We start from the raw sequence: 72,089 nt of genomic DNA, 5'->3' as shown, positions 1-72,089 counted from the left end.
GGTAGGAAATGCTTATGACTTTGAAATTGGCAGTTTTTCCTGCCAGGCTCCATGGGATGTCTTATTATACAAGCTTTAGGAAAGAAATTTAGACTTTTTTTTTTAAGCCTAAGAGTGCTTTTTACACACAAGCACAATAATTTGTCTTTGAAGAATACTAAACAAATAATCCAAAATACAAGAAGAGCTATCCTCAAATACATCCTAATGTATTACTGACTGTAATAAAATAATAGAAACAATCTAAGTGTTCAAGATTAGGGGACTAAAAGTGTGCCCCACAAAACATCTTTCCAGCTAATGTTTTCTCAGTAGAATGTTTCCTGGTTTTCAATATCAAAGTTTCATATAATATACTTTTCTTTCATTATAATGTTTTTCAGTCATTATTTATAGAGGAAATTCTAAAATTTGTATCTCCAAACACAATACAATATTTTTAACAAAATGGTGTTTTGGATAAATCTTGCTACACTTCAAATTCATCAGTATCATGGTTACACATTTTGAAAAGGAAGCTGAGTGCAACAAAGAGCAGATGTCTCTTGGATGTGGTGGGCCGTAGAGAAGCATTGCAGGGCTGCATCCACTGTGCCCGCCGTAATGAATTTTTCGTTCGTAAATGGCCTGATATTGCTTTGGCACTGGACAAAGAGGCTTACAACTGTAATTCGCATGCTGATGTTTTCCTTCAGATGTCTTTATTTTTAAGGAAAAAGAGTGTTACAGCTATTGCTAAGCCCCTCATTTGTTTTCCAGATGTAATGAATATATGAAAGTTGGTGTATATCATTCTTATGCGTATAAGAACGAATTACATTTTACACACGTGATCATGTAGTATTTTGTGAATCTTAACAGTTTAAAAATATTATATGTATCTTTTATAATTGGTTATTTCCACTCAATATTAAGTTTTGCAATGTCATTAACATATAAGCCTAGTTCATTCATTTTAACTACTTTATTATATTCTGTTGGGAGAATAAACCATCCCACTATATATGAATGATTTTTTCATTTTTTTCGAAAATTTAGAACATTCAATATCACAATAAACGTCTTTGTGCATCTACCTCCTTCTGTGATATATACTCATATGTAGAGTTGCTAGGTTTTAGAAAATAACACAGCAGTAACTTGGCTAGTTACTGACAAATTGTTTTCTGGATGGGGTTGTACTGATAAATTCTTCCACTAGCAATGTATGAGATCCTCTTTCCCTACAGCCTGGACAGCATGTGGTATTATCAGTGGTTTAAACTGATTTTACTCTAACGTGTGTGAAATATACCAGGAACGAAGCAGCCTAGCAAGACAGAAACTTTTAGACGCTAATCACTCTATTACAGATTAGGGAATCTAAACTCTGTCTCTGCTAGGCTATAGTGAGTCACCCCTATCCTCTTGCTGGTGTGGTGTAAAAAAAGGCCAAGTAGGGAGCCAGAGCTTTCATTCCATTTTATTCCTTCTGGGTGATAATGAACCCCTCACCCCATGAAGCCAGTGGAGACCACAAGGGCTGACTAGCATAATACCTGCACCCAGCAATAATAGGGCACTATTCTCCTTCACTACTAGGGTGGTATCAGAAGAGATTTAGTAGAGGTCAGGACTATCACCACTGCCCAAATGTAATGATGCCACCCCAAATGGTGTCAGTAGAGACCACTTGGGGAGCAGTAATGAAGCACTCCAACTACTTCAGCCATGGAGGTATCATAGGAGGTTAGTGCGGAGTCAGAACTCTACCCCTGCCGAGCAGTAATAAGGAGCCTCTCCCTTGGATATGAATGGAGTCTGAGTGGGAACCTGGACTTCGATCCCCAGCTACAGTAACAAGACAACATCGCTCCCCCTTCCTGCCAGAGAGGTGTCAGAGAGAGGCCACTAAAACAGAATATTTAGTAAAATTCTGTGTCATAACATAATATTCTAAAAAATCTGTTTTGGTGAAAATCGCTTGTTATGTAAAGAAACAGGAAGAACTCAAACAGATTGGAAAAGGACAATCAATAGATATCAACACTGGAATGACAGAAATGTTAGCATTATTTTATATTATTCTGCCGTCGTAAAAAAAAAATGCTTCAATGAGCAATTAGGAACATGCTTGAAGCAAATGAAAAAAAAAGTCTCAGCAAAGAAATAAAAGAAAAAAAGAACCAAATAAAAAATTTAGAACTGAGAAATACAATAACAAAAATAAAAAAACTTAATGGATATACTCAATTTGAGAAGAAAACCGATGAAAGAATTGGTGAACTGGAAGACAGAAGAATAAAAATTATTTAATGTGAGCAACAGAGAGAAAATGGACTTAAAAAAAATAAACAAAATGAACAGAGCCTCAGAGACCTAAGGAACTATAACAAAAGATCAGTCTATGCAACAACCTAAATGAAACTCCAGAGAATTATGTTGAATAAAGACAAAGATGAAAAACAAAGAAGAAAAACCAAATCTTGAAAGGTTACATACTGCCTGACTCCAGTTATATAACACAATTGAAATTAAAAAACAAAAAGAAATGGAGAACAGATTAGTGGTTGCCAGGGGTTAAGGATGGGTTAAGATGGAAGAGAAGTAGATGTAGATAAAAAAGGCAATATTATGGGATCCTTCCGGTGCTAGATGTTCTATATTTTGACTCTATCAATACCAGTATCCTTGTTGGTGTAATGTATTACAGTTTGTAATTTATTTGTGGGAGATTTTGCAAATATCCTTGTTGGTATAATGTTCTATAGTTTACAATTTCTTTGGGGGAGACTTTGCCAATATCCTTGATGGTATAAGGTACCATACTTTGCAATTTCTTTGGAGGAGACTGTACTCTTTCTGTAAAGAGTACACAGAACCTCTTGCTTTGTGTTATTTCTTACAATTACATGAAAAGCTACAATTATGTCAAAATAAAATATTTAACAAAAAGTACATCTATCTTTTATATATGCTTTACATAATACATTATTGTCTTGAGATGTGATTTCTTGGTGAGATTCTATGTATAATTTTAGACATTTTGAAATATGTTGATAAATCATTTTGCAAATGTGGTCAGAACATTCTAACCAACATTGATAATTATCATTTTCCCCACATTATTTTTTCTCATTAAACTTTGTCTTAATAAGTCTTAAGGTACTGTGACAGAGTTTTGGTCAAGCTGAGTTGATTTAAAAGTGTGGATTTTAAAAACTAATAATTTAAAACTCACACATACATATACATGAAGAAAGACAGACAAAACAAATGGCCCACAAAACACCCCTTACCTTCTGATGCTTTTACTCTGCATTTTTATCCCTATGAAACTTAAATTTCCAATTAAAAGTAATCTGGAACCAGTCTTCCACTAATTGATTAAAACAGGTAAGGGGAGGGACATGGGTGTTGTTCATTTCACTTTCACGAGCTTTCTGGGCCAACCTGGTGACCTTGCCAGTTCCAGCAGCCTTCTTGTCCTCTACCTTGATGATATCCACAGCAACCATCTGTCTCATACCACAAACAGTAAAATGAACCAGAGAATCCAGGAACCATATGAATGATGGTAGTATCAGCAGATTTCAATAGTTTGGGGCCACTTTCCAGAGTAATCTCCTTTAGCTCAGCAACTTGCCAGCAATGTGGGCATTGTGACAATCTGACACAGTTGTATAGCCTCCACTAATTTAGCCTGGGTGGTTCAGGATAATCATCAGAGTAGCAAAGGCAGCTGCTTCCCTTGGTGAGTCATTTTCACTGTCACCAGCCATGCTGCCATGGAGAACATCGTTCACAGACGTGTTCTTAATGGTTGTCTTAGTCTGTTCAGGCTGCTGTAACAGAATACCATAGACTGAGTGGCTTATAGACAGAAATTTCTCTCTCAGTGTTTTGGAGTCTGGGAAAGTCTGAAATTAAAGAACTAGCAGTATCATGTCTCGTGAGGGTCTGCTTCCTGGTTCATAGATGGCCATCTTCTCACTATGTCCTCACATGTGAATGGGGTAAGGGAGCTCTCTGAGGTCTCTTGTAGGGCACTGTTCCCATCCATGAGGGCTCCACTCTAATCACCTCCCAAAGATCCCACCTCCAGATATCATCACACTGCGGATTATGTTTCAGTATGTGAATTTTGGGGACAAACTTCCAGTCTATGGCAACAGTAGAGCTCATATTATATCCAGAAAGAGCTATGCTCAACCAATACTGTATGGTGCATTTCAACAGACTTCACTGCAGTCATACATTAGTTGAAAATGGATTTTCATTTTTAATTAGATTTGAATTTTAAAATTATTAATGAGATGTAGCAATTACAGTTATATTTTATTTATGTATACGCATCACCTACTTTATTTACGTGTTCATATATTTGTTTATCTTTTAAGTAAATTAAATAAGTAAGCCCTATTCAACCTGTGTTTGGAGTTTTATTGTTATAGTTGTCAACTCATATGCGCTATAATGTTTTTAAGGATTTTTATTTCTTGACAATAATTTTGTAAATATTTCTTCCCTGTTTTTATTTGTCTTGTGATTCTGTTCATTTTTTTAAAGTAGGTGTTTGCGATGCAGAGAGATTTGAAAGACCTGTGTTCAAACAATTTATTATTTCCTTTGTGATTTCTTCCAACAATCTGACAAAGAGAAAGTCCTCACCTATGCTACAATATGACAAATATTTAATTATATTTTATTTGAAGGTTTTACAGTTTTAAAAAAAAATCTGACATTTTAATCCATCTAAAATTCCTTCAGATAAAATGTGGAGATATTAAATGATAACATTTTGCCTAGCTCTCATCAATAAGTATTTATTTCCTGAACAGTTTGTAAGGTCATATATCTTTTTCTAAGTTGTTGAAAACAGTGAGATCTATTTCAGTATTTGTTTCCTCTATTGTAGGTATGTAATACTGTAGTATCATATTTTCATGTCATAATTTCAAAATTCTCCTATATATGTATGTTTAGATACTTGGTAATATTTCTTCTCCTGTCTTCTCTCTTTAAAAAGATTTTATTTTTTTAATTTCCTTCACCATTCTTGTTTGCTCATTAAATATTTTAAGAAGGCTAGATGAATATCATAATATGAATTTAAATTTAAATTTTATATGTATAAAAAAGGTTACATAGCATACATAGCATGAGAATTGTCTACCTAAGAAACATACTTTTTTAAAACCTCATGAATCCTGATCACTCAGGCCAGGAGAAGATAATTCCCTGACAAAAAATTTTCCTTTTTTTTTTTTTGGCTGTTTGGTCTTCATTGCTGTGTGCCGGCTTTCTCTTTTTTGCAGGGAACCAGGGCTACTCTTTGTTGCAGTGTGCAGGCTTCTCATTGTGGTGGCTTCTTTTGTTGAAAAGCATGGGCTCTAGGCACCCAAGCTTCAGTAGTTGCAGCATGCAGGCTCAGTAGTTGTGGCTTACAAGCTCTAGAGCACAGGCTCAGTAGTTGTGGCACACAGGCTTAGTTGCTCCATGGCATGTGGGATCTTCCTAGACCAGGGATCGAACCTGTGTCCCCTGCATTGGCAGGCAGATTCTTAACCACTGCACCACCAGGGAAGTCCCTCCCTGATAAATTTTTGAAGTACTTCTACATATTTGGAATGTTCATTTTACTTAGGTAATTCTGACACTTTATATCTTATACAGAAAAATGACCCTTTTACTCATCTTTAAGTTTATCTCTGTAAAGTTTTATATGGTGCTTTTAAAAATTATTCATGCACACTTTTTCTCTATTTTATTTCAAAATTCTAAAATGTATTTCCTCTCTTTTAAATTAGTTATATTTATGAAGGCTTTGATTGAGTTCTGGAATTTTTCAAAAGAGTTTATGCTTCCATTTATAAAGTCTAATTACTATGAATTAGTGTATTGTATTTGATTCTTAATTTTTACATTTAATATTTTATTGATAGTTAAATGAATAGTTTATATATGATGTATGTGCAATGTAAATATGTAAAATATATAATTATATATACTTATTTCTAATTTACTAAATTTTGTCTTTAGTCTTTATTAAGGTAAATATTTCACTTACAAATTAAATACAGTTTATGTTAAATACAGAAATTAAACATTTTTTTCTCAATTTTAATACTCAGTCTAATTTATTAAGTTGAATAAAGACCAAGGACTGACCTTTGAGTGTAATTTGGATAAATGTTATAATTTTTGATGCTCTGAGTTTAGTACACATCTAAGGATTTTAATGTATTTTTGGAGTACATGACTTTCTCTTTGACATGGTAGTTACTTGAGAATTTCTTTTAACACTCAGCCAGTGTGATTGTTTACTTGTCTTATTAATTTCTAAGCTAATACTTTGTGGTCTGAGAATGACTGCTTTTTGAAGATTGGTGGTGGTATTCCTAGTGACATAGTATATTATCATATTTTTTAAAATATTCCAAGACTGCTTCAAATGCTGAATGCTCTAGATATGTGTATGTATAAATATACATAAATAGATATGCAAAAATACAACTTTAGTATATGAAGGAATAACATGTTAGGTTATATATTTGTGTTCTATTCATTGTTAATTGCGAAAGTGATAAGCTTTTAGGAAATAAATCATGGAAACTATAAATTAAAGGCTACAAACTTCTTGAGAACTTGTTCAGTGTGAAAGGGACATTTTATATTTTTCCTATCTATTATTGTAAGAAACTGGAATCACATTTAAGAATTATTAGTATTGAGAATTTTTTTCTGCTAAAAGTTCACATTAGTAACGGTACAAATATAGCATACAAGGGAACTAAATAGTTCCTTTTAGTTAAGAACATTATATGTCTTTTAAATTAATTTAAAAAAATAAGTTTATTTGTGCAGTTCCAATGCACATGAATAAATATAATTTCTCCTGCTGAAATGTGGGATTTCCTTTTGTTTGGCAGAGGTGTCCTATCACTTAACATTTTTTTCCCCAAATGCAGTAGTTTGACTATTTCCCAGAAGGACATTTCCTTTAATTTCCTTTTGGATTATCTAGCTCTCTGGGTTTAAATTTAAAGTTTAAAAGAACCATTTGATTTTAATAACTTTTATGTGTAGTGCTCCATTGAATTTGGACTTTAGCACATAGAACTACTTTTCCATAAGGTGATTTCTAGTAAATCCCTGTGTGTAAAAGCAAGATAAACACACATCACTGAGTTTGTTATTGCAATTAAATTATTGGATTTTTACATTTGAATATGTTTTGAGTGTTGAAAAGCATGAAGAGCCTGTTTTCTCATGTTGGTCATGGACACTTTCTTACCCTTAATAACTTGAAATAAGCCTGCCAATATTCTTAAATGTCTGCGAATGTGAAAATGCTACATATTTAATATAGGGAAAACAAATTCAGTAAACCACATTTGCTTAATAGCAACTAAGATAAGCTCTTCCGCAGAATCCCATTTTGTGAAGTCTAAATTCTCATTGAGTATTCTCTAATTTTGATTTTCCCATTTGAATATTTACTTTCTCACACATTTCTTTTTGTAATGTTTCACTTATTTTGTGCAAACCAAAGGACTAAATTTGCTCTCGCTAGACTCTTCTTGCTAATGACCACTTATATGCATTACTAAACATGCGCTATATGCGCTGATACAAGTACTCTTGATGAATGCAGTTTTTAGCGTAAAGTGGGTGTTTAATTCATCTCTTCATATGTCATCATTCATTTATTCAGTAAGTTAGTCACTTATCCCAAAATTCACTTATACAGTTATTCAAAAATAGGTATTCATTTGATTAAACACTATCATGTTGCCCTTGAAGAAAATGTGAAGCCCAATTTCCCCCTTAGAGTGACCATGAATAGACAGTAGAAACTTCCAAATTGATGTACTCAGCATTATTGACTGCCTCTTTCTCAAAACGTACATAGGGCCTCCCCTACAACCAATACTTTGCAAGAAGCCAGACACTTCATTGACTCATTCTTACTGAAACTTTCTGAGAATATGATGAGAGAGAGAGAGGAAGAGAGAGAGAGGGAGAGAGGAGATGTAGTAGGTATACAGTAGGTACTTTTTATTGGTCACATCATAGTTATAAGTAGGTATGTGAGCAGTAAATTCTCAAATGACCTTAGAATTGTATCCTCTGAGTGATATATTAAACTGAAGAAAATACTAAGAACAAATTACATGTTACTGTTTTTTATTGGGGGGGGTGAAGGATATTAACAAAACATACTCTGTTTAAAATTACTTAAGGATAATAATTTTACAAGAAGAAACTGGAAGAGAGAGATTTATTTTTATAGTTATGATTTCTGTTAGGCAGGTACTATGCTAAATACACCCTCAGAAGAATTATATGTGGTAGGTGTTATATGTATTAAGCAAAATTAAGCTACACACCATAGCACATACAGCTAGTATGGGATAGTATTAGTCTCAAAATATGTGCCATTTTTATTGATAGAGAATTAATTCTATTCTTCTTACTTTTTTTTTAACTTAATTCCAGGGATACTTTAAATCTCTAATGCAAATAATTTGTGCTAACAAAAACTGTATTTCTTGAAGAGACAAATCTAGCTCCTGTCTATTTTGAGAAGTAAATTAATTCTCTTTTCTGATTGGTGTATCTGTTGTTATTGTTACATTTAATGTAGAATTAGGTTGAGAATGACTTGGCATTGCACTAAAAGGTGGCACAAGCTTTTAATATACTTCATGAGGTTAAGGTATTTTTTATTGTTGTGTTATTATCCTAAATAGATCCCATTGCTTTTCTCCTCTGGCCTTTTAAATTAAACAAATATTCCCACAGTATCTTCTCTATGAGAGAGCCAGCACAAGGCTTTGCTCTCTGCTTTGCCTTTGAGGAATATAAAAGTCAGTGCAATTGCTGGTATCAGGGCCTTAATGAAGTACAAAAAACTGGACAAAGGAGAAGAGTAATTTTAACTTGTTTTGATAATATGGTCTCTCTGTCTCCCTCTCTCTCTTTTTTTTTTTTTTTTTAGAAAAGTGGCTTTAAATTAAATTTTGAAAAGATACACATTGAAAAGGCAAATATCAATTAATTACTATGTATGTAGTTATTACCATAATTTAGATTGTGTTGAGGATACCAACCTACATAACTAAAAAAACAAAAGTATCAGATTCACAATTCCTGGGTACCTTAATTGGGAATTATTTGGATGGGAAAAAAAAAAAGAACGCTGTTTACCTTAGCTTTAAATAAGAAAATATACTAGGAATCTCAGAAAATTTAGAAATTCAGGAAGTACCACTTCTTCCTGGTAGAGACTGGGATCAGAAACTGGATAAATGAAAATAAATGCTACTGTCTCTTATTTTCAAGAGTTTAGGACTTATTGCCTTTTATTCCCCCAGAACTGGTTCAAATTTTTATTCTCTTTTTTTCTAAAAGCTATCCTTCTTTGTGGACCTCCAGCTCAATACTGATAAACTGTCATCTACTTTCCAAATCCAAATTTCAAGAGGAAAGATATAAGGGACACAGCTTAGATCAGGAAACCATCCTTGGCTAACCATCTATTGGTCATGACTGAGCACCATCAGGTCACCTAGGGCTGGCCATGGTGGTGAAAAGTTTGTGTTAAGGGGTCATAAAGGACAGTAGTCATGGGGTCACTAGATTCAGAAAATGTAATCATTTTGTTCTGAACTGTCTAAATTGCATAGTCTGATTTCTACCATAATTTAGTTTGTATGGCACCTAAAATAATCTTGCTCATGAAATGTATTTTTTTAAACAATAATAGCACCTACTGAATTCGACAAAAGTTTCCAAGTTTCTAAGATAATCAAAGCCGGGTCTTTGAGAGAAGAAATAGTTTCATTGGGTGTGCAAGTGAAAAATAGTATAATAGAATTACAAAATAGCCTAGGGGTACAAAATATCAGTGAATCTATTGTGGTAATTCAAAGTATAGTGGCAACAGTTGGAAATAAACTGATATCTGGGCATTTTCTCACATAAGCTTTCAGCTACTGTAGGACTTGCCATAACTCAATATGGTTATATACCGAGCATCTTTCTTTTCTACTGCAGTACATACTTAAATCATTAGTGATCATGTTGTGTGCTATTTCCACTCATCTAAAACCAAAACAAACAAGACAAACTTTGATTTTCTAAGTTACAGCTTAGAAACAGGAGGTCCTCACATTGGTCCTGTGTCTGGATAATCAGTCTATCTCCACCCTCCTTCAATTTAAATCTTATGAATCAGAATTTAAAATGTGATCATTGGCGTCCTTGTTTGTAATTAAAGACCGTTCAGACATGTGGGTTATGTACATAGAGGCTTAGGATCGATTTCTCATTTACCAGCCCTTTTCTTTTCCAAGTTGAAATGATTCTATTCACTGCTGACTCCATAACTCTGTTCCTTACCCTATATATCAAGGCTTGGGCATCCTCACAAACCATTTGTCTAGCAGAGGTACTGAAATTGCTCAATTCTTAGTAAAGAATAAGAGTAACAGCTGGGAACTTATGGTTAGTCTAAGTAGTTTTATTTAATTTTAAGACCCTAACCTGCCTTAGTCAAGGATAATTTGGTTGAAAAGAGCTAAAACCCACGGAGAGAAACTCAGTAAAAAGGGGAAAGGGGTTATTTTGTAAATATAGGAGAATCTTAAAAGAAGCCAAGTAAAGGAAATGTAGCTAGCCTTTACAGCAATTGGATCTCTCTCCCTCAATCTCTCTCTCTCCCTCTCCCACTCCCTTTCCCTGCTTCTGTCTCTCTTTCGCTTCCTTCGAACATCCCTGCTCCTCCATTCTCTCTGTTGTTTTCTTTTGCTTTCACATTCAAGCTTCTCCTTCTTTCTTATATATTTGTAGATACTTCATCACAGCCAACCTGAAACGATGGGCTGAGTCCCCAAGACTAAGTGATCTTTCAGGTCAGAGCCTCACAGCAAACTGATTTATTTTCAGACCCTGTTTTTTGATCATGTTTTTGAAAGGTAATCTAACTCAACTAGGGTTGGGTGTCCATAGCTTGTCAACTCTGGCTGGGCATGAGGGTAGGGTTAGTATGGAGGCCTACTCTTCTGGGGCTTTAGACAAGTGAGATCCTCTAGGAAGATCTGGCTTGGTGGAAAATCATTTGCATTTCCAATATATATCCCTTGCAGTTCTGAATTAAAACTTGACAAATTACTGAGTATCAAGTATCTGCTGTATTTTAAGCTTTATTGTATTTTTTTTAAATTATTTTCACAACAAATCTATGATAATTAAATTACCTAATACAATTTTTTAAAAAATGAGAGCGATTTTAAATGAATTATTTGAGGACGTGATCATAACAGGCAGTTAGTGGGGGGGGGGGGGGGCAATGGGGACAGACAAAGTTAGCCTCAGTTAAACTATTTCTTGACTATTTATTTCTTTTTCTAGACGAACTCTAAAAAATGTTGCCCAAGTGTTCTTTGTCTTTTCTTTGATTCTGGTTATGTGCCATGGTGAAAGATATCAAATATCTTTTTCTTCCTTAGTATGTTTTCAAAATTTTTAAGCCTTTTTCCCTTGATTTCTGTAAAGTATTCATTTGATATTTTCTGACATATTGGGAATTTCTTCCTTACCTTGCTAGGTGGCATACTTTTTGCTTATTAAGTAGTTTCCAAGTGTATACGTGTATATAAATCTCCTGTGATTATATAGCATTGGCTTGGTTCCTAGGCAAGTGATGGCAATGAAGTGTACATCTACCTTGTTTTTGTGCCTCCCCTTATCAATATCTAGAGGAAATCTTTCACTTCAGATTTAATAAAGATATCAAAAGGATTCGAAAAAATACTACAAAGAATAATAACATAGATTTTGAGGTTGGATGAGCATCTACATATTGCAGCCATACCTTATTTTATTGTGCTTCACTTTATTGTGTTTCACAGATACTACATTTTTTACAAATCAAAGGTTTATGGCAACCCTACATCAAACAAGTGTGTTTGTGCCATTTTTCCAACAACCTTTGCTCGGTTAATGTCTCTGTCACATTTTGGTAATTCTCAGAATATTTCAAATTTTTCATTATTATTATATTTTTATGGTGATCTGTGATGAGTGATCTTTGATGTTACTATCGTAATTTGGGCAGGGTGGGGTGGGTGTGTGCCATGAACCAAGCCCATGTAGGACCGTGAACTTAATTGATAAATGTTGTGTGTATTCTGACTGCTCCACTGACAGGCCATTGCCTTGTCTCTCCCTCTTCTCAGGCCTCCCTAATCCCTGAGACACAACAATACTGAAATTAGGCCAATTAGTAACCCTACAATGACCCCTAATTTTTGAGAGGAAGGAAGGGTCCTATGCCTCTCACTTTAAATCAGAAGCTAGAAATGATTAATCTTAACGAGGAAGGCATGTCAACAGCTGAGATACGGCAAAAGCTAGGCTTCTCATACCAAACAGTTAGCCAAGTTGTGAATAAAAAGGAAAAGTTCTTAAAGGAAATGAAAAGTGGTACTTCAGTGAACACATGAATAAGAAAGCAAAACAGCCTTATTGCTGATATGGAGAAAGTTTAAGTGGTCTGGATAGAAGATCAAACCAGGCATAACATTCTCTTAAGCCAAAGTCAAATCCAGAGCAAGGCCCTACCTCTCTTCAATTCTGTGAAGGCTGAGAGAGGGAAGGAAGCTGCAGAAGAAAAGTTTGAGGCTAGCAGAGGTTGATTCTTGAGATTTAAGGAAAGAACCTGTCTTTATAACATAAAAGTCCAATATGAAGCAGCAAGTGCTGATGTAGAAGCTGTAGCAAATTATCCAAAAGAGATAATTAATGAAGGTGGATACACTAAACAACAGATTTTTCAATGTAAACCAAACAGCATTTTATTGGAAGAAGATGCCGTCTAATACTTTCATAGCTAGAAAGGAGAAGTCAATGCCTGGTTTGAAAGTTTCAAAGGACAGGCTGACTCTCTTGTTAGGGGCTAATGCAGCTGGTGACTTTAATTTGAAGTCAATATTCATTTACCACATTTCAAAAAATCCTAGGGCCCTTAAGAATTATGCTAAATCTCTTCTGCCTGTGCTCTATAAATGGAACAACAAAGTCTGGATGCCAACACATCTGCTTACAACATGGTTAATTGAATATTTTCAGTCCACTGTTGAGACCTACTGCTCAAAAGAAAAGATTCCTTTCAAAGTATCACTGCTCATTGACAATGCCGTTGGTTACCCAAGAGCTCTGATGGAGATGTACAAGATTAATGTTTTTGTGCCTACCAACACAGCATCTATCTGCAGCCCATGGATCATGAGTAATTTTGACCTTCAAGCCTCGCTATTTAAGAAATACATTTCATGAGGACGTAGCTGCCATAGATAGGGATTCCTCTGATGGATCTGGGCAGAGTAGATTGAAAACCTCTGGAAAGGATTCATCATTCTAGATGCCATTAAGAACATTCATGATTTATGGGAAGAGGTCAAAATATCGACATTAACAGGCGTTTGGAAGAAGTTGATTCCAACCTTCTTGGATGGCTTTGAGGGGTTCAAGATTTCAGTGGAGGAAGTAACTGAAGCTGTGGTGGAAATCGCAAGAAAACTAGAACTAGAAGTGGAGCCTGAAGATGTGACTGAATTGCTGAAATATCATGATAAAACTTTAATGGATGAGGAGTTACTTCTTATGAATGAGCAAAGAAAGTATTTCTTGAGATGTAATCTGTTCCTGTTGAAGATGCTATGGACGTCGTTGAAATGACAACAAAGGATTTAGAATACTACGTAAACTTAGTTGCTGAAGCAGAGGCAGGGTTTGAGAGGATTGACTTTAATTTTCAAAGAAATTTTATGGTGTCAAACAGCATTGTATGCTACAGAGAAATTGTTCATGAAAGAAAGAATCAATCAGCATGGCAAAGTTCATTGGTATCTTGTTTTAAGAAATTGCCACAGCTACCCCAACTTTCAGCAACACCACCCTGATCAGTTAGCAGCCATCAATATCAGGACAAGACCCTCCACCAGCAAAGATGACAGCTCACTGAAGGCTCAGATTATGGTTAGCATTTTTAACAATAAAATATTTTTAAATAAAGTATATACACTGTTTTTAAAGACAATGCTATTGCACATGTAAAAGACTACAGTAGGGTGTAAACAACTTTTATATGCACTGAGAAATCAAAAATTTTGTGTGACTTGCTTTATTGCAATGTTTGCTCAACTATGGTAGTCTGGAACTGAATTCTCAAGACCTTCAAGGGATGCCTGTGTACTAGGAAAGTTATTTAACTCTGTAGACTCTGAAATAGGGATACTGATACCTACCCTATAGTGTGGAGTTGAAGATGAAGTCAGGAAACTATGAACTGAAAGTATATGCATGGTAAATGATAGTGATTATTAGTGCAGTGGAGCAAATTGCACACAATATATGGCCGTGGCTGCAACTTTTGTTTTTTGTTAGTTCTTTTTCATCACAATATTATTAAAGCAATAAGCCAATATTTCAATTTCTGATCCTACTCCTAGATTCTCTTTCCTCCTGTCATTCCTGTGTTTTATTTTGAATTTTTTGTTTGCTTCTAGTCCATGTTTTCTTGATTTCATCCTGCTATTAATACTAATATACACACTGCAGTGAGTTCTTGCATTTTTGTTTGTAATTTCTCAAAAATGTCACATTTTGGAGTAATGAATTATAAGATCATTCCAGTTATTAAAGGAATTGCCATAGTTAGCTATTACTTAGCCTGTCATCATCCTTAGCTGTAGTTTCTTAGGATATGAGTAATTTCTTAAAAACAAGAATTGTCAAGGGATTGCAAAAGCTTGTGCCTTGAATTAAGCTTTTTTCTCTTCCTTCCTTCCTTCCTTTCTCTTTCTTTCTCTCTCTTTCTTTCTTTCTTTCTTTCTTTCTTTTCTTTCTCCTTCCTTCCTTCCTTCCTTCCTTCCTTCCTTCCTTCCTTCCTTCCTTCCTTCCTTCCTTCCTTCCTTCTTTCTTTCTTTCTTTCTTTCTTTCTTTCTTTCTTTCTTTCTTTCTTTCTTTCTTTCTTTCTTTCTTTCTTTTTCTTCCTTTTCTTTCTTTCTTTCGACAGTGTACAGAAATAAAACCTCAGATTGTGAGATTCTGATACAGTGCTACCATTCAACAAACCCTGGTCTCCCTTGAGTCCTGCAGGTTCAGCTGAGAGAAATAACCCTGGTTTAATTGGAAGGTCTGAAAAATCCTGCTTTATACCTTCTAGTTCAGCAGTTGATCCCCCTTGGACTTTCCTTATTTACCTGAATTCCCCAGAAGCTATAGACATCAGAAAAGAGATGACAGCAAAGACTTAGGTTGCGATAATAGTTTTCAGAAATGATTATGAAGAGGCTAGGGTTGAAAAGAAGATTATAACATATGTAAAACTAACATATTTTATCTTTTATGAATGCAGAAATTCTTGGCAGTTCAGGCACCTATGCAATCAAGATGCTGTGAAATTTCTTTGAACTGTCCTAATCTGGGTTTGATGCAGCCCATTTGTTTAAAATGTTTAGTAACTTATGCACTAATTGCTTGTTTAAACTCACACTGACTGGCAAGTTTTCTGTTACAACTGATAAAATATAGATCACCCTGAATATTTATGCATATTTTTCATGTGAGTGACACTTATGATTAATGCAAACAATTCGTTAGTGAAATAAAATTTTTAAAATGTCTTCATATGTTCTACTGAAATGATTAGCAGAGGTCATTAATCAAGGAAGCTCTTTTTGTTCTTAATTTTATGTCAGATGAATGAATAAAGACACAAAAAAGAGTATCTGGTTAGTCCTGGGCTTTCATTAAAAAGGCTTAATTTTTTAATGAGCCAGATAATTTCAGATCCTAAGCTACTGTGATGAAGTTAGACACTTTTTAAAACTTCCTTAACACTTTAACTTCAAGGGGCTACATATGTTTCTGTCTTGCCAAATTCATTCTTTCATTTCAAAAACTATTTTGTGGGACTTTGTGTATTATTAAGGAATACAAATTTTTAACCCTACTTCATCATCCCTTGCAAATTATGGGGAAGGACATTAATTTCATGTTAAACAAATTGAAACTTAACTCATTTATCCTCAACAAACTAATGAAAGACAGGTTCTAATTCGCTGAAAAAGTGTCCAAACCTTGTTTACACAGCCCAGTTTCTTAGCTCTCTGGATCAGGCCTTTGCTTACTATGAATTAGATTGCTATTGTGATCCTGAAATTAAAATTGTAAGTTAAGTGGTTTATAAGGCTTAGTTTATCTTGAGTTTCACTCTGCCTCTTCTTTCCCAAATAACTATAGGTTTTCTAGATTTTCTCCAATTATGTTTTCGTTTTCTAGCATTGTCTCTACTATTTTCTCTTTGTTAGACCCTAGTGGTAGGGGCTAAAGGAATCCCCATCTCTGAAGATACCAATCTTATGTCCACAGGTGACATTTGAGGATGTCTGAAATTCTGAGAGCCTTTCTCCTTTTGTCATGATTTTAAAAATGAGATTTTGTCTTTTGGAAGCAACTGTTTCTTTGATTTATAAAACTTGACTTGTGATCAAGTCAAGTAAGGGGATTCAGAAATTTCGTTTTCAGAAATGTGAATCCAGTAATAAGTAAAGCAGGAAAGAGTGATCTTGCTCTTATAAACACTCAGTAGAGTAGAGATTCACATTTAATTACCAAGGAATGAAATATATTTTGTCTAGTGTTGTAGGAAAATGCAAAGGATGGAATGGAAATAGAATTAGTAGAGATGGGGCATGAAAAATATGTCAGTTTTCTAAGTATTGTTCAGGAGAGAAAGTGATCTTATTTTAAATCACTGGCCTCAGTTTTGTGCACAGAAATAGACTTGAATATACACAAAAATGACAGAAAGATGATCCATCAGGGCATAAATAAAGATGAATAAATATCACCTACCTTTTGACAATCAAACTATCTGTCTAGGAACTTTTTTTTCATTCATGTTGTGTATTTTCTTATAGATTCTCCCATATCTTAGCCCTGAAGCCAGTAATCGTTTTCATGTGTAAATTGTTAACTATCAGTGTTATTTTTATTTAACACTGTTCAGCGTTGACTTGCCAGTTTATTTACAGAGGTTAATCTACATTCAGACAGCTAATAAGTGAGTTTTGAATCTATCAGGTTGAGGAAACAGGTTATGAATTAGTGGTGAACACTAACAAGATAATACAGAACATTAGCTCCTGTCTGAAAAATATCGCCTGACATTTTTAAAGAAAACATGAGTTGAGGAGAAGTTTTCTCTAGGACTATCCTGTAGCCAGTTTCATCAGGCCTGATAATTGGGCTACATGTTTCCTTAGTTAAAAAAAAAAAAAAAGAAAAGAGAAGAAAACACACAAAAAACTAGTCATTGTATGAAACATGATCTCCAACATTTAAAACCTTCCCCTTATCGAGGAACTATGCTGAGTAACACAAAGAGTTACATAATGTACCCATGGCTTTCTAGCAAACAACAGTTGAATTGAGGGGCGTACAGTTGGTTGATGCATGGATGATGCAACATGATGCATACTCATTGCTGAACAAAGAGAGGCTCTTCTTTACTGAGGGAGGAGTTGTCCTCCGAGACATCCGGGCAGTAGTAGAAGATTTCAGGGAAAAGGCAGACTTTCTTTCCTTTACTTCAAAAAGAGAGGTGGGAGACAAAGAAGAGGGCAGGGGCTACAATGGAAGCAGGAAAGTGGCAGGAAGCAGGGAACTCTACTGCATTATGTTTTTCTTTTTAAGTTTTTGTGATTGGATCAGTTTAGCTTAAGTTTTATTAGTTTAATGTTTTTACATTTTATAATGAAAGTAAAGATGAAGTAATGTATTATACATTATTTTAATAGTACAAACATTTTGTTCTTACAGAAATGTATGTGATTGAGTTTTTTTTTTTTAATTTGGTTTGAGATTTGGTGATGCAGAGATTTGAAGTTTAGGTACTAAGTTTACTTCATTGCATTGCTTTAACAGCTGTCATCACAAATATTTTCTTGCTAAGAAATGTACATACAGTGAAAGAACTACGATATCCATTGAGCCTACTAAATCATGATACACACTTTCTAATTCCATTATCATTCATTCAAGGTTATTGATAAAACAAGTGTGAAGTATTTCCAACTACACTGATGTCCAATTACAAACTATTTCAAAAGTTATCTCTTAATTGTCTCTTTAAAATGTAGCGGAAAATTTCTCCTTCATTGGAAAACTATGCATTGTACATAACATATTCTTTAAAGTTATTTGATTCTGATTTTATGGGAGTTATTTTGCAGTTTCTTAAGTTGTAGATAACTGGTAGCAATGCAAAATAGTTCTTTCTCTAGACATGCAAATGTATTCTGCCTTGCATTAGGACAAGCTTCTTATTTCTCCTCTTGTTGTGGAAAAAAGTTTTGTCTCCATTTGCACATTCATTTCAGTGTTCCTGATCTATTAATGTGTTTGCTTTTTGGATTCTTCTTTGAACTGTTTGTAACATCTCACCAGTTTCCTCATTAATATGTTAAAATCTTAAACAGAGATTTAGTTTTATATGTGTATAAGAATCATAACTTGACCTTTCTTTGAAAATTAATCCATAGAAAAACAAATGGATCCAAATCCCAACACTTCATTCAGAAGATTGGAAAAGAAGTTAGAAAATTTCCTTTTCAAGTTTATCTATGCAGACACAATTGTTTTAAAAAATCAGGCTTCCTTTGTCCAATGGAATCACTTATCAATGGAAATAGTTCCAATATTTTAAAAATGTTATTTCCATAGCATGAATTTATTCTATTAAAAACAATTTCATCTTCTCCCATCATTAAAATGTCAATTTTATCGGGAAAAGAACAGATTAACAATATTTTATGTTTATTTTTGTTATTTAAATATCTGCTAGGGAGCATTCTATTGATAGCCTTTCAATGGTAAGGACAACAGTTAGGAATACCATTCTAGAGTCGAAGTGGTTAGTTCATAACCTAGCTTAGATATTTACCCACTGTGTAACCTCAGTTCAGTTCTTTTATATCAAGGTACCCCTGTTTCTTTGCTTGTAAAATGGCAAGAAAATACTCCCTATTTCAAGGTATCGTTGTGAGGCTTAAATGAGAATATATTTAAAGTGTCTAAAACTGTGCTTAACATAATATGTATTATATAGGTGTTTGAATTATTATTTACTATTATTACCTATAAAATAAGTATAAAATAAAACATATTTAGAAAGATACCTTAAGTTATAGTGACATTGCATGTGAAATGTATAGCATAATTTCACATATATGTTAGTAATTAATAATATATCATTGTTACTGTCATCAATTTCATGAGATAATGTATTGGCAGTAATGGTGAAAAGAAGAAGAAATACTAAAGATATTGTGAAAACATTTACATTTGGTAATCCTGAGAGAAGAAATGAGAAAATATATAACTAAAATAAATAATCTTGGGACTTCCCTGGCGGTCCACTGGTTAAGACTACGTACTTCCACTGCAGGGGGCATGGATTTGATCCCTAGTTGGGGAACTAAGGTCCCGCATGCTGCATGGCCAAAAAATAAAAATAAAAAAAAAAAGCTTACATTTAGTACTTTAACATATTACCCCTGTGTCTCCCTTTTTTTTTCAGTTGGTCTGATTTGGGAAGGTCTTTCTTCATACGACTTTTGTACATGGACATACTTTTATAATTTTAGTTTTTAGTTATTTCTTGTTCATCTTTCTTTCCTTGTTGAAAAACACAGGGCCTTCTGTGTTATAAATGCTGAAAAAAATTGTTTGATGTTGAATAATGTTCATGTAGTGGAAGTTGTAGCTAGGGATTAATATTGGGGAAAGTGTAATCAATTCATTTGTTTTTTAAAGTTCTAATTTTATATTTATATTTAATTTTAGATTTAGATTTACAGAAAAATTGCAAAGACAGTAGAGTTCTCATACACTATACCTAGTTTCCCTTATTATTAATATCTTACATTAGTGTGGTTTATTTGTTACAATTAATGAACTAATATTGATACATTATTTTTAACTAAAGGGTGTACATTATTCAGCTTCTCTTCGTTTTTGCCTAAAATTCTTTGTCTATTCCAGGATCCCATCCTGGATACCAAATTATATTGTGATCATGTATTGGGCTCTTCTTGGCTGTGACAATTTGTTTTTATGCTTTTTAAAATTTTTTATGTTTTATGATTATGACTTTTTATTTATGTTTGACACAAAGAGAGATACTAGTCAGGTAATTTGTATAATATTCCTATATCAAGATTTATCTGATTTTTTTTTTTTCATGATTAGCCTGGAGTAATGGGTTTTTAGGAGAAAGATCACAGAGGTTAAGTGCCATTCTCATCACACCATATCAACATGACTTAATGTCAACCTTCATCACCTGGTTGTGGTAGTGTTTGTTAGGTTTCTCATTATAAAGTTATTTTTCCCTTTTTACATATTGTATTTTTTGGAATGAAGACACTATATGCAACCCACTCTAAGGAGTGGGGAGTTACAATCAACTTCCTTGAGGGTGAGGTACCTGTAAAAATTATTTGGAATTCTTCTGCATGAGAAATTTGTCTCCTCACCCCCATTTATCTACTTGTTCAATCATTTATTTATATCAACATGAACCTATGGATATTTATTTCATGCTTTGGGTTATAAGCCAATACTTTGTTTTGTTGCTCAAACTGATCTGGCTTTAGCCATTGGGAACTTTTTTGGTTGGCTTTTATGTCCACTGACATCCCCAATTTATTTATTTATTTCTGGAACACTTTCTTTCCAATACTACAAGATGCTTCAAGTCCTAGAATCAGCCATTTATCCAAGGAGCTCTGGTTCCTTTTATTGGAGAATCTTTTAAAAAACTGATATCTGGGTGCTAGGTGTATTTGTTGCTACTGAAACCTGGCTTTTTAAATTTTGTTTTTATAATTTGGATATTGTTCTTTTCATTAAAATAAATTTCTATTCATTAAGGTTTTGTAGTACCTATTTTCCTACTGTTTCCCAGCTTTTCATCTATAGTGAGTATTTTCCTTTAACTTGCGTAAAATCCTAGTCCACCAAGTCCAAAATCTGAGTCTCCGTTAATTGTCTTTTTTTGTGAAAAGGTCACATTTTTCTGGCTCTTCATATGTTGACTAATTTTGGATTGAATCCTGGGCATTGTAAATGTTATATTGTGGAGATTTTAGATTATTTTATATTCTTGTAAAGAGTATTGAATTTTTTATCTTAGCAATTAATTTGGTCAGATTCAGACTATCAGTTCCATTTCTTGGGCAGCAACTCAAATCTTGGGTAAATTATTTTTTCCTTTGCAGGAGTGTGTTTCACATATGCATGATTGAGGGGTCAGCCAGAGATTTGAGCAATACCATCATTTGGAGCTACTCTTTTCTCATTTCCCACTGGATCTGGTTGCCCTGGAATCTGTCCTCTGATTGTTTAAACTGGAAAGACTGGACTTTTTCTCCTATTCTTTATGCCCTGTGAAGCGCTGAAATCAAAGTCAAATTTCATCTGAATGAAAAGGCCAGCTTTAGTGCTCTTTTTACTTCTGCTTTCCTGCCTTTTCTTCTTTTAGGAACTTTATCATTCACTTGCTGATACTTTTAAACAGGTATAGTTTAACTAATTTTTTACTTGCTTATAGTCAGATGAATAGTATGGGATCAGTCAGGACACTTAACAGGCCATGCCACTAGAAAGAGATGACTCTTCAATTTATGATTCCTGCTACTTCGGCAAATTCTGCCATTGATAGTTTATTGTTTCTCTCGTATCAGGCATGTGCATCTTGTTGTTCCTGTGGATTACAGTGACTATTGTGAAAATTATGTATTACTGTATATAAAATCATGATAACATGAAGTTACCACTGATAATATCTAGTAGGAGCTTAGATTCCTAACCTCCTACTAATGTCACTAGGACAATAATAAATAACACATAAATCACATTTCATCTGCTAGAATAATGTAAAGTAAATTAGGGCCTGGAGGGGAAAAAAAAAAGACCATTAAGACATAGTGAAGAGCAAAGATTGCTACCATGTCCTGCCTGGCATCCTCCACACATAGTGGTATGCGGCTCCAGGACCTTTCTTCAGATGTGTAAGCTTCCCCATCTGTTAGACTGTTGCTGACTCGGGCTCTTTCTTTGGTGTTGAAGCTGAGAAAGCACAGGCCTTGTAAGCTTGCAGGGTGCAGTCCAACAATTGGAGGAGCAGCCAGGAGACTGAGGAAGCTCCTGTGAGCACCAAGATGTCGGGAAATTCAGTACAGGGAATGGAAAGTTGCGGAGGCTGTCCACTAGCATGTGGGACCTGAAAGTTGCAGGTGTAAACCCAGGCTGGCTGTCCACTAACACAAGGCGCCTGCTTCACCTACCCCATACTCACATCACTGACCTTCCTACGTACTTGCCCCAGGCCCCTACTGGTGATTGTTCTTATCCAAGGGGCGGTGAAGGGTGTGCCTCTCTGCTGGTTTCCCTGGTGACTAATGAGCCCACCTGATGTCAATTCTCCCCTTCCCCCTGAAGTAAGGACTGCTGCCGTGTCCCATCTGTGGTCCACAGCATACGATAGGGTGTCAGTCCAGGACCTTGCTTCATACGTGTAAGTTCCCCCATCCATTAAACCATTGATGTCTCTGTTGCTGGGGGAAAAAAATACATAGTGCAGTTACACATGAAGAGACATGACTCCATTTGCAACACAGGAGGATAACCTAAAAAATGGCAAATGGGTATGTCATGTAAATGTTTAAAGCATTAATAGTTTTAACATGCTTATGGTTAACGTTCTTTGAGGGAAATTTAACCGAATTTACAGCTTCTCATTTGTGAACAAACCAATATTTTAAGAAAACAATTTTATGAAGAGAGTATACAGTTAGTATGAATTAAATATTTAATATTTATATTTATACACGGATATATTGGTTCTTCTAGGAATGTGTATGTTGTGCTGTTGAAGCAAGACTCAATAGCAGTTACTCAAAATCATAGTTTACAATGTCCTAGGGAAAGAGACTGCATTGAAAAAAGAAGGTATTCATAAGGTGATAGCTTTTCATTGTGCCTTATATTACAACTATCTTTTTATGTCTAATATTGGAAAGATAAATTACTTTCTTCTAGCAATAATTTGCCTCTTAAAAGTAACTATTTTATTAACCATAAACCATAAAATTATTAACTTGAGTAGTCTGTAGTAAGCAGTGTAAATGGTTGGGCAACCAGCAGTAAGCTTTTAATCACAAGCCAAATATTACAATGATTTCAGCTGGGCTGGTATTTTAAAACTAGAATTTTTTTGCATTGAAAAGAGGTGCCAAGATGCTCTGGAACAAAACAGTTGCCTTTTGGAAAATAAACAGTATAAAAATGCATCAATAAGGCAGTTTTAAAGTTCATATTTTAAATTCATGTCATGAAAACATAGTTAATAGAATGAGAAAAATCAAAACTTTAACATTAATATAAGGTTTGAAAAAATGTTGCAGTTCATTGAATAAATAACATGTTGTATCACAGAAGAAGCCTCTGGAACAAATGGGCAATGCTTGGTTAGCATATTCAAAGTGAAGTTCATTCTTGGCCTGGAGCCATTTCTTCAGCTACCCACATCAGGGGGGCCAAATATGTCCCAGTACAAGTGTTGGCACCCCTCAGTGAGTTTCACAGGGAAGTTTCAGGTTTCCTGTTTCAGGTGTGTCTGGTTTAAATACCAACATGTATTCTCTGGCTAAACATGTTCTTTGACTCAGAACTTTATATGTAACAACGACCACAGCTGTGCTGTTAGCAGAGTACATTTCAATTTATTTTCAGTTCACTTTGGCTTTGAAATCTAATTAATTAAGTAATTATAATGCACATATGACACCTTCCTCAGACTGGTGCTTTTCTAATCATGGGTTGAGCCTCTTTCCTTATGACCTGCTTCTCTCCTGATCATATGCCTCAGGAGTCCTCAGTGATTGACTACAGACCTTTGCACAATTCTCTATGTTTTTTTTTTTCAGTATGAAGTTATTACTGAGATTGTGTTACTATCAAATGTCACAATTATATTGCATTCTTCTACACATTTGTGTTGATTTACTGTTGCTAGATTCGAATTCCTTCTTTCATCTCTTTCCCGTCTTTCTTCTTTTATTCGTTCTCTCTCCCTTCCTTCTTTTCATGGTTCCTTCCTGCCTGCCTGCCTGCCTGCCTGGCTGCCTCCATTTTTCCGTTTTAACAAATATTTATGAAGTCAACTCTATTAAAACACCCCTCAATGTTTTCAGGCTGCTTCCTAACGCAAATGGCCCCTGTGGCTGTAGGGTCTTTATGGTTTAAGAGTACCTGTAACCATTCTGGCTGCCTGACTACTACGTTCAGGGGTCATTGTCATGTTCTATGCAGCCTCTGACCAGAAATTACTTTCTCTGAATGCTGTGAGGAATTATAAACCTGAGGCTTGCAGATAACCCTGTGTCTTTAGTGGAAGTCTTTAGTGGGAAAATCTTTCCAAGAGTGGCACTTGAAGGGCTATTATCCTAGGAAACACAAGTAGATTTTGTCTTCATTTACCTTTAAAATAGTCCCCCTGCCCTTATCTACCTGACTTAGAGCCATTGACTTTGCAATCACAGGCAGTGTAGTTCCACTAGGAAATACTTTTACTCTTTTATTCCCACTTATGTTAGTGTAAGTTGCATTTGACTAGAGGACAGATACAATCGTGTATAATTCCATAAGTAAAATCCGTTAGCAACAATCTGTTGAGCCATAGAGAGTCAGCAAAACCAACTCTTCAGAATGAAATTGATATCCTAAGTATCTGTACTGAATACAAAATAATTAGTAATAATGAGTGGCTGGTTCCCTAAGCAATTGAAGATATCTGTATGTTGATGTTTTGTTTGTTTGCTAGTGTTAAACACAGTAAACATTTGCAAAGTTTAAAAATTAGCATATGCTGTCAAAACCTGGTCAAAACTCTTTGCTTTGGTGAGTTTTCTTTATTACTGTAAATCACTATTGTCAGGCCATTTTCATGGCATTATATATCGATTATTGAGCATCTACTGCATTGTCAGTGTTGCACTATATTAGGGTGCTTCTAATCGTTTTGTCTCCCCAGATCAAGTTAATAATTTAATCAATAATTTTGATGAATCCAAGTGAATCAAATGAAAAGACTTTTATCTTAAAGAAAAATTAGCGATTTGTGATGAAAGTGTCATTTTGGTGTAGTATACATCTACATGGTTTCTTTAATCTCCACTTCTTTTTGTGTGAATAGATATAATTAACAAAGCAGTCAAAATAGTCATATCTTTGTCTCTAGTGATAGGTTCAACCTACCCAAGTACGCAAATTTATTCCTTTGTAAATGCCCTTGTGTTTACTTGATCTATTGTAATTAAGAATATTTAAAGGGAAATTTATGCATCCATTTAGGAGTAATGTATAATAGGTGTAGGCTGTTAGAAAGAAGTGTTCCAAAATAAGTTGAAGAACTAAGGGATGTGAATTCCTGATAAAAGAAAGTAAATATTATTTTGCCCAAAATATCTAGGTAGTTCAGTCATAAAGAGTGTTTATTTAAATTAAATTATGTAAGTTTACATTTATTCATTTTATGCAGTACATTTTCCATCTCTGTCTCTTGTACTGGCTTTTTCCTTCTTGTAAGTCTTCCATTTATGTCAAGATAAATAATGAAATGCTGAATCTATGTCTGATATTAAAACATAGAGCCTTTTTTGTGACCTGAGGTCCACTTTATTGCCATGTTACATCAGAAAATACTGAAAGGTTGAGGAAAAATAAAGAAAATTACTATATTTATAAAACATATTCAGGATTGGCTGCTAATATTACTTTTTACAGCATATTTGCAAATCATCTCCTGCAAAGTGAGTCCTTTCACTCACTGCCCCGCCTATAGGTATATCTTCTTCAAACCTTCACTGTGAGAAGAATCTTCATCAATTCCATCCTTACCCACAAAAGCTCATTTTGATTCAAAATCCATCCCTTTTCATGAAGTGGTACATTTGTCAAGTAGGATTTATTCAATTTAGAAAAAATACTTAGTGCCCAAGGACTGCTGAATCATGTGCACACACACATAAGCACATGTGTACCTACTTAGGAAAATTAATTCTGAAAGACAGTACCCTAGTGGAAATTGGCTGGGCCATATGTACCTTAATACCTCTTCCTTTAACTAACAATTAAAACAACCAAACAGAAGAAACATGCTAAAAACTATAATAAATTTTAAATGCATTAATTGACTTCATTAAGCTTTTAGGTAAGGCATCATTCTTTTACCTAGTCTCTTCTTTTAGGGAGGGAAAGGAAATAGGTAAAAGTTTCATTCCTCCAATTACATTTATTTTAAACAGCTTTATAATTCAAAGAAGAAAGCAATGGATAGTACTGTAACAGATATTGGCCAAAGGAAATTAAACTCAATATACTTAAAAGTAAGTTCTAGACTATAATTGTAAGACTAATAAAACACTAATATACAAAAATTTATTAATAAGTTTAAAAAAACCTTGAGAAGTTTCATAAACTCTTTAAATTATATTTAATCAATAAACAAAAGATGCCATTCCTTACCTTGCTCTCCAAAGCAATTGCAGCAGTTACTCCAATATCTTAAGTAATATATCTCTGATTTCAGAGAGATGTTTTATATGCAGGGATTAATTAGCTTACCTTAATGTGAAAGAGACCAGAGCATTTTACTACCTGGCAAAAAGAAATTGCTGACAAAGATTTTTTATTTGACTAAGCTTTAGTCAGACTCCTGAATCTTCTCTTAGATCTATCTGTATACTTCCTTGTAAAATCCAGTTTTAATAAGAACCCTGGTAAGTCCTTTTAGCAAGAACCCCCCACCTCCACCACCTTGCTTAATATCTGATCACTTTTGATATCTAGATATCTGATCAGGTTCCTCATTCTCCACTATCCCCCAGGTAATGTTTGATCACCCTGCACTGTCTGCAGCAAGAACCTTATTAGGCTGTTTTAGCCAGAATCTCCCCTTACTCCTGGTGTTTCCTCTTAGTAAATTTCCATCCACTGACACCCTCTCTGCTCCTTGACTATACATTCCCACTTGCCAGTCCTGTATTCTGAATTGAATCCAATCTCTTTTCGCTACTCCAAGATCCCATTGCAGTGGTCCCTACACTCATTGCCATGACTTCCCTTGAATAAAGTCTGCTTTCTGGTCTTCAGGCGTCATGAATAATTTTTTCTTTAACATTGCCACCTTATTTTCCTCACCATACTTGTTTAAATTCATTTTGCTGCTTCTGTGTCAAGGATGAGTTCCTTAGAGCTTGTGGTTTTTTTTTTTTTTTAAACAAACAAAAGAACAATACATGCAGCAGCAGAAAGGCTTTCAATAGAATATAAATATGTTGTTTTTATATAAAAGTAAACCACTTTGCTGCAATGTCATTTCAAAGTGTGTATATATATATATATACACACACATATATAATGTGAAAGCAAATGCTGACATAATATTAAACAAAACAGTAAAGACTCTGTTTGCAAGCTGCTGGCAACTTCCTTCAGAAAAATGAGAATAAGACAGAGAATCCCCAGAAACATTGACTATCCAAGCTTCACCTTACATTTTAGTGTAGTGCTTATAAGAACTGTTTAAGGTAAATACAGAATTCATTGTTAGGTCTAGCATTTTGAAAGTAATTTTTTACATTGAGGAACCCAAGAGATCCTTGCACATAGGAAATGCTTAACAGAAGTCCCCACTTTTTGTTGATTTGGGGCATAGTAATAGTTAAGGCAAGGAAGAAGCCAGAGAGTATAGTATATGAAATTGTATTTTTTCATTCCTAGCTCGAGGCTCTATACCAATAGCAATTAATAGGCGATTTATTTTATTTTTATGTTAAAATTATTTTTAATAAGTAGCCCTAGTACATTGTAAATACAAAATTAAAAAAAAAATAAAATTAAGTATTTCTCCTTCTGTTTCCTGACTGTTTAGTTCCCCCCAAAAGGCAACAACTATTAACAGTTTCTTATGTCTACTTTATTGTATACATAAAATATTTTATGTATATATAAACACATATATACACAAACACATCTATCTTTCGGAGTGTATAGGTTTTCTTTATTTCATCAAACTAGTAGCATACTCAACACGCTCTTCAGCCACTTGCTTTATTCACTGAAAGGATTATTTAGACATTTTCCTGTAGCAGTACATAGAAAGTGACATTTCTTCATGCACTGTATTCCTTTATGTAAACATTTCATAGAATGTTTCCTATTAATAGACATTTTTGTTTCTTCTAAACTTATTTTATTGCAAAAAAAAAGCTATAATGATTGGACCTGTACATATATAATTGCTTTCATATGTGGATATGCCAGTGGAATAGATTCCAGAAATGAAATTAAAAGGTCAATATAAGAGTATTAATCTATTTAATGTTTTAATGTTACATTAGTTTATAAATATATACTATATAAGAATGCCCAGCATCTTCAACCACATAGTACATGATGAGCCTTTTTTGATCTCCAACAATCTGCTTAATTAAAAAAAAAATCTCATAGATTTGTTACATTCTTTTATTATGAATGCCTTCAATCTTATATGCATGTTTCAAATTTGTGCATGATCAATAAAATTAAGATTATGATTTTTAACACCTTAGTGATAAAATATCAGCACAAATAGAATAATCTATACCTGATGCATGGGGGGATGTTCTTGTAGTTGTATTGACCTTATGTGGATTAGTGATCTGGATGTTGGGATTGTGGCTCGCCCACCATCTGCTTCTGAGTTCTGCCCGTGAACTATGTGACACTGTACTCAAAAGTCTCCCCATCCTTGGGGACCCAGGTTGATTGGTGACAGATGCTGTCTTTTTCCAGGAGTCAGTGCACACCCTGATCCACTTGTACTCTTAAAAAGTTCTCTTATGACAGTTCTCATAATGATACTGACAAGGGTTCACTTTTGTTTAAAAAAGTTTTATTTTTAGTGCAGTAAGAATGATAATAATAATTTTCAGCATTTTTTACCGTGTGTCAGACATAACAGTGATGCAAACCTTTCAAATTCTCTTGTTTGGATGTGCTGGCTGAAAGACCATCACAAAGTGATGAAAATGAAAAACTCAGTAAGACTGCTTTTTTAAAAAAAATTTAACACCACACTTTTGGCATCACTTAGCAAAATCTAGGTTGCTTTGTTTAGTAATTAGTCAACAGTGAGAGCAGAAATTGAAAATAACAATCACTAAGACATGGGCATCACCCTCAATGGACACTGTTCCTAGCATTGAATAGAGTCTGAAGGCCACCCTACACTTGTTAGGAACCACTCCTTTAGTTGTGGGGAGTTCTGGAATGTCTAAGGTGAAAATGGTACCCAATGTGACAGTCAGTGGGTTGGCTCAGAAAAGCAGCCTGTTTTAAATCTCAAAAAACATTTTAATAATTCTAAAATCAGCTTGATAGAAATCAGCTGAAAACAAATCCTACTTATTTTAGAACTCACTGTGGCTTGTTTTAAATCCAAAAGGTACTCTAGCTTTCTAATCAAAGTCAGAATCTCTTAAATTCTTTCTGACTTCCCCTGTATGTTTGAGAAATTTAATTCTGTGTATGAATCCATCTATAGACTGATGACCTGTGAATAAATATATTAGAAAGGAATTAACACTACCTACCTGTGAGTGTAGAACTCGGCATATACATTGCTCTCAAAAAATGTTTCATCAAATATGTATCTCTTTCTGGTGTGTTTTCCCAACATGTGACTGTATGATTTTCTGCCTCTCATTAGTCATTCTCACCAACACCAAACAGTTTTCAAAAAATCTAACAGCACTGAAAACAAACATATCAAGTTACATGTGCTAAGGTATTTTTGACATGTAAGTAATTATTATTTAAATGATCCATGTTAACTCCTAAATTAACACAGAGAAATTGTGCCTAATTGATTTGTAATCAGGCAACAGTAATATGTGGTTAATAAAAAATAAATACAAGAGAATCATACCTGCTTCTCCTCTCTGAAGTTACGGAGCACGCATCTACTTTTCTTTGCTTGTGTGGAGTCTAGGTTACTCTACAGCTGAATCAACCACCTGTTTACCACTAAGTGAAGTAGTAATTGCTGGATGCTTGCTGATGGTTTCTAGTTCATCACATTCTTAACATTTTTTAAGTCAGATCAAATAGGTACATTGGATTTATTTATTTATTAAGAAATTTATTTATTTATTAAGGAATTTATTTATTGGCTGCATTGAGTCTTCGTTGCTGCGTGCAGGCTTTCTCTAGTTATGGTGAGTGGGGGCTACTCTTCATTGCAATGCGTGGGCTTCTCATTGTGGTGCCTTCTCTTGTTGCAAGAGCATGGGCTCTAGGAACACAGGCTTCTGTAGTTGTGGCACGCAGCCTCAATAGTTGTGGTCCTCAGGCTCTAGAACACGGGCTCAGTAGCTGTGGTGCACGGGCTTAATTACTCCATGGCATGTGGGATCTTCCCACACAAGGGATTGAACCTATGTCCCTTGCATTGGCAGGCGGGTTCTTAACCACTGTGCCACCAGGGAAGTCCTGCATTGGATTTAATTACTGTAATTTGTAAATGTTTCCAGTGAACTCCATACACGGTTCTTGAGGTGAGAAAAGAAAAAATAAATGAATGCAGAAACTTTTTCCTAATTTTTTCTTTTTTGTCTTTTAGCCTTTAATGTAGAACAGAACTTTCGGTTATTATCAACTGGTTTTTAAAATATTTGCAGGATAAATAATGAATGCTTATATGATTAAGATTTCTGAGGTGTAAATTTCAGAAATCCTAAATTTGTGTTGAATACTTTTAACTCACAGTGGAATGCTCCCTAAAGTATCACTGAGTCTCCATCAAAATGTCTGTAACTATTTCCTTCAAGTTAGATGCTTTTTTATTTCCTCACTCTTCTTTTCACTACATAACCCCCACATACACCATTTTAAAATGTGGACGCATGCAGCACTCAGGGATTGTGGATGTCTTCCGATAAAGCTAGCATTTCACAGTCCATCAAAGAACAATTACCAAATACCTATGAAGGCCAATTTACTAGTTGGGCTTTTCACTTATTGTAACTGCTTTACTTCTTATTTTTGCACTTCTTATTAAAATACCAAGTGATGAAATTATTATATAAAATTCATTCATTAATTGAACATATTGATTGAATCAACACTTTTATTGCTTGTTCACTCTAAGAAAAATGTGTAAAGTGAATTGAACTCAGTGTACCTTTCGCAGCCAACTTGGATGAAAATAACATATGCTGGATCTATCAGTAACATTTACTTTGAATCATCTTCTGCTCCATCCTGACATCTGGGGCCAGTAAAGGTATTATGCCTAACAGTTTTTCTGCTCATTAAATGACTGTTAATATTTTCTCCTCCAATCCAGAGGGGGAGATTCTTCTTAAAGCTAGCACAGGAGAGCTGGACATCCTGAACCAATGATTCTATAGACATAGCCAATCTGAATTCAGGCTTCATTTAACTTTGTACTGACTCAGATTCTAGTTCTCTATAGAAACTTCCACATTCGGATTCTCTATCTTATGCCCATCTCCCTTAGTTTCCCTTTTCTGATTTTCCTCCTGAGTCTCAAGTTTGGGGACCATCAAATTCTGCTACATATTTGGCATTTGAAATAGCATTTTCACTTGATTTCATGTCCGCTGCCATTATGGGGCTATTTGTGGCTGATGCCCCCTCGTTTTCATTAGCAGTATTTTTGCTGAGGTTTGTAGCCTCTAACTATTCCATGTCCATCTCTCTAGTTTGATAGCTACAATAATTATGACGAAGTTAAACTTTGACCTCCAACAAAACTTAATCCTTCACTGTTGGTCATAGTGACATAGTCCAGCAAGTAAGAACAAAATTTGTGAAGTCACAGAAAGAATACGCCTAATTCTGGTCTTTATTTCATTTCATCTTCTTTCTTTATTCACGTTAGTGGGGGAAATTTGTCTATTCTTCCTCTCAAAGGTCACAATCACACTGAAATTTTAGCTATCAGTTATACAGTGTTCACAAACTGTTGCCAAGTAAGACTCCCAACTTACCCAAGTTTCCAATCTTGTAGCTTCTGCTGAGTAATAAGTATTCTTTAAAATGTCTAACAGATACACAAATTCAAATGCCTAGAACTGAATTCAGCAGTTTTCCTTCATAACTGCCTCTACTTTTCTGAATTTTCTATTATATAGTTAGTAAGAAGAGGAAAGAGAGAAGAAAATGAGTGAGAATAAAGGTGATAAGGGGGAAAATGCTGAGATAGAAGCTTAGGTAACACCAAAATTTAAGAGAAAAGACAAGGGAAGCAGTTTCCATAGACAAACTTGAGGAATTAATAGGCTGGTAGGTAAATTATTGAGTGTGTCAAGGAAGCCAGAGGCAGAAAGTTACTTAATTTCAATCAATATCTACACAAAAGGTAATAGGAGGATTCTCAGAAAAGCCCACTCCAATTTTAAATCAGATAATCCAGATAGGTCCATCTACAAAGAAATAAAATCTTTATGTACCTAGAACTATTTTTTACACATTCATTCCATGAGATAGATTACTATAGAAATTAAAGTCAGAATACTTATTTTTACAGATAGGCAGGACTAATAGCTAAAGAAAAATAGCAGTAGGGTATTGGTCTACCTATGCAGTTATTATAGAGCATTGCCACAAAAGTAAAAATGTAAGAGAGTGGAACACTTTTCATCCCTGAAATATTTTAGCCGCCATCTTTCATAATTTGATCCCTGAAGCATTTACTCATTACTACCTTTTTAAAAAGTCAAAATGATGAGGTATTTGCATAGCTTTTTGTCCCTCTGTCCAATTTTCCTCATATTGTAATACTGAACATAGAAGTCCTCCTGAGTAGGGTGTTCCATTAGGGAAGAGTGGCAGTGGTTGAGCTTTGTGTATTTGGTTGTATATGCGACACTGGTAAGACTCCTGCGGATGGACAGCTCTGATAAAAACGATCACAATATGATTACAAACAAAAGCTTGAGATTTAAGTGAAGCACTGCAGAACAGCTAGAAATAACCTTCTTGTGTGTTCTCTTTATCTGTAGCTTCATCTGTACAGTATCAGGGACAAACTGAGGTCCCCGCTGCCTTTATTCATTTAATAAATTGTTATAATTAATAGCTATTATTCATGCATTTCAGCCTTTTCACATTTAATAGCAGCTCATTCCAATCAAAAATATAAAAACATGGTCAGAGTGGAGTGTGTGTGGGTGTCGCAATGCAAATAGTAGATTGGAAACCTGCTTATGGACTGTCATTCGATTTCTTTCCAGCAGAGCACATTTTTTTTTATTAGCTTTGGAAAATAAAATGGGAAACATTTCTGTGTAATTTTAAGAAAGGTCTGACTGGCATCATAGTCAGTTGGCCCCTTTTTAATTTTTCCTCCTGTTCATTTGTTCAGGTATAATTACAGATTCTTTGCAAAATTTCAGTGTCAATCCTTATTAATCTCTAATTTCTAATCATAGGCATAAGGGGTCTGGAAACTGCATTTCACATTTTATGGCTTTGGAGGGAGAATTGACATGCTTCTGGTTCGGTGAATTCCTGACTACATTCCTCTCCAACTTACCCCCAAGGGACAGTGAGAATAAAATGGACTTTGTGGGAAGCTGAAGCTGAGTTCCAGCTCTTAACACAATTATGGTTAGATTTATTGGTGGGCGTGACAGTTCTTGGTTGTACAGCTCCAGAGAGAAAGAAGATAAATGAGGCTACAGCACCTGTGAGACACAAAGGCAGGATTAGCCAAGAATTAAGAATCTCTTCTGAGAGTCACAGAAAGTTCTGCAAAGTCTGGCAAGAGCTTATATTCGAGGGGGCAGAGAAGACTTCAGGATGAGAAGTAGAAATGAGTGTGGTATTTTTAGGTTCCTGCTTCATGTGAAATCAAATACTGATAGTTAAGCTATAGAAAAAGAGCCAGTCAGGAATTTAGTGTGCAAGTCTTGGCACTTGCTACTGAACAATCACACAGTTGCCTCTTATGTGTTTCTGGAAGTGCCAAAATTCTTGGCAATGATTTAATAGCCAGTCTTTATGCATATATATGTATTGTGGTTGCTGGTTGCACTACTATAGTTACCATATTTTCCTATGAACTTTAAGGAAATATCTTTTATATGGAAATGATCTATACAAATATTACTTTCTAATCTTAATTATTTTAATTAGTAGGCTTTATTTTTAAAAGCAATTTTAGGTTCAGCAAAATTGAATAGAAAGTACAGAGAGTTCCCTTATACCCCCTGTCCCGATAGATGCACAGTCTCCATCACTGTTAACCTTACCACAGTGATACATCTTTTACAATAAGTGAACTTACATTGACACATCATTATAATCCAAAGTCTGTAGTTTACATTAGGGCTCACTCTTGGTCTTGTACATTTCTATGGGTTTGACAAATGTTTAATACCTTGTATCCACCATTATAGTATCATACAGAATAGTTTAGCTGCCCTAAAATCCCCTGTACTCCACGCAGTCATCCCTTTCTTCACCCTACCCCCCCCCCCACCAATCACAAATCTTTTTGTCTCCATAGTTATTTTCTCCAGAATGTCACGTAGTTGGAATCATACTGTGTATAGCCACTTCATATTGGTTTCTTTCACTTTTTAATATGCACTTAAGGTTCTTCCATGGCTTTTCATGGCTTGAGAGCTCGTTCTCTTCAGTGATGAATAATATTCCATTGTCTAGCTGCACCACAGTTTATTTATCCATTCACCTACTGAAACATATCTTGGTTGCTTTAAGTTTGAGCAGTTATGAATAAAGCTGCTATAAATTCCGTGTACAGGTTTTTGTGCAGACATAAATTTTCAGTTAACTTGGGTGAAAATCAAGAAGCATGATTGCTGAATTATATGCTAAGAGTATGTTTAGTTTTGTAAGAAACTGCTGAACTGTCTTCCAACGTGGCTGCGTTCCCACCAGAAAAGAGGATATCCTGCTGCTCTTGTTCATTGTACATCCTCATCAGCATTTGGTGTTGTCAATGTGTTTAATTTTGGCCATTCTGATACATGAGTAGTGGCATCTCATTTTTGTTTAATTTACAGTTCCCTAATGGTATGTGATATGGAGCATTTTTTTAGATGCTTACCTGCCATCTATATATCTTCTTTTGTGAGGTGTCTTTTCAGGTGTTTATTTATTTTTAATTGGATTAGTTATTTTTGTATTGTTAAGTTTTAATAGTTCTTTGTATATTTTGGATAGTAGTCTTTTATCAGATGTCTTTTACAAACATTTCTCCCAGTCTGTGGCTTGTCTTTTCATTCTTTTGACATTGTCTCTTGCAGAACAGAAAGTATTCATTTTAATGAGTTCCAGTTTTGTCAATTCTTTCTTTTATGGATGGTGCCTTTGTTGTTGTATCTAAAACGTTATCATCATACCCAAGGTCATCTAGGTTCTCTCCTATGTTATCTTCTAGGAGTTTTATAATTTTGTGGTTTATGTTTAGCTCTATGATTCATTTTGAGTTAATTTTTATGAAGAGTGTATGTTCTCTGTGTAAATTCTTTTTCTTTTTTGCATGCGAATGTCCAGTTGTACCAAGACCATTGATTGAAAAGACAATCTTTGCTCCAATGTATTGTCTTTGCTCCTTTGTCAATGATCAGGTGACTATATGTATGTGAAATATTAAAATATTTATATTTCTATTGGTCTATGTGTCCATTCTTTTGCCAGTACCACACTATCTTCATTACTGTAGCTTTATGGTAAGTCTTAAAGGCAGGTAATGTCAGTCCTCAGACTTCGTTCTTCTTCAGTACTAAGTTGGCTCTTCTGGGTTTGGTGCTTCTCCATATAAACCTTCAAATCAGTTTATCAATATTCATAAAATAACTCATTGGGATTTTTGACTGGGATTTTGTTGAATCTACACATCAATTTCGGGAAGAATTAACATCTTGACCATAGTAAATCTTTCTATCCATGAATAGGGATTATTTACCCATTTATTTAGCTCTTTCTTGATATCTTTCATCAGAGTTTTATAGTGTTCCTCATATAGATCTTGTACATATTTTGTTAAATTAATACTCATTCCATTTTGCGGAGAGCTAATGTAAATTGTAACATATTTTTAACTTAATTCCAATTGTTCATTCTTGGTATATAGGAAATCTTATCTTAAAATTTCTGAAATCTGAATTTTATGACATAAAATATTTATTTTAATAGATGTCTACATTATATTTGAAAATTGATTACTTCCACATATATATTGTTGCATGTCAAAGTATGTTTGAAATAATATTCAGGTAAATTGAAGATTAAAGAATTCTTTTTATGAAAAATCATTTTATGGATGACTAATTTTTATTATTAAACATCGAACATTAATTAACATTAAATAGTATCTATAAATATTATGTTAAATATTTCACTGATTCATTATTATTCAGTGTTTTATTATTCCTATCATGGCAAAATGTTTAAGTTCTGAATTACAGTTAGAGCTCCAGATTCACTGCTTATTAGCTATGTGACTTCTGATTCTCAATTTTGTCATCTGGAGTTAAAAATAGATTCTTACCTTGTAGGTGTTATGTAAGGATTGAATGAAGTAAACTATGCTAAGATCTTCAGACTGTGTGTGTAACCTAAAAAAGAGATCAACAAAAATTAACTGCTTTACCACTAGCATTACTACCACCACTACTACCGCTGCTACTACTATTACTACTACTGCTGCTGCTGCTGCTGCTCTGTAGCCTTTGCAGAACTCTGGAGGTAGGCCAGGAGAACGGGCAATGCCCTAACTAGATGTGTAACTTCAAGTAGGTCAAACCATTATTGGCCTCCTGGATGAACCAAATGACATAGAATTTTTTTTTCAGTCCTAAAAGTATACACATATTTATGAGAAAATGTTATTAGGTTAATGATTGGGGGGGGAAAGTATATTGGCATGAGACGTAAATTACAATACAAAAACAGTATTTACTGATAAAATCTGAATTTCCAATCGTTATGTAGAAGGCAAAGAGAAATAAATACAGAATAATGAGCTAGGAACCAGTTTTTTAAGTGTATAGAAATCAGAAGGTCTTTTTTGAGTACATAACTTTCTTGAGTCATCCTTCAATCACTTTGAACTGTTTTCTGTGATTTATTATTTTTAGTAATTAGGCCTTAGGGGCTTCCTAGGTGGTGCAGTGGTTAAGAATCCACCTGCCAATGCAAGAGACACGGGTTCGATCCCTGCTCCAGGAAGATCCCACATGTCGTAGAGCAGCTAAGTCCATGTGCCACAACTATTGAGCCTGCACTTTAGAGCCCGTGAGCCACAGCTATTGAGCCCACATGCCACAACTACTGAAGCTCACGCGCCTAGAGCCTGTATTCTGCAACAGGCTCTAGAGAAGAGAAGCCACGGCAATGAGGAGTCCACGCACCACAACAAAGAGTAGCCCCTGCTTGGGGCAACTAGAGAAAGCCCGCATGCAGCAACGAAGACCCAACACAGCCAATAAATAAATAAATAAAAAGATAAATAAGTTCATTTAAAAAAGAAAGAGAAATTAGGCCTTAAATTACTTCACCTGACTTCTATGTTTAAATTTTTCTAGTCAACTATTTTTTCTTTTCAAAAAGATGCAGTGATTCAATCAGATGTTGTTGGATTTTGAATGCAATATGGTGAAAATTTTCAGTTGAAGCACTAAATACCCTAAATTTCCAACAATAGGAAAAGAACTCAATAAATTGTAATGTGTCCAATGGAAGAAATTCTACACAGTCATTTGGAGTAACAATGACCAAGTAGGCAAAGCTGCCTTGAAAAATATATCTGACATGTTGACTTCATGTTAAGTGAAAACAAGCAGAACACAAATGTGTATGTGTTAGCATACAAAATTACACACAAATAGAGAGGAATATGCCGAAATACTAATAGTAGTTATTGTGGCTTATTGACTTCATAATGAGTAGTATTTTTCTTTATTGATAACTGACATAATCTAATTTTTTTGCTGATAAAAAGTAAATGTTTAAAAAGAAACAGAAAACTTTGAGATTTTTAATATAAATGATGAAAAAAAACACTTTTAATGCTTAGGAGACTTTGGTTTTAGATTCAATTTGATTTCTAATTAGCTGTTTGGCCTTAGAAAACTCATTTTACCTCTCAGAGTCTTCTTGGACTCACATTTCCTCATTCACAAAATAAGTGGTTTAGAATGAGGTTTCTTCCATCGTTGACACTCCATGAGGCTGTGAATATCATTTGATATAATTTTATGAGAGCCACATGCTAAGAAGCCTACCACATAGGTACTAATTAAATGAACCGAATTGATGCTGCCAACATAGATTTAAATTAATTACAATTTTGTATTATATAGTGATTTATGAATGGCAATTTAAAAGACAAAGGAAATCATATACAATGATAGCTAGTATTTCCAATCTAGCAGCTCACATTACCCAGGATTGAAGTAACTATTTTTGAGTTATTTACAATTAAGACATATCAGGGACCTGAGATATGACCTCAATTACTGTTCCACAGAGATCAGTAAAAACTTTCATTTTTAGCCCTTTTAAAGTTGCTGTGGTTAAAATCAAAAGGGGCATTTACAAACTCCTCATTGCTAGCCTTCCATCTACTAAGAAGTGAATTAGAAAAAGATATTGCCCCTCTGAATTGACAAATTAAAAAATAGAGCCCCTTCCTTGGAGCCGATACACACTCCAGTGTACTGCCTGATCATGGTGTATGCGTCTGAACTATCCTTGCAAGCCACCTGTTAAACTGCCTCATGTGTCCACCATGTTGTTCTCTGAACCCGCACTGATCCATCTCAGCTCTGAGCTTTCTCCTTTCACCAAATTATTCTTGAATTGGGATTTTATTTTTTCTTTAAGCTAGATTTGAAGTCAATTCAGCCGTTTTATTGATTAATGTTTTAGTGGTTTTCTTTTTATCATCAGTCTTTTTCATCTTGAAATTTAGGTTTCTCCTGTCCTTTTATTAAAAAAGAATTTTCATACAGTAAAGTATAACTTGTTTATTGTGTAGTCTGGTGAGCTATGACTAATAAGTTGTATATCCACTACTGCAATCAGTGATATAACAATTTCTTCATCAGCAAAAAATTCCCCTGTGTCCTTTTGTAGTCAATACTATTCTCCATTTCTACCTCTGGCAATCACTGGTCTGTTTTTGTTTTGTTTTTTATCCCTGTAGTTTTATTTTTTTTTCCTTACAAGAATGTTATATAAATGAAATAATGCACTTTTGAGCCAGTTTCTTTCATATAGTAGAATGCATTTAAAATCTATTCCAGTTGTTGCAAGTATCAATAGGTCATTCCATTTTTATTGATAAGTAGTATTCTATTGTATGGGAGTACCCGAGTTTGCTTATACATTTCCCAGTTGAGGGACATTCCTGTTATTTCCAGATATGGGCAGTTATGAATAAAATTGTTTTAAGAATTCACGTACAGGTGTTTGTGTGAACATAAGTTTTTATTTCAATTTCATTTCAAATAACTCAGACTGTGATTGCTAGGTCATATGCCAAGTGTATGTTAACCTTTATAAGAAACTGCCAAACTGTTTTCCAAAGTAGCTGCACTATTTTACACTCCTAATAGCACTATATGAAAACTTAGTCAAGCCTTTTCTTTTCCTTTCATGTATTTCTCTTTTCTTTTCTAAAGCATTGTAGTAAATGTGTACTGGAATCTCGTTGTTTTAATTTGTATTTCCCTTGTGAGTAACATCTCATGTGCTTATCTGCCATCCCTATATCTTCCTTTGTGGAGTATTTGTTAAAATTTTTGCCAGTTTTTTGGTTATGTTCTTTTTGTTGAATTTTGTGAGTGATTTTCATATTTTGAATGTGAGTTCTTTATCAGATATATAACTTGTATTTTCTCCCAGTATCTGGCTTTTCCTTCCATTTTTGTTTGTTTTTTTTTCACAGTGTCTTTTAAAGTGTGGTTTTTCTTAATTTTGGTGAAATCCAATTTATAATTTTTTTTATTTTACAAGTTATACTTTTAGTGTCATACCTAAGAAATTTTTTTTTTTTTTTTTTTTTTTTTTTGTGGAGCACTGGCCCCAGGCACTTGGGCTCCAATAGTTGCGGCTCACGGGCTCCAGAGCACAGGCTCAATAGCCATGGCGCATGGGCTTAGCTGCTCCGCGCCATGTGGGATCTTCCTGGAGCAGGGATCGAACCCACATCCCCTGCATTGGCAGGCGGATTCTCAATCACTGCGCCACCTAGGAAGCCCACCTAAGAAATTTTGATCTAATTCAAGGTCACAGAGATTTTATGTTTTCTTCTAGTAGTATTTTATTTTACATTTAGGTCTGTGATCCATTTTGACTTAGTTTTTGTAGAGATTGTGATGTATGGGTTGAGGTTTATTTTGTTCATGTGTATATCCAATTGTCCCAGTACTATCTGTCAAAAAATTATCTATTCTCTATTGAATTGTCTTCATATCTCTTACCGAACATCCACTGACCATGTGTGTGTTGACTTCTTTTCCATTTATTTTTTCTGTTTTATTATTCTATTCTGCTCCTTTTATCTGTCTATTATTTTCAGTGATACCACTTTGTTGTGATAACTGTAGCTTTATAGTAAGTCTTGAAATTAGGTGGTATAAGTCCTCCTGCCTTTTTTTTTTTTTTTTCAAAACTGTTTTGGTTATTCTTGTTCCTCAGCCTTCCTGTATACATTTTAGAATAAGTCTATAGATTTTTTAAAAAATAAATTTATTTATTTATTTATTGGCTGTTTGGGGTCTTCATTGCTGCACCCAGGCTTTGTCTAGTTGCAGCGAGCGGGGGCTATGGACTACTCTTCGTTGTGGTGCGCAGGCTCCTCATTGCCCTGGCTTCTCTTGTTGTGGAGCACGGGCTCTAGGCACGTGGACTTCAGTAGTTGTGGCACACAGGCTCAGTAGTTGTGGCTCACAGGCTCTAAAGCGTAGGCTCAATCGTTGTGGCATATGGGCTTATTTGCTCCGCGGCATGTGGGGTCTTCCTAGAACAGGGATTGAACCCATGTCCCCTGCATTGGCAGGCAGATTCTTAACCACTGGCCACCTATGAAGTCCCAAGTCTATAGATTTTTATAAAAAATCCTGCTGATATTTTGGTAGATATTATGTTAAATCAGTTTAGGGGAGAATAGTATTTTAACAATGTTGAATTTTCCAATCAAGGGACAGTGTATATTTATGGGTCTGTTTATTAAGGTTTGTTTTACTATCATCAATGTTTTGTAGTGTCAGCATCTAAACAGTACACATTTTGTAAAAAATATATTTAATGATTTTATTGCTATATAAAGTCATTTTTTACTTAAAGTACCAAATTTTGTTTTTACTATTGAAACATATGTTTACCTTATATACATAGACATTATATCCTGAAAACTTTTTAAGCTCCTTTATCAATTTTAAAATCTTTTTTGTACATTATTTGAGATTTTCTATGCAAAGAATCATGTTGTCTGTAGTTTTATTTTTTTCTCCATTCTGTATGCCTTTTATTTCTTTTTCTTGCCTTGTTGCACTGGCTAGGGCCTCCAGAATGATGCTAAATAGAAATGGTGAGACTGGACTTCCTTGCCTTGTTCCTAAAATAGAAGAAAGCCTTCAACTTTTCACCATTAAGTGTGATGTTAGTTGTGGAACTTCATAGACAGACTTTATCACATTGAGGAATAAATGGATTATAAATTTTTTTCTAGGAATACAACTTGGGATATATCCTATTACATTTTTTCAGACTTGACTATGTTTGACTGTGTTGCATTCTGCTTGCCCTATCTGTTCATTTTAGCCACTTTTAACATTTATGGTAATGAATACAGCCAAACTAATAGCTCATCAATATTAGTGAATGGAAATGAATATTTTTTTCCTATGCTTTCATCATGGTAACATCTTAATTGGAGAATATGCTGTATTAATGGATAATCTGAGAGATATTTCTTCTAAGCTTACATTTATTATGTATTTCATAGTCTGATATGCATAGGTTTTCTTTACCCCATGTCTAAATTTCAGTTTTAAAATATTGTTCTTTCACTTAAGTGCACACTTCTAATTCTTTTATCATAGGTGAGGACTCTTGGTGTGTATATTTGATAGATTTGTTTATAATATTCCCTTAAACCATTGTTTCTTAATTGTCTAGTTTTATTGTTAAATCTCTTCTATGTGACTAGTTACATATTCATTACATTTTGGTAGTCTCTTGCTGATTACCATGGGTGCAATTCATTATTAAGATTTTGATTGGTGATTTATTTTATTTCCTAAATAGATATTGCCCCTCTCTGTGCCCACTATCATTTGATTTAAATATTTACAATATTTTGCATTGACTATGACAGTAGCCTTTTAACAGCTATGAATCTTGATTACCTCACAACTGTCATTAATGTGATCCTAGATATAGAGCAAAATGTGAAAACATCACTAATGAACTCAGGAAATAAGCAACTCATTAGCGCAGCTTATAAAGACTTTCATGATCTATCTCTTGAATACTTATCTGGCCGAAATTTCCAATTTATATGCACAAATGTATTCTGTATTCTGGACAAACTAGATGTCATATTCTTTTGTACATAGCATTACGTTTCTCACTTCTATAGCATTATTCTTGCTTTGCATGGAATATCTACTCTTCATTTATTTGTGCACATCCTTTAAAACAAATACTACCTTACACTTCTCAGCACTTCATGCATAGTCTTTTTAGGCCACCACATAATATTTTTTAAATCTGTATATGTGTTATTTGTCACACCACACTGAAGCATTTTTGAGGGCTGCACTTTGTCCTATTTACCTTGTCTTTTCAAAGCACAGATATTCTTAGCCCATCATGAGTAGGCTTTTAGTAAGTTCTTGTTGCATGTCCTAAGTTCAATACATACTCACGATTTTCTTCCAATTTTTTACATACAGTTTCTTTTGAAATATCCCAGCTATAGATTAGGATGGAGAAAATCATATTCTCTGAGTCTCAAAATATTCTGAAAAAGTCAACAACAATATATTTTTCCTCCACATTAACATCTTTCTTGAAATTGATTTAGAGAGAAGTAAAGTTTCTGGAAAGTTAGGGTTTAAAAAATTTTTTTTTCTTTAGACTGTGTTGTTGAATACCAGGAATTTTTTTACTTTGTTTGCTTGGAACCACCTATTGAGCCTATCTAAACCCATTAACTTCAAAGTTACTTCAGCTTTGCATCAACTAGTAAAGCTATGAAAGAAAATAAAAATGTAGTCACCAGACTTGAGCCAGCATTCTCTGGACAAAATGGAATTTAGGAATTCTAGCTAGTTTGCCTATTCCTTATTAGAAACTAATGGATGCAAATTTATTTTCAAAGGAAAACATTACAAAGTTTTAACTGCACAGCAATTAGCAACGTGTTAAAGTTACACAAAAACATAACACCCATCTTGTTCACTAGATCCCCCTTGGTCACGTAGCACAGAAGACCTTTGTGGCATTTACTCAGCACATTTTGATCCTGGCTTCTTGTGGCTGATGCAAAGCGCAGATGTAGAACTCCGCTGTGTTTATAAATTAGGTAGCTGATCTTTAGTCTAAATCGAAATTGTTTTTATTAGCTTTGACTGTAATTGCTGTGAACTAGAAAATGTTTTCAATCCTGGAGAGATTAACTCTTTCTTTCTGAAAGTCAGAAATCATTCCTTTAATTAATCTCATTTATATTTGCACACCTTATTTATTTCTGCAACCATATTCAATTTTAGCTATCCAATACTTTAAATAGAAAAAAATTGAGTAAAGTGTGATACTTCATATACTTACTGATTGTTGTGATATAGTACTTATCTTCTGTATTTTTTTATTTATGCATGTGAGTGTTCTACAAGTATGTGTGTTAAGATTACTGCAAATTTTTGCTAAGTAAATTATTTTCTATGACAAAGATTGTTTTATCAGGAACAAAGATCCTTGAGGAATTTATTATAGGACATAGAAGAGTATGTTTTATTATACTTCTTGTTTAATTGTGTTTTTTTAATGTAACAATTACCCTGTGTACAATTCTAAACTCTGACCATTTGCATACTTAACCTGAGCCTTGTCAAGTGTGACCCCTACAGTGGACCCCCAGAGTCAGCATATTGTCTCAATTTCTTCTGTCCCACACTTTCTTCCTTCTTAGAAAGGACAAGCAACAGAAATTTCAGTGGCCATAGGTTCATAAGCAGCTCCATATTTGTTCTTAATACCTTGCAGCTTCTATGTTTACATCTTTATTGATGAGTGAGACAGAGAGAGACAGAATGAAACAGACAGATTTGAAAGAAGAAAGATTTTTCATTTGAAGATTCCCAAATCCAGTAAGTGCTCTGGAATCACAGAGAAATAAATATAAGTTTAGCTACCTCAGTGGCTTTCTGAGAGATCCACTGACTAATAACGTGCTCATTTGTGTGTATGTTCAAGCAGTGTGCTTAAAAGGCCTCATGACCCACCACTTCTTAGGAAATTGTAGACCAGTAATAGCCCTCATCCAAGGGGTTACTTGCAATATAATAATTGTTGCAGCCATATCTGGGACATCACAAAAGGAGGAAAATTGGAAATGACCAGTGAAAAAGAGAGTAAAATGGAATGAGGTACAACAAAATGGAGTAAATTATATTTTCCACTGTACATCAAACATTGAGAGGGTAAGAAATGAAAGAAATGACAGTTTAAAAAGACAGTTTGAAGGGGGAACCAATTCTTGGAATTTATTCATGCTAATATACAGGTATTCAAAGTTTAAATGTACACTGGCTATGTTAAAAAAATTTAAAAAAACAAGAAATACATTCATATGAAAACAACAGAAATATGTGTTTAGTCTATGAAAATCACGTAAGAAAGTATCAGTGTCTCTGAATCTAATCTGGTGGACGAATTGCAAATATTTACTTTTTTTCTTTAGTTATTAGTTGTCAAATGGCTTCCAAGATTGATGCCTGTAGTTATTGAGTAGACAGTTCTAAACCTGAAAGCCACCACAAGCCAGTGATAGTTCATTCTGCCAAAATGCAGAGCTAGGTGTTGATGTGAATCATTCCTAACTTCTTAAACACTATGCACATATCTCACATGTTTGTCGTCTGAATACCAAAGGTGACTTTCATGGGAAGCACAGTTAATGAGGAAGGCTTCACTGATCATATGGCATGTTGAGGCAGTGAAGGGTGGTCAGGATTCAGGAATGAGTGCTTTTCAGGTTAACACAAGAAAATGGGAAAAGCAAGTGAGACTACAACAGAGAGAAACAATGTATCATCAGAGAAATAGCATGTAGAGAGAAACACAAGTGTCAGGCAGATGTCTAGATGATGTGGTGCTGGTTAGGGGGTCTGCCAATGGTGGAAAAGTGTAGTTAACAAATTAGTTGGGAGCAGGTCATGTACAAAATTGTTTGTAATTATAGTTAATATTCAGGGTATTTACCATTATATTATATTATACCATTATATTATTATGCTTGAAACCTTTCAATCATTCCCTCATTGGATTAATAAATATTTTTTTGAGTGCACACTATATGTCAGGTATAGTATGTGGTGCAAAGGTGAACAAAACAGAAAGAACTGAGTTCTGTGGTAGTATATCAGGGAAAATTCCTAGTGTAAGAATTTGAAAAGTCTATTACTTTCCTATTGCTTCATAAGAATTACCACAAATTTAACAGGTGAAAGCAACATAAATTTATTATCTCAGTTTCCATTGATTAGAAGTTCAGACACAGTTTAATTGGATTCTCTGCTCAGGATCTTATAAGACTGAAATCAAGATGTTGGCTGTCTCTGCAGTCTCATTTAAAATTCAGAATCCTTTTCCAAGCTCAATCAAATTGCTGACAGAATTCGGTTCCTTGTGGTTGTAGGACTGAGGTCTCCTGTGGCTCCTTGCAAAGGCAGTTCACAATGACTTCTTTCCAGGCTAAGTGGAGGGACTTCTCTGATACTTCACCTTCTTTTAAGGGCTTATTTGGCTAAGTCAAGCCCACCCAGGATAATATCCCTTTGTATTAATTATATTTCATCATATTTATAGTTCTTCCCCACACTCAAGGAATGGTATTTAGAGGGTGGGTCATTATTGATCATCTTTGGATTCTTCAGTGTTTCTCTGGGGAAGTGATATGAAACCTGAGACCTAAGAGGGGTTAGAGTTATGCAGGCAAAGAATGGAAGTAGATTTATTGCAGCCTGAGGGACAAGCATGTTTACAGCCTGAAGGTCGGAAAGACCATAAGGAATCTAAGAAACCTGGAGAAGCTCAGCTTAGCTTTGGGAAAGAAATATGCATATCATAATAAAGTTTATAAAACCATGCATGATGTAGCATCATAATGCATCTCCTGCCCCATTTATCACAACTTCCAGGCTTGAACTCTATACTTGAGCTACACCAGATTTTATTCTTTTCTTTCATGCATTTATATTCAACTTTGTTTAGTTCATCAAAGCACCATGCTCTCCCTTACCTTAGTTCTAGTATGACTTCTTAGCAGAAGAGTAACTAAACTGAGATAAGGAGAATGAGTAGGAATTAGCTTGATGAACGATGAACCTCCAAATACAGGTTAAGTGCTATTGTTCTATCTTTTAGCACACTGTAATGTAATGTAATATCTATTACATATCATATTATATTGCAACTGTCCATTTTGCTTTGCCCTAGCAAATGTAAGATCTGAGCTCACTATTATATCCTTATTGCCTAGCTCAATTAGATCAAGTAAGAGATGCTGAATGAGGGTGATGATGAGGGTGATGATGGCAACAATGATGACAAGAGGAATGAGAACAGAATTAAGAACAAACCTTTAAGAAAGGATCAAATTATTTAGGACAAGTTACCATACAAATATGTGTTTCCTTACTTTAACCCATTTTAGCAATAATATGAGTCAAGAGCAAAGCTCAGTCATAGTATTTCTGGCCATCTGTATATGCTCAGAGCTGAGGAAGGAGTTATATGTACAGACAAATTCTCAAGTTGAAAGTCTGCTACATTTGGAATGTATTTAAATAAGCATTTTTTTCACTGGTTTGTATTTAATCAATATCACGCATAGGACTTTTATTGAAAACAGCTAAAAAGCTAGAATTCTACAGAAGGGACACAATGCTTATACCTTGAGGTTGCGAATATAAGCGTGATTAAGAACATATCATGGACTCCCCTTTCACCTCAGTGAGCTTCATTTTTGGCTATGACAGTCCATGAATAGGATTCAAGTTCCAGATTTTGGTAGTGGTTTGACATTACAATGATTGAGTTAATAAAAAAATACTTAAGAAAGTCTTTAAATAATGATTGCTCCCCTAGGAGCAATTATTATTCCCTTTTTTTTTTTTCTAAAGCATTCAGAGTTAAAGTAATCCTATCAGTCAAAACATTTTGTGATCAGATTTAGAGGCTATAGTATAGGGGGAGACACAGAACCACCATCTGTCAATCAGCGAGCACTTGTTCTATGACCATGACTAATGAAGTATATTCAAAGCCAAGTATTAATGACATGGTATGAAAACAATACATTGATATTAATTGTTTAAAAGTCTAGACTTGGATGCCCTTTTCCCAAACATTTCATAATCAAGATTCATGCGACCTAAGAAATCTCTTTATTCATGTAACACTGACATATCCATATCTATTTCAAGAAAGATGAACTGTTGGATATTGTAAAATATTTTCTATATGTTCAATTGTATTAGTTTCCAAGGGCTGCCAGAACAGATAGTTACAAACTGGGGGCCTTAAAGCAATGGGAATTTATTATTTCACACATCTGGGTCCTTGAAGTCCAAAATTAATGTGTCAGTAGGGTTATGTTCCCTCTAAAGGCTCTAGAGAAGAATCCTTCCTTGCTGCTTTCAAATTCTTTTGGTTCCAGGTTGACCTCGGCATTCCTTGTCTTGTAGCCATGTTATTCCAGTCTCTACCTCTGCCATTATAGGGCCTTTTTCTCCTCTGTGTGTTCTCATGTGGCCTTCTTATGACACCAGTCATTGAATTTAGGGCCCATCTTAATTCACTATGACCTCACCTTAACTAACTACAACTGCAAAGTCCCTATTCCCAAAATAAGGTCATATTCTGTGGTTTAAGGTAGACATGTATTTTGGGGGAACGCTATTTAACACCATACATCAGTGTAGAAATTGTCATTTTTTTCTTTATAGAGACAATGTAAATTTTAAATTTCTTTAATATTTACCTGTCATGTTAGGATGTCACCATTTTTTAAATTTGTGATCAATGTTATATTTTTCAATTTCATTCCCTTAATATTTGTATTTAACTTGCATATATTTAGCATGTACCCATTTATATTTAATTTGAAGAGTTTATTGGGGTTAAATAATAGCTGTATTGTACAATAATACTTATAAATAATGTTCTGCCTGATCTCACACTCATCCTTATATTCTCTAAGAATGACCAGTCACTTTTCTGGGAAAAGAATAGCATGCAGTATTCTATCTACAAGGTAGTTTTGTTTTATTTTATTTTATTTTATTTTATTTTATTTTATTTTATTTTGCTCTGTACTGGAGCTCTTAAAAACACCAGTTTTTCTTTCACTTTGTGTGCTTTTATGTATTTTGTGCATAAGAATATTTTGTAGTTCTACCAATTCAGGCCCTGCATGAAGCAGACACCAAAACAACATTAGGTACACAAGAGATAAGAGATAGATTGGGGGGAACGCCTGTGGAAGATAAAGGGGGAAGGAACAAGAGGAGCGAGGGATTGTCTTTATAACATGATGTAGGTATGGAACTTGTGAAAGAAATGAAAAACAGCAAGAATTAGGTATGAAAAGTCTTGGACGAACAGTGCAGCTCTTCCATCGACTCTACATTCTTCTTAACCTGCGCTATCACTTTGGTAGGTAATGGAAGCTTACCTGGTGATGTAACCCAAATCTTCATTCCTCAGGAATTTGAATACATGGTAATTATAACTTTTCAGGCCAAGTCTCTGCACATGTCCATTCAAGCTTACCATCGGTCAAGGAAATACCAAGAGTCACTCAAGCAGATCACTTGAGTTTCAGATTTATCTATTATGTAATTATGATCGTGTAAAAGCTTCTTCAACTCCTCCTGCTGACCAAGATTATTAACACTGTCAAGATCATAAACCCTCATTTCTCTTGTAGTTCAGTGACACCCTTGCTGTGTCCTGATAAAAGCATGCTTTCCTTGGGGACTAAGTCCTCCAAATCTGCAGAGGCCAGATTTGCAAGGATGGAAAATACCAATTTCCTCAATGATTATTGGGAAAATGGTGAATTGAGTCATCCTACTTCCACCTTTTCCCCAGTACCATGTTTTCTTATTGGGAACATAGAATTTTCTGATTTAATACACATACCGCATCCTGAAGTATGGCTCCCGATCCTTGCAGTGACTGGCCTCGAGGAGAACTTCCGCTGAGCTATCAGTAGGTTGTTATGGTGCTCTAGGAAGCTGGCAGTTTCTGGAAAGTGTAACACTTGATATGACCAGTTGGCTTCATGGTCATGGGCTCATTCCCATAACTCCTCAGTATAAAGGGAGTCCCCTTCTTAGATGCTGTATTTTGTGGGATTCCATGCTTATAAACCAGTAAATTCTGTAAGGCCCTGGAGAATGGGACCAAATGATTGCCCTTATAGATCAGAATGGGGTCCAAAGTATTTGATTTGCACCTCATTGTCTGGTTTTTGTCTCCTCCAAGATTATTACCATTTTATGGCCTTGGTACTGGTTTCTGTTGCTGGCAAGATGAATGTTCAGTGATAACACCAGTTAGTGCCCATTGCACAGGGGATACTTTCTGGTGGGCATGACGCTGGAAGTCTTACATATCACTTAACACATGCGGAGAGGCAGGGATATGTCGGCTGCTTCCCAGCCAGGCTGGAAGGGCTCAGGTAGCTGGCCTTGTCGGTCCTTAAAGCACCCACTGGATGGCCTGGCCCCAGCTGCCCTCACTGAGCCACACAAAGAGGGCTGCTTCTGGCTCTCATCTGCCTCTCAGAGCTGTTTGGGAAGGAACTGATGGCTACCAGTGGCAGGTACTTCTTGCAGGAGAAAACGGAGTGTAAGGAAAGGTGGGAAGAGAAGAGGGAAGAATTGAGTGTTATGAATAGTTATGGACTAGAGACTTTTTGGAGCCAAAAGGAAGACAGTCTTGAGTCTTTGTTATGGGTTGGACACACCAAGTAAAGAATTAGTGTACGATGCTGGCAACTTGTAGAGAGAAACTGCTCATGACTGAAAGGCCTAAAATAGATGTATCTTTCAAGTTCTTATCTAGAAAATGACTATGAAGAAAACGATGGGTCAAGAAGACCAGCGGAAAACTCCATAGGAGAGAGCCATAGAAAGTGTACACTTCAGAAGAAAGAGATAATCAGAGAACTCAAAAAAGGAAAATATATCATGTGTGCCCTCAGAAGGGTAAAAATATTTTTATTCATGTTCATGAGATTACTCAAATAGATGATCACATATACCAGTGCCTTGAACGTGAGCGAAACTTCTGTGAGAACTTAGCTCTTGTTATATGTGAGAGAACCCATACTGGGGAGAAACCTTATAGATGTGATAGGTGTGAGAAAACCTTCATCCAAAGCTCAGATCTTATTTCACACCAGAGGATCCACAATTACGAGAAACCTCATAAATGTAGCAAATGTGAGAAGAGCTTTTGGCACCACTTAGCCCTTTCAGGACACCAGAGAACACACACAGGTAAAAAATTCTATACATGTGATATTTGTGGCAAGAATTTTGGTCAGAACTCTGATCTACTTGTCCACCAGCGAAGCCATACAGGCGAGAAACCATATCTATGTAGTGAGTGTGACAAATGCTTCAGCCGAAGTACAAACCTCATAAGGCACCGAAGAACTCACACAGATGAGAAACCATTTCAGTGTCTGGAGTGTGAAAAAGCTTTTAGTGGGAAATCAGATCTTATCAGCCACCAGAGAACGCATACTGGTGAAAGGCCCTACAAATGTAATAAGTGTGAGAAAAGTTAGTGACACTGTTCAGCCTTCGTGGTTTATAAAAGAGTTCACACTGGGGAGAAGCCCTATAGGTGTGGGGCCTGTGAGAAATGCTTTGGCCAGAAATCTGACCTTACTGTACACCAGAGGGTCCACAAGGGTGAGAAGCCATATAAATGCTTGGAATGTATGAGAAGTTTTACTCAGAGCGCCAACCTAATCAGGCACCAGGCAACTCACACTCACACTTTTAAATGCCTTGAATATGAGAAAAGTTTCAGCTGTAGCTCAGACCTTATTGTGCATCAAAGAATTCACATGGAAGAGAAACCACATCAGTGGTCTGCATGTGAGAGTGGCTTCCTCCTGGGCACGGACTTTGTCGCCCAGCAGAAAATGAGAACTCAGACAGAGGAGCAGCATTATAAATAGAGTGTCTGTGATAAAAGCTTTCACCAGAGCTCAGCCCTTCTGCAACATCAGACAGTCCACATCAGTGAAAAACCGTATATCTGTAATGTGGGTGAAAAGGGTCTTAAGCTCAGCCCTCCCCATGCATCAGAAGCCTCACAAATGTCTTGACCAGACAAGAAGTTATAATACCATAAAAAATGTATTTACAATGTAAGAGAACTCATTAAGATGAACTCTAGGCAAATCTCAGACTTTCCTAAGAGCTTAGACTTCACTGGGGACCAGAGAATCTGCAATTGTAGGAAGTTGAGAAATCATTTGCCCAGAGAGCTGTCCTTACAGAACCTTATCAGCCACTCCAATGAGAAACCTTACAAATGCCCTGAGTTTTGGAAAACCGTTAGTCCAAGCTCATATCTGATCACCGACAAGAGGATTCATACAGGTGGGAAACCTTTCAAATTTGGTGAATGAGAAAGCTTTCTAGCAATGCTCACCTCTCCTCTTTGCAAGAGAGTTCACATTGGAGGACAACATTTTTAATGCCCTGTGTCAAAAGTGCTTCAGACAGTATGCACATCTCATTGGACATCAGACGCCCCACTGGGGAGAAACCCCAACAAGTGTGAAAAAAGCTTCTAACAGAACTATAACTTTCTTACCTATCAGAGAAGCCATACAGGTGAAAATTTGTATATTTGCCTTGAATGTGGCGAAAGCATTAGGTGGAGAGCCTTCTTGGGTTTGTACCTCCCCCCAAAATAAACAATCTGAGGAAAGACCTTACGAATTCTCTAAATGAGAAAAGCTTCTGTCAATGATCATTCTTGTGGTACACCAGGGAACTCACATAAGTGAAAAACCCCATAAATAACCTTGAGTCTGAAAAAAAGCCTTGCAGGAAATCCCTACCTTATTGAGCCCCAAAGAACCTACTCTGCAGATAATTTTGTTCTAGTAAGAGATCTAACTGTGCACTGTGTACACTGAATAGGTATGAGAAGAACTGTTCTCATAGTTAGTTGACCCATGTAGTAGAGATGACTTTTAATGGAGTTGATATGTAAACAGTTTTTTTAGATACCCAGAAACTTGTTCTGGGAGGAGCTAGGGCAGATCAGAGTAGGCCTGATGGGTAACTCAGGTAAAGATGCTTTTCTTTTATCTGAACCACTTAATGATTGCTTTACTTTCAGTGTTTAAAATTTGGAACTCCAATAAAGGAAAGGACTGTAACCTTGAGATAGAATGTGTGGCAAGTGTTACCGTTGGGGGAAAGAAGTACATTTACTTCGCCTCTGTCGATTTTGTAGTTCTTGGCTAGAATGGGGACTAGTGTGTTGGTAGCAACATGGGAACCTTTTGCTGGTTGTGAAAAGAACCAAGCAGGTAGGGAGTAGTATCCTAGATCAAAACCCTTCCCAAAATTTCCCCTTTAGAGGGTCAACCTCATAATTGAGGCAGAATACTTAGCTTTTTACTTAATGAGTTGAAGCATACCCTCAAAAGTTTCCTTTCCCTAAAATATCTTTCAGATTATTACTGGTATTTGCAATTTCAGCTTTAGAGATTCATTTCTTCTTAACTCAAATGCAAGTTAAAGGGTAATAGCTATGATTTTTGCTAGTACCCATACTTTTGTGACTTCATTTATCATGTTTCTTTCAATAGTGAGATATCCTTATCAACTCCTTGTAAAGTAATTAAGGGAAAGCTGAAAGAAAGGTTTTAAACCTGAGTAGGCACAGAGTAAAACACATAATGATGCATTATTAATGGAGAAGCTAGACTTTGATTTTGAGAATCCTGTCTCAAAAGCTGGTGTTTTGTTTTGTTTTGTTTTGTTTTGTTTTGTTCTTTTTCACTCCATTATCCTGCTGTTTATGGCAAATCAAGCCCCATAATGCCATGCCTTTTATTTATTTTGGTTTTGCCAAGGAAAGAATACTTTTTATTCCCAGGGAAAAGACTGCAATCACAACAATATAAGGTATATATTTCACTTATAATATAGGATTCTAAATGCTAGAAGGGAAGAGTAGTTGGCCGATTCATCAGAGGTTTAAGGATAAACACTTATCTCCAACTTAACAGGATAATTATGATTAACATTCTCCAGAAATACTCTAATCCAGGGATCTATAAGTGGACACTTCTGAAGTTTTTCTCTTCCCTCAGATTAAAAGACATTTCATATAAATACTTAAGATTCCTACAGTATTTGGGACTGTGGACTGGTGAGTAAGTATTTGGGGTCCTCTGGATTATCTTAGCAAATCCTGGACTCCAGAAAGCTTTGGTGTTCGGACTCATGGGCCGTGGCCAGCTATTATTCTGCCTCCTTGCGTACGGCTCTAAGCTTTGATCTAATGACTAGTCGATGACCTTGATAATCTTAGGGTCAGAGGATATAGCTCATAGTGATAATAGGGAATCTGGTTCTAGGGTGTTTTTTCCTTTCTTCTTTTATAAAACAGATCCTGGAAGTTTATTTGATCTGATGTGTTTTAGTAATTTTCATAAATAGCTCTTATACCATAAAAAGTTGCTCAGTGTGATAAAACACACAAGATGTATTTGTTTCTCTCTGGTGAAAATCATACCTATCACTAGTATATGTTTGACAATTGTAACTCTTAAAATAGTATTGAGTGTATGGTTTGGTGGTGATGAAAATTAGTCCTTTTGGCTACTTGTTAGTCATTAGAACTTGGAGAAGGGAACAGAGTTTGTATCTTTGGCAGGGCAAATGACTTGCCCCTTCTTTCAACTAATCTTCCTGGGTATTGTCTTTCAGTAAATTAAGAATGGACCATCCCTCAAACAGAGAACTTTGGGGGTATGAAACAGGTCTGAGGGCTTTTAACCAGGGGGGAAAAGGTGTTGGTATTACTCATATAGAATAACCTGAGGTTGGAAAGGACCACTTGGGAGCCTGTAACCAAAACTAGAAGGTAACTTCTGGGATGGATGGAGGTTCTCTTGAAACAGTGCCAAACTAAATCTACCTCAGGTAAGTAGTTAGAGTAACTTTTTCAAGGTTTCACACCAAATGAGACAGTTGTATTCGGTCAATGTATTCCTATGCTTTAATGTTTTTGTTTTCCCTTAATTCTTAAATAAAAACATTGTTCTGAAAACTCCAAAAGGAAAAAAAAAAAATATATATATATATATATATATATATATATACATATATATACATATATATGCGGAGAGCTATTTTATAGGTGTGGAACGTGTTGTCTCCAGAACACATAACAGGCCTACCAAGCATTGTGCCTCTTTCTTTGTGGTAAGGAATGCCAAATGCAACATCTGTGTTTTACTTTGTTGCAGATATACCATCACACCCCTGAACCCTGGACTGTTAAGTTCAATACAGTGTCAAGTTCCTGAATCCTTGTAGGAAATATCTCCAATCTTCTGGAACACATATATCTTAATGAGACCTCTAATATACTAGCCAAGTTTTGCTCATACTGTCCAAAGAGCATGATGTCATCAATGTAATGGATCAGTGTTTTTGTGGGATGTCCAGATGGTCTAGATATCTTTGGATTATAAGAGTAACAAGCTAACAGAGCCACGGGTAAAGCTGTAAATAAATATCGCCTTTTTCATGTCAATGTAAACTATTTCTGATCCTCTTTTCTGATCAGAACAGAAAAGAACTCAGTCACCAAATCAGTGGCAGCATATCATGTATCACAACCTTATTATACTGCTCTAGCAAAATAACAACATCTGACAATGCAGTTCAAGTCAGTGCTGCTATTTGGTTAAACTTGCTATCATCTACAATCATTCTCCAGCTTCCATCTGGTTCTTGCAGGGGCCACACTGGCAAATTAAAAGGAGACATGATGTGGCCTCGTGGGTGCATCCTTTAGATTTTTAAATGTGGCACTAATATCTGTCATTTTCTCTCAGATATGATTTTGTTCTTGATTATCTTTCCCAAAGTGGAGTTGAGGAGTGAGGGGTGTAACTGCAGAGGCTTCTACTAGTTCTTCCTTGCTATGATAGCTCTTACCACACAAGCCAGGTTTGTGCCAGCTGGCAGGTTGTTGATCCAAATTATAGACTCAGGCACCAGATTGGTCAGCAGACCTACTAGATCCACTATAAATTAGATTTTATCCAGGGTTCCATTCATCACCTGGCCTCTGTAGGCCTCCATTCTATCTGTGGAAGGATAGGAGAGCATGAAACTGCTTTGCCTCACTACATATCAATATCAATTCAGACCTCATGTCGAAGTGTTCTCTAAGTATGATTGACCCTTGAACAACATGAGTTTGAACTGTGTGAGTCCACTTATATGTGGATTCTTTTCAATATATATACTGGAAAAATTTTTGGACATTTGTGACAATTTGAAAAAACTTGCAGATGAACCACATAGACTAGAAATATCAAAATAATTAAGAAAAATTAGGTATGTCATGAATGGATAAAATACATGCAGGCTGTAGTCTATTTTATCATTTCCTACCATAAAATATACACAAATCTATTATAAAAATTTAAAACTTATCAGAACTTGAGCATGCAAACACTTACAGGCCATACATGGTCCATTCACAGTCAAGAGAAATATAAACAAATGTAAAGATGCAGTATTGGATCACAACTGCATAAAATTAACTGTAGTACATACTGTACTACGGCAATAATTTTGTTGTGCCCTCCTGTTGCTACTGTGGTGAGCCCAAGTGTTGTATCTACTTAAAATGCCTGTGATGACACTAATCATCTCATGATCAGTTTACTTCCCCGGTATACTGTGTATCACAGTAAAAAGTGATCTCTCAAATTTCTCATGTATTTTTCATCATGTTTAGTGCAATACTGTAAACCTCGAATAACACCGTGGGACCCATAGGAAGTGCCACTAGTGATATTGGAAGTGCTCCCAAGAAGCAGAGAAGAGTTATGACATTACAAGAAAAAGTTAAATTGCTTGTTATGTACCAGAGATTGAGATCTGCAGCTGCTGTTGCCCACCATTCTAAAATAAATGAATCCAGAATAAGGACCACTGTAAAAAAAGAAAAGGAAATTTGTGAAGCTGTTGCTGCAGCTGTGTCAGCAGGGGTGAAAACCTTGCACTTTTTGTGAAATGCATTTTTATCTCATATTAAAAATGTAGCTTTTATGTGGGTGCAGGATTGTTATAAGGAAAGCATACCTATAGGCTCTGATATGATGTGAGAAAAAGAAAAGTCATCATATGACAACTTAAAGGAAAACTAAGGGGAAAGATCTAAAGCTACAGAATTTAATGCCAGCAAAGGATTGTTTGATAAATTTAGAAAGAGGTTTGGCTAAAAAAATAATGTCAAGATAACAGAAGAAGCAGCTTCTGTAAACCAAGAAGCAGCAGATGAGTTCCCAGGTGCCATTAAGAAAATCACAGAGGAAATAGGATCAAGATGGCAAAGTAGGAGGACATGCACTCACTCGTTGGCATGAGCCCTCCCAGAGTCCGCCATTAGCCCCACCAAACAGCCTGTAAGCTCCAGTGCTACATATCCTCTGGCCAAACAACCAACAAGGTGGGAACACCGCCCCACCCATTGGCAGACAAGCAGATTAAAGTCTTACTGAGCTCCGCCCACCCAGCCCTACCCACCATCAGTCCCTCCCATCAGGAAGCACACAGGAGCCTCCAAGATAGCTTCCTCCACAAGAGGGAAGACAGCAGTATCAAGCAGTATCAGCAGTATTTTGTCTTGGGGAACTGAAAACCACAGCCACAGAAAGATACAGAAAATGAAAAAGCAGAGGACATTGTATCAGATGAAGGAACAGGATAAAATCCCAGAAAAACAACTAAACGAAGAGGAGATAGGCACCCTTCCAGAAAAAAAAATCAGAATAATGATGATGAAGATGATCCAGGACTTTGAAAAAAGACTGGATGCAAAGATCAAAAAGTTTACCAAAGACCTACAAGAATTAAAGAGCAAACAAACAGAGATATGCGACACAATAACTGAAATGAAAAATACACTAGAAGGAACCAACAGCAGATTAACTGAGGCAGAAGGGCGAATAAATGACCTGGAAGACAGAATGATGATAATCACTGATGTGGAAAAGAATAAAGAAAAAAGAATGAAAAGAACTGAAGACAGCCTAAGAGACCTCTGGGACAGTGTTAAACGCAGCAACGTTCGCATTATAGGGATCCCAGAAGGAGAAGAGAGAGAGAAAAGACCTGAGAAAATATTGGAAGAGATTCTAGTTGAAAACTTCCCTAACATGGGAAAGGAAACAGCTACCCAAGCCCAGGAAGCGCAGAGAGTGCCAGGCAGAATAAACCCAAGGAGAAACACACCAAGACATATAGTAGTGAAGCTGACAAAAATTAAAGACAGAGAAATGTAATTAAAAGCAACAAGGGAAAAACAACAAATAACATACAAGGGAACTCCCATAAGGGTAACAGCTGATTTCTCAGCAGAAACTCTGCAAGCCAGAAGGGAGTAGCACAATATATTTCAAGTGATGAAAGGGAAGAACCTACAACCAAGAATACTCTACCCAGCAAGGATCTCATTCAGATTCGATGGAGAAATCAAAATCTTTACAGACAAGCAACAGCTAAGAGAATTCAGCACCACCAAACCAGCCCTATAACAAATGCTAAAGGAGCTTCTCTATGCGGGAAACATAAGAGAAGAAAAGGACCTACAAAAACAAAAACAAAACAATTAAGAACATGGTAATAGGAACATACATATTGATAATTACCTTGAATGTAAATGGACTACATGCACCAACCAAAAGACACAGACTGACTGAATGGATACAAAACCAAGACCCATATAAATGCTGTCTCCAAGAGACCCACTTCAGACCTAGGCACACATACAGACGGAAAGTGAGGGGATGGAAAAAGATATTCCATGCAAATGGAAATCAAAAGAAAGCTGGAGAAGCACTATTCATATCAGATAAAATAGACTTTAAAAAAAAATGTTACAAGAGACAAGAAAGGGCATTACATAAAGATCAAGGGATCCATCCAGGAAGAGGAGATAACAATTATAAATATATATGCACCTAATATAGGAGCACCTCAATACATAAGGCAAATGCTAACAACTATGAAAGAGGAAATGCAAGGCAGAAATAGAGACACAGATGTAGAGAACAAGCATATGGACACCAAGTGGGGAAAGCAGGGAGGGTTGGGGGGGAATGAATTGGGAGATTGGGATACCAAATTGTACACTCTAAATATATGCTGTTTATTGTCTGTTAAAAAAAAAAAAAAGAAAGAAAAAAAAAGAAAATCACAGAGGAAAAAGGATATCTGCCTGAGCAGGTTTTTGATGCAGACAGAATGCCCTATTTTGGGGGAAAAAAAAATCCACCAAGGGCATTTATTAGCAGGGAAGAGGAGTAAGCACAGGGATTTAAGTCAGAAAGGGATAGGCTAACTCTACTGTTGTGTGTAAATGCAGTCGAGTTTATGATCAGGACTGCCCTTACCTATAAAGCTGCTAACCCCTGAGCCTTGTAGGAAAAAGATAAACACCAGCTGCCAGTCTTTTGTTTGAACAAGAAGGCTTGGACGGTGAGAACCCTTTTTTTCAATTGGTCCCATCAGTGCTTTGTCCTTGAAGTCAGCAAGTACCATGACAGTAAGGAGCTGACTTTTAAAGTTCTTCTAATATTAGATAATGTCCCTGGCCAACCAGAACCCCATCATATCAACACCAAAAGTGTCAAAGTAGTCTACTTGTCTCCATACAGAATGTCTCTAAGTCAGCCTGTAGATCAGGGAATCATAAGGATCTTTAAGGCTCATTACACGTGGTACTCTATGGAATGAATTATCAACACTACGGAAGAGAACTCTGAGAGAGACAACATCATCAAAGTCTGGAAGGATTACACTATTGAAGATGCCATCATTGTTATAGAAAATCCAGTGAAAGTCATCAAGCCTGAAAACAATAAGTTCCTGCTGGATAAAACTGTGCCCAGACTTCATGACTTCATAGAATTTACCACAGAGCCAATCAAGAAAATCATGAAAGAGACTGTGGATATGGCAAAAAAAAAAAAAAAAAAAAAAAAAAAAGAGGGTGAAGGGTTTCAAAATATGGATCTTGGAGAAATTCAAGAGCTAATAGACACTACACCAGAGATATCAACAGAAGACAACTTGATGGAGATGAGTGCTTCTGAACAAGTGCCAACTTATGAGGAAGACATCTTAGAAGAAGAAGTACCAGAAAACAGATTAACATTAGACAACCTGACAGAACGTTTCCAATTATTCAAGATTGCTTTCGACTATTTTTAAGACAGGGACTCTTCTATGATATGGCCCTGAAACTAGAGCAAATGGTGGAAGAATTGATACTATATAGAAACATTTTTAGAGAAATGAAAAAGCAAGAAGGTCAAACAGAAATTACCATGTATTTCCATGAAGTTACACTGAGTATGTGCCTGACTCTCCTGTTCCCTCTTCCACCTCATCCTCCTCTGCCATCCCTAAGACAAAAAGATCAACCCTTCCTCTTCCTCCACCTCCTCATCCTACTTAATGTGAGGATGACAAGGATGAAGATTTTTATAATGATCCACTCCCACTTAATAATAAATAATCCTCATGTCATACTTTATAAACTTATCTGTTGAGTATGTGCTTGACTGTCTTTATGTGAAAATCTAATGACTGTATGAGATGTTTTTGTGTCATTTTCATCATCATTGCCTAAGTAGTCATCATGTATTAAAACCTCTGGAGCTCTGAAATTCAGACTGGCAAACCTTGAGCCTGCTTCTAAATTGTGCCCCCTCTCTCGCTGCAGGAGATAGGAATCATTTTGTAAGCTACCAAACAATTCCTCTGGTAAAACAACCTTCAAATGTTAGTTAAGCTTCATTTTCCCATGATCCCTCTAAAGGTTATACAGTACATAAAACTTAGTAATAACCAGTCAACTTCACTGACCTTGTAGGCATATATTTCAAAAGACAATTTACCAATACCAACATGAGAAAGGATTGAAAATATAAACAGACCAATATCTTAGGATAGAGAACATTTTCAAATATCTACTCCTTAAATATTGACTCACTGGACATTTCTACTACTTTCAAGAAATGAATAATTTCAATGATACATAAACTTTTCCTGAACATTGAGAAAGAACAAATATTTTCTAATTCTCCACATAAATGTGATATAACTTTGAAAACAAAACTTAACAAAGACTATCATTCTTTTAATGAACTCCTTGATTGGCAAATGCAATCAAGAAATTCATTAAAAGAATAATTTCAAGTGAGTAGAGTTTATGACAGGAATTTAAGGAGAGTTTATTATTGGCAACCTTAATAGTATAATTAACATTAATGGATGAAAGGTGAAAAGCTTGAGGATTTTTTTGACTCCTAACCTCACTGAAGATATTTCTTGTGTGTTTCTGTGTGGTCTTTTTTTTTTTTTTTTTTTAATGGTCTTTGTTGCAACCTATTGTATTAAAAAACTATGTTTATCTCAGTGCCCTCTTTCTTTAAAATGAAGTTCTTCTTAGGAGAAAAAAAATCAAACAAAAGAGAGATAATAAAAATTAGAGCAGCAATGGATGAAATTTGGACACAGGAAAACAAGAAAGACAGATCAATGTAACCAAGAGATAATTCATTTTAAAAAGTCAATATAATTGATAAATCTCTAGCCAGACTATAAGAAAAAACAAAGAAAAGTCACAAATTAACAATGTCAGAAATGAAACACTGCAGCAGTGAATGATAAAAAAATACTATGGATACCTCTATGTGCAATATTTTGATAATTTAGATGAAATGGGCCAATTCCCTGAAAGACACAAATTACTAAAACTCACACAAGGAGAAATAGAAATCCTGAATAGCTTATATATATTAAATATGTTGAATCAGTAACTAATAATGTTACAAAAAAGAAAGCACCAGGCCCAAATGAGTTCACTGGTGAATTCTACCAAACATTTAAGAAAGAAATTACATTAGCTATCAGATATATGGCTTGTAAATATCTTCTCTGGTTCCTTAACTTGCATTTTTATTTTGTTGATTGATTCTTTTACATACCTTATGTTTTGAGTTAGTCATACTTGTTGATTTTTATGTTGTTGTTTTCTGCTTCTCAGGTCATACCAAAAAAAAAAAAAAAAATCATTGGCTAGACCAAAGTCAAGTGGTTTTTCAGCAGTTTTATGATTTTAGACTTTATAATTTTCAATTTTATAATTAATCTATTTTGAGTTAATTTTGGTGGAGTGTCTGTTAAGGTTTTGATTCATTTTCAATCAGTTTGTTTTCTTACTGTTGAATTTTAAGTGTTCTTTTTATATTCTGGATAACTGTCTTTTATCAAGTATGTCTTTGAAAATGTTTTCTCCCAATTTGTGGCTTACTTCTCATTCTCTTGGCCTTGTCCCCTGTAAGCAGAATTTGTTAATTTTAGATGAAATTCAGTTTATCCATTATTTCTTTCATGGATCATATCTTTGGCTTTGTATCTAAAAAGTCATTGCAGTATCCAAGGTCATCTAGATTTTTTCCTATGTTATCTTCTAGGAATTTGATAGTTTTGCATTTTATATGTAGGTTTGTGATCCATTTTGAATTAATTTTTGTGAAGAGTTTAGAATCTCTGTCTGGGTCCATATTTTTGCATGAGGATGGATGTTCAGTTGTTCCAACACCGTTTGTTGAGGACACTATATTTGCCCCATTGCATTGCCTTTGCTCCTTTGTCAAAGATCAGTTGACTATATTTACAATGGTCTATTTTTCATTCTCTATGCTGTTCCATTGATCTATTTGTCTATTTTTTCACCAATACCACACTCTCTTGATTACCATAGCTTTACAGTAAGCCTTGAAGTAATGTCAGTCAGGTAATGTCAGTCCTTCAACTTCATTCTTTTTCTTCAATATAGTGTTGGCTATTCTGGGTATTTTGTCTCTTGATATAAACTTTAGAATCAGTTTGTTGATAGCCATGAAATAACTTGCTGAGATTTAGATTGTATTAAGGAGGGGGAATCCTCCTTCCCATCTTGGTTATTTTGGCTTGGTTATATGGCATAAAATGACATAAGAAGTATTAACAGGAGAAAAACAAAATTAATTATGTATATATGAGGAATCTGAACGTGAGAGATTTCAGAGACAGTCAGGCAAAGTGGGAATATATAGGACTAAGGAGAAGAAGGCAGGAGTCTAGGAACCTTCAAAAGGAAGGAAGGTGATTCACAGGAAGATGAAAAGAGCAATGTTTGGTAAACATGTTTTATGGGCAATTTAAAAAAAAGGGATACAGAAAGGAATTTTAAGGAAAAGGCTTTGCAAAGTTCTTCCCTACCACACCTAGTTCATATTACACTGTAGTCTGTGGTGATAGCTCCCTTTCTAAAATATGTCTCCTATCTAATTTTTTTAGGCAGTTAGGAGGAGGTAAAAAAGGAAAACTTCCTGAGACTTCTGTTGCTTAAAAACAATCTGCTCCAAATAATCCTCATGCTGAAGAGACATATTTTGGGTGACAAATTTTGCTACCCTACAGTTGGGATTGCATTGATTCTATAGATCAAGTTGGGAAGAACTGACTTTTTCAAAATACTGTGCTTCCTACCCGTAAACGTGGAATATCTTCCAGTTTTTCAGTTTTCCTTTGGTTTTTTCATCAAAATTATGTAGTTTTCCTCATGTAGATCTTGTACTTATTTTGTTATATTTATACCTAAGTATTTCATTTTGGGGGTTGCTAATGTAAATAGCATTGTGTTTTACTTTCAAATGCCACTTAGTCATTTCTGGTATATGGGAAAATGATTTACTTTTTTGTATTAACCTTGTATCTGACAACCTTGCTATAACCACTTATTAATGGCAGGAGTTTTTTGGTTGATTCTTCCAGATTTTCTACATAGACAATCATGTCATCTGTGAACAAAGGCAATTTTATTTTTTCCTTCCCAATCTGTATATCTTTTCTTTTCTTGTCTTATGCATTAGTTAGAACTTCCAATATAATGTTGGAAAGGAGGGGTGAAAGGTGGCGCCCTTACCTTGTTCCTGATGTCAGTGGGAAAGCTTTGGTTTTCTCATCATTAAGTAAGTGTTAGCTGTAGGTTTTTGTGGATATTCTTCATCAAATTGAAGAAGCTCCCCTCTATTCCTAGTATATTAGTTTTTATCATTAGTGTATGTTAGATTTTGTCAAATGCCTTTTGTGCATCTATTAATATAATCTTGTGATTTTTCTTTTTCAGTCGGTTGATGTGATAGAGTAAATGATATTTGAATGTTGATCTAGCCTTGCATACCTGGGATAAATCCCACTTGACAGTCATGTATATTTTTACATATTGTTGGGTTCAATTGTTAAGTCCAATTTTGTTGAGAATTTTTGCTTTCATGTTCATGAGAATATTATTCTCTAATTTTCTAAGTTTATGCTATAAATATGTAAATAATATGAGGTTTATATCTTTTTTCTTTTTTTTTTCTAGGTTCTCACTGCTTCTCTCGAAATAGTGGGAGGCTCACCTGATTAGATGGAATCCCAGGATCATGGATTGGCCAACTACTGAAAGTCTGAAATAGCCTACAAAATAGTAAGATTATAAAGTTTTCTTGTTTTAAACCATTACATTTTTGATAATTTGATACAGCAGAAAGAGGAAATAATAGATCACCCTACTGGTGAATGCTTAGATTGTTTGCCCTTCTTCCACTATTAAATATACTGTTGGAGGAAATGATTTTGCAAGGCAAGGTGACTTTTCTCCTGCATTTTGTATTATTTTATTAACATATGATTTAGAAGTAACTGAGTCAAAGTGTATCAATATTATTTCATAAACAGTAATAGAGGTCAGTTTTATTATATCCTAACCAGTACTGAGTATTATCCAGTATTCTTCTAATTTTTTGTCAGTTTTTTATAGATGAAAATTTTCATTTCTTTAATTTGCATTCATTTATTTGAAATTATTCAGTCTTCATGTGCTGATTGATAATTAGTGTAACTTCTTACATAAACAATCTATTCATATTTTGCTCCTCCTTTTTAAAAATTGAATATGTCTTAGTTTTACTTAAAAATGTTTACTGCTTTTAAATATTATTATCCTCTAAAATTGTGTATCAAAGTAAAGTACACACATACACCAACACATAAGTATTTTTTAAATCAATACAAGATTATTATTCATTTCCTAAATTTTTAAAGTGGTGATTAGCAACTTTCATGACATGCTTAATATTATATTTTTTTGAATTATGCATTTCATTAAGCATACTGACATTTACTAAAGGTATGTATATGCTTCATTTAGTTTAATTGTCTGAACTCAAAATAATATTTACTTTGTGAATATAGAGTTTTAGTAAAATACTTTTATTTTCTCATGTCATATATGGGTTTTATAACCTTGGTTCTTCTTGAGAGCAGAGCTTCATATAAGGACTTACATGTAGATGATTTATTTGAGAATATAAACTAGAGAGCTAAGGAATCAAGGGAAATAACACATACTTCCATGTGCATATACACTAGTACTAAGCCAATTCCCACAGGTACCCCATGCCAAAGCATCACAGAAGTGACAAACATGGCTTGCCATTGAGATGAGAGGCCCAATTTCAAGTCACAAAGAGAAATCACATCCATGCCTTCTAAGTATAAGCCAATCAGCTCTAATATGTCTTCCTAAGCTAGTTAGAGTTAAGGTTCTTGACTCTAGCAAGTAAACAAGATGAATTAAAAAAAGATGGATTTAAAAGTTTACTTAAATTTGGGCAGAGGACTTAAATTCTTGTACCTTGAGATCTTCATTCATGAAATGCTAAGTCATAAGGTTGTTTTGAAGATGAAGAAAGTTTATTACAAGGAAAGCTCTAAAACAGTGCCTGCACAATAGGTACTCAACACAGATTTGCTATTATTATTAGTTCCTGTAGAATTTACTTATATTAATGTTATTTAGATTTTTTGAGAAGCAAATACCATTACTATTAATGTAATTTTTAAAACTAAAATACCATTTTTAATAGAAGCAGTAGTATTGTTTTAGTTACATTTTATTATATTATTCGTTATCTGTGATGAATACCTTTAATATGGACAGCTAAAAAAACAAAAAAACCTGTTCAAAGCGTAGTTGTTCAGGGCTTCCTAGGTGGCACAGTGGTTGAGAATCCGCCTGCCAATGCAGGGGACACAGGTTCAATCCCTGCTCCAGGAAGATCCCACATGCCGCAAAGCAACTAAGCCCGTGTGCCACAACTACTGAGCCTACGCATTAGAGCCTGTGAGCCACAACTATTGAGCCCATGTGCTGCAACTACTGAAGCCCACATGCCTAGAGCCTGTGCTCCACAACAAGAGAAGCCACGGCAATGAGGAGCCCACGCACCGCAATGAAGAGTAGCCCCCACTCACTGCAACTAAAAAGAAAGCCCGCACACAGCAAAAAAGACCCAACACAGCCAATAAAATTAATTAATACATAAATTAATTAATTAAAAAAATAGTAGTTGTTCAATAAATCCTTACTGAAACTCTCTACAGCTGAGTCTCAACAATTGATGATGGAAAGCATAGTCTTTTGAGATACATAAAATAGAAGTGGGGAATTGTTCACTTTTAAATAAACATGGTACATGAAATTTTGTGTGCATAACATTTGTATGCATGTTTCATTAAAGAGTTTGTATGCATCAAAGTAGAAGATAATGCAAACAAATTAAACATGGTGCTTTTTTGTCACCTATAATTTTCCTTATGCTGATTTCCTTTCACTTTGGAAGAAAAAATGCAAGTCAAAAGAAAATGTCCCATAGATGAGGTTTAAGAAACTTATTTTTTCTTCTGCAGTTCTTTTTTCTTTTTTAAGAACTTTTATTGAGATACAGTTAACAGACAATAAACAGCATATATTTAGAGTGTACAATTTGGTATCCTAATCTCCCAATTCATTCCTCCCCAACCCTCCCCGCTTTCCCCACTTGGTGTCCGTGTGTTTGTTCTCTACATCTGTGTCTCTATTTCTACCTTGCATTTCCTCTTTCATAGTTGTTAGCATTTGCCTTATGTATTGAGGTGCTCCTATATTGGGTGCATATATATTTATAATTGTTTTCTCCTCTTCTTGGATGGATCCCTTGATCTTTATGTAATGCCCTTTCTTGTCTCTTGTAACATTTTTTTTTAAAGTCTATTTTATCTGATATGAATATTGCTTCTCCAGCTTTCTTTTGATTTCCATTTGCATGGAATACCTTTTTCCATCCCCTCACTTTCCGTCTGTATGTGTGCCTAGGTCTGAAGTGGGTCTCTTGGAGACAGCATTTATATGGGTCTTGGTTTTGTATCCATTCAGTCAGTCTGTGTCTTTTGGTTGGTGCATGTAGTCCATTTACATTCAAGGTAATTATCAATATGTATGTTCCTATTACCATGTTCTTAATTGTTTTTGTTTTTGTTTTTGTAGGTCCTTTTCTTCTCTTATGTTTCCCGCATAGAGAAGTTCCTTTAGCATTTGTTGTAGGGCTGGTTTGGTGGTGCTGAATTCTCTTAGCTGTTGCTTGTCTGTAAAGCTTTTGATTTCTCCATCGAATCTGAATGAGATCCTTGCTGGGTAGAGTATTCTTGGTTGTAGGTTCTTCCCTTTCATCACTTGAAATATATCGTGCTACTCCCTTCTGGCTTGCAGAGTTTCTGCTGAGAAATCAGCTGTTACCCTTATGGGAGTTCCCTTGTATGTTATTTGTTGTTTTTCCCTTGTTGCTTTTAATAACATTTCTCTGTCTTTAATTTTTGTCAGCTTGACTACTATATGTCTTGGTGTGTTTCTCCTTGGGTTTATCCTGCCTGGCACTCTCTGCGCTTCCTGGGCTTGGGTGGCTATTTCCTTTCCCATGTTAGGGAAGTTTTCAACTAGAATCTCTTCCAATATTTTCTCAGGTCTTTTCTCTCTCTCTTCTTCTGGGATCCCTATAATGCGAAGGTTGCTGCGTTTAACATTGTCCCAGAGGTCTCTTAGGCTGTCTTCAGTTCTTTTCATTCTTTTTTTCTTTATTCTTTTCCACATCAGTGATTATCATCATTCTGTCTTCCAGGTCATTTATTCGCCCTTCTGCCTCAGTTAATCTGCTGTTGGTTCCTTCTAGTGTATTTTTCATTTCAGTTATTGTGTCGCATATCTCTGTTTGTTTGCTCTTTAATTCTTGTAGGTCTTTGGTAAACTTTTTGATCTTTGCATCCAGTCTTTTTTCAAAGTCCTGGATCATCTTCATCATCATTATTCTGAATTCTTTTTCTGGAAGGGTGCCTATCTCCTCTTCATTTAGTTGTTTTTCTGGGGCTTTTCCCTGTCCCTTCATCTGGTGCAAAGTCCTCTGCTTTTTCATTTTCTCTATCTTTCTGTGGCTGTGGTTTTCAGTTCTGCAAGACGAAATACTGCTGATACTGCTTGATACTGCTGTCTTCCCTCTTGTGGAGGAAGCTATCTTGGAGGCTCCTGTGTGCTTCCTAATGGGAGGGACTGATGGTGGGTAGGACTGGGTGGGTGGAGCTCAGTAAAGCTTTAATCTGATTTGGTGGGCGGAGCTCTGTAAAACTTTAATCTGCTTGTCTGCTAATGGGTAGGGCTGTGTTCCCACCTTGTTGGTTGTTTGGCCTGAGGCCACCTAGCGCTAGAGCCCACAGGCTCTTTGGTGGGGCTAATGGGGGACTCTGGGAGGGTTCACACCAATAAGCACTTCCCAAAACCCCTGCTGCCAGTGCCCCTGCCTCCTTGGTGAGCCACAGCTGCCCTCCACCTCTGCAGGCAACCCTCCAACACCAGCAGGTAGGTCTGGTTCAGTCTCCTATGGGGTCACTGCTCCTTCCCCCTGGGTCCTGGTGAGCATTTTTCTGTGTACCCTCCAAGAGTGGAGTCTCTGTTTCTACCAGTCCTGTGGAGGTCCTGCAATCAAATCCCACTGGCTTTCAGGGTCTGATTCTCTGGGGATTCCTCCTCCCCTTGCTGGACCGCCAGGTTGGGGAGCCTGATGTGGGGCTAAGAACCCTCACTTTAGTGGGTGGACTTCTGCACTATAACTGTTCTCCAGATTGTGAGTCACGCACCCAACATTTATGGGATTTGATTTTAATGTGATTGCGCCACTCCTACCGTCTCATTGCAGCTTCTCCTTTGTTTCTGGATGTGGGGTGTCTTTTTGGTGAGTTCCAGTGTCTTTTTGTGGATGATTGTTCAGCAGTTAGTTGTAATTCCGGTGCTCTTGCAAGAGGGAGTGAGCGCATGTCCTCCTACTCCGGTCATCTTAATCCTATCTCTCTCTTCTGCACTTCTAAAGATTACTTGAAGTTCGAACTTATCTTAGTCTTTAAAAAATGCCTTAAAATGGAGAGCACTAGATGTGATTCTTCATTTAACAGCATCACCTGGAAATACAAACTCCTGATATCCAAGATAAATGAACAACAAATAGAAAAGGCTACCAAAAGGCTCAAATCTGTTTGATGTGTGGACAGTTGTAAAGAATGTTGAGCTTTCCATTTTTATTTCTAGCATAGAAATCAACTCCTGAAAATATTTCTTAATGTTTCAGTTAAGTAAAGGCATCTAAACTTTTAACTATACATTGTTTACTTGATAACTGAAAAACAGTCTAACATGATCATTTGTTGTAGAAAATGACAAAATCACCTTTTAATCATTTTTGAAAGTTTACTTGGAGAGAAGTAATCAAAGAAGATGTAACATATAACATTTAAAAAATGCAATGAAGTAAACTCTCCAGTGAATAAGTGACAGTGATGGGGATATTGTGAGAAAATACTGACATACTCATTTGGCATTTTTCCTCTCAGTGTTTCTGAATAACCACCCCTCACCCCCACCAAACACACACGCACATTATATCTCTAATAAGAAATTAAGGAGTAATGGCATTACTTTTTTTATTTTATAGATTAAGTACTGTGAAGAAAGGCTAAATGCTTTATACAATAGTCCAGAGTAAGTTATTTATAAAATGAATGCATAATCTCTATCAACCCCTAGATTTGATTTTTTTCGTAATGCCTTATGTTTACATTCCAAAAAGAGAAATGTACATGTGATTAGGTGATTGTTTTACATCCTTTCCATGGAGCAGGGATAGCAGATAAAATTAATAAGACAAAACCCTTGCCAAAATATACTTTTAAACAGAATAAACAGAAGGTACAAGAATAGCCATAATAACTATCAAAATGTGATGTAATAAATACTGTAATAAATGCAAATATTCTCAGATGAACACTGAAAAAAACGAGGCAAATTCTGCTTGACACAATTTGGGAAAGTACTCTTTGGAAAGATGTAATTTAAATTTAATTTTCAAAGTACATGATTCTATAGGCGAGTTATTTTCTAGTTCACTTACCTATTTGAATGTTAAAATCAGAAGTTAAATTGAATTCTATTTAATACCAAAGCTCATGTTGTTTACATTCCAACAAGAAGGTATGAGAAATTAAGATCAATTTGGAACTAAAGAATCTTTGTTTCGTTTCCCTCTCTCTCTCTCTCTCCCCCCCTTCTCTCTGTCTCTTTTTCTCTCTCTCTCTTTCTTTCCTGAAGATGATGCACGGTAGCCTGTTGAGGGTCATATGAGCTAAAGAACTGAGCATTAGAAGCCAGCTAAGAGGCTACTGTGATCTCAGGGTCAAGTGACAGGATTAAACAAGACTGAAAAAGCAGCCCTTTAGATAAAGGAAATAAAGAAGGAATTTAAAATGTTTTGATTTCTAGCTTTACAGATGTAAAATCAATGGCACCATTAACAAGAGTAAAGAGTTGTGATTTTAACAAAGTTAGAGTCAATAAAGGGCCAAGGACAGGCTTAAAATAAGTGAGCTTAATTCTGCATCCCTATCACCTCTCCTAACACAACATAGAAACACAGGGGCAGTATTCCTTGAGGCCCCGTTCCCCCCACCTCCCATTCTCCACACACATATATGTAAGTGTATATAGTAACAGTACATGCTTGTTAGGCAAATGAATTTGCAAGGTACATTCCTAGATCCCCAATTCAAACATGTTGCTGCCTCTAACCCTAAATCTGTCTTATAAAGAAATTTGAGAGATCGCTTTCGGTTGGAAAATGTTAAGTTCATTTTTTGACATTGTAGAGACTCAGAATATGTCACCCCAAAACATGCCATGTTGGCATATTGATTATTTTGTATTAAAAGTACTTAAGAAAGAACCTGTGGAAGAAGAACACTGATTCTCCCTTGTCTTCCTGAAATCGGGAGAGGACTCTCCCATGTGAAAGGTACCTTGTCCCTAGAGGGTAGAAGTCATCTCTACTGCCAGAGACAGGAAATTTCGGGCTGGGCTGGGAAAGCTGCATAAACAAACCTTGTTAATTCTTCACCATTTACTATCCCTAGCCCAAATCCCTCTGACTTGTTGGTTCTCCACAAATTTATTGTTTCTTTATCATCTAAAAGATATAAGAGCTCCCTGTTCTAGTCACTTCTTTGGGTCTTATATTTTTATTGGGCTTCCGTATATTCATATAATTAGATTTGTTTTTCTCCTGTCACTCTGTTTTATGCCAACTTAACTATTAGATCCGCCAAAGAACCGGGAAGGGAAGAAGGAAAAAATGTTCTGCCCCTACAATATATTGAAGTTACATGTCTGTAGTCTATGTAGTTACAGGGCTCATGAATAGTTTTATGTATGTACAGGGCTCATGAGAATCAGACCCAGTAAAGTTCCACTGACAGAGTTCCTCGTGTCTGGAAAAGTAGATGAAAATTTGAAATGGGAACCTAATTCCGACTATGGGAATGCTGGCTGATAGTTCGTGTTAGAATACAGTTTGAAAAGAAATAAAGAGAGAGAAAAAATTGCAAAAAGTATCCTTTAGAAAAGTAGGATAACCACGTCACACTAATTTTCATTGGTTTCGTTAGAGACGAGGTGTGTCAGCTGACAAACTTAGATATCTGAAGGCATCACAAGGATGACAGAAAGATGAAGTGGACAGGGAAATGTCCACATTTACTTCAAAATCTAAGGAAAATAAAACCCTGAGATAGTGTGAGGCAAGTGCCACTTGGTAACTGCTTCCTGCCTGGTGCTGTGCACCCTGGTGATGCGCTCTCCTTTGTCTTCTCTGAAGCCACTCTCTGATATGTATTTGCTTTTCTAGCTGACTGAAAACTGCATTGCCCTCCAAAACCTTTGCTTTTAAGAAATACCATTTCCAGTGCAGTTCTTTGGGAAATCAAAAATTTTGATATTGTAAAATAGAACATTTCAAAACAGATTCTGCTGGATTTTAATCCTTTCCCATTTACCTATATTATTTCTTTGATTATTTAAATAGAACTCAAATCTTCCAAGTCCTTTTACTCTGT

The 72,089-nt window shown here is 35.4% G+C and overlaps 1 pseudogene; it reads left to right on the top strand.

Annotated features, from left to right (window-relative positions):
* Nucleotides 1-49,034: 49,034 nt before the first annotated feature.
* On the top strand, nt 49,035-51,802 carry LOC130851881 (zinc finger protein 322-like; annotated as a pseudogene).
* Nucleotides 51,803-72,089: the final 20,287 nt, after the last annotated feature.

Source organism: Hippopotamus amphibius, chromosome 4 (genome assembly GCF_030028045.1).
Source record: "Hippopotamus amphibius kiboko isolate mHipAmp2 chromosome 4, mHipAmp2.hap2, whole genome shotgun sequence".
Taxonomy (NCBI): domain Eukaryota; kingdom Metazoa; phylum Chordata; class Mammalia; order Artiodactyla; family Hippopotamidae; genus Hippopotamus; species Hippopotamus amphibius.
This window is presented reverse-complemented; position numbering and strand designations above follow the sequence as displayed.